The sequence below is a fragment of the Nyctibius grandis genome, chromosome 24 (genome assembly GCF_013368605.1).
Source record: "Nyctibius grandis isolate bNycGra1 chromosome 24, bNycGra1.pri, whole genome shotgun sequence".
Taxonomy (NCBI): Eukaryota; Metazoa; Chordata; class Aves; order Nyctibiiformes; family Nyctibiidae; genus Nyctibius; species Nyctibius grandis.
In genome coordinates, this window is record NC_090681.1 from 295,690 (window position 1) to 363,459 (window position 67,770).

General features: G+C 51.8%; 3 protein-coding genes across 6 annotated transcripts; 2 read left to right on the forward strand and 1 right to left on the reverse strand.

Annotated features, from left to right (window-relative positions):
• Window positions 1-12,679: 12,679 nt before the first annotated feature.
• Window positions 12,680-18,044, reverse strand: UTP11 (UTP11 small subunit processome component). Its single transcript, XM_068417998.1, has 8 exons — window positions 17,909-18,044; window positions 17,760-17,821; window positions 17,028-17,130; window positions 16,660-16,773; window positions 15,838-15,931; window positions 15,301-15,431; window positions 13,582-13,692; window positions 12,680-12,961 (listed from the first exon to the last, which is right to left on the reverse strand). Exons 1-8 carry the CDS (start codon window positions 17,969-17,971, stop codon window positions 12,878-12,880), a joined length of 762 nt encoding a protein of 253 aa, XP_068274099.1. The 5' UTR covers window positions 17,972-18,044; the 3' UTR covers window positions 12,680-12,877.
• Window positions 18,045-18,821: 777 nt separating this feature from the next.
• Window positions 18,822-47,547, forward strand: FHL3 (four and a half LIM domains 3). Of its 4 annotated transcripts, none has more exons than XM_068417996.1 (6): window positions 18,822-18,906; window positions 42,668-42,852; window positions 42,933-43,107; window positions 43,718-43,887; window positions 44,068-44,254; window positions 45,533-47,547. In XM_068417996.1, the coding sequence occupies exons 2-6, from the start codon at window positions 42,697-42,699 to the stop codon at window positions 45,682-45,684; spliced, it is 840 nt and encodes a 279-aa protein (XP_068274097.1). In that variant the 5' UTR covers window positions 18,822-18,906; window positions 42,668-42,696; the 3' UTR covers window positions 45,685-47,547. The 4 variants fall into 4 exon arrangements, with proteins under 4 accessions (XP_068274097.1, XP_068274098.1, XP_068274095.1 ...); XM_068417997.1 differs by having other exon boundaries at window positions 18,827-18,906; window positions 42,671-42,852; XM_068417994.1 differs by lacking the exon at window positions 18,822-18,906 and adding an exon at window positions 30,695-30,873.
• Window positions 47,548-52,198: 4,651 nt separating this feature from the next.
• On the forward strand, window positions 52,199-60,649 carry SF3A3 (splicing factor 3a subunit 3). The gene is made up of 17 exons (XM_068417816.1): window positions 52,199-52,432; window positions 52,540-52,587; window positions 52,768-52,820; window positions 53,316-53,421; window positions 53,896-53,968; window positions 54,370-54,461; window positions 54,897-54,979; window positions 55,350-55,488; window positions 55,836-55,904; window positions 56,278-56,345; window positions 56,699-56,806; window positions 57,128-57,197; window positions 57,882-58,046; window positions 58,157-58,267; window positions 58,710-58,800; window positions 59,721-59,776; window positions 60,373-60,649. Exons 1-17 carry the CDS (start codon window positions 52,337-52,339, stop codon window positions 60,448-60,450), a joined length of 1,506 nt encoding a protein of 501 aa, XP_068273917.1. The 5' UTR covers window positions 52,199-52,336; the 3' UTR covers window positions 60,451-60,649.
• The last annotated feature ends 7,121 nt before the right edge of the window (window positions 60,650-67,770 follow it).

Genomic DNA, 67,770 nt, shown 5'->3' on the forward strand with positions numbered 1-67,770 from the left:
CACGAGCAGCTCTGGAGGCAGCTGCTCCTCCATACAAGCTTGTGTTTGGGCAGCAGGTATGGGCTCCGTTCCCAGCAGTGTGGGCTAGTGGTTAGACCACTGAAGAGCCAGGCTGCCCCCGTGCCGCCCTGCAGCTGCACACTTCCTTCCCTTGCAATCTCTGCGGGAGCAGAGCCTGCCCACTGAGGGCAGAGGGGGCGAGAATAAGAGGTTGTTTGTGCAGACTTGAAGTATGATAAATAATATTCCCCTGGAACTGCCCTGCTGCTGCTGGTTCCCGTTCATAATGATGATGTGTGAGACACTTTAGGAGAGCAAGACTGTGTCTGCCCTTGATGCCAATGCTTTTAAGGGTTCAGTGTGCTGCCCTGCTCCCAGGCACCATCTGCAGTGCTCTGAGCCAGGGCTGCTTTTAGCTTCTCAATCAATTGGATTCAATTAAGTGATAACGCGAGCCTGTGGGTGGGGAAGTGATTGCTTATCCCTTAATCAGCAAATTCTCCCCAGGTAGGGCAGAGTGGTTTGCCACCCAGTGTCCATGCGGTTTTAGTGCAGGTGTCCTCCAGCCGGTGCCTCTGCCCTCGCCGCAGGCCCGTGGGGGGAATGGGGCCTTTGCCCTCCGAGGACGAGTGCTGGGCCCCGAGGCTCCCCGGGAGAGAGGACCAGCAGCGCAGAGCCCGGGCTGGGACGCTCAGCGCTGATGCACAGACAGGAGCAGCTGCTGCAGGAAGCAGAGGTACTTTTATTTAAAGCACTCTCTTTTTTTTTACTCTGTCCTCAATGCCGTGTTTGCACTGGGAGATACTGGCAGCAATCACCCTGACACATCTGTGAGCAAGTGTGTTAGGGAGGCTGTGGGCATCGTGGCGGCGCGGAGCTGGCTCTGCCCCTCTCCCCGCTCCTGCTCCACGGCTGTGGGATGCGCAGGGCACCTCGGCTGTCAGAGGCCAGACCCGCCTGTGAGGGATTGCAGACGTCAATAAACATCAGTGTCAAAAAGGACGGGAAAAGGTTATTTATCAGAAAACAGGCCAAGAAGCAGGATTGCAGCAGGGGTGACATGTGCTCCGGCCATGCTTCCAGGGCCGCATCCTGCGGTGGCTCAGAGGGTGAGCGCCGCTGCTCCAGCGCCGCTCGCGTGCCCGCGCCAGCTGATAACCGTGGCTCGGCCGCGCAGCCCGGTGCTGTGCCCAGGGCCGCGCTGTTGCCACCAGCCATGTCAGCAGCCTGGCATTTCTCTCACCTCCTCCGTGTAATCAGGGCTCTGGAGGACTGACAGTCTCCTCCGAGCAAGTCGGGCTTGGCGGGGGCTGGGGTTCCAGCGCGAGCCGTGCAGCCTGCGGTGCGCTCCTGGCTGCTGGGCTGCCCGGGCGTGGGGAGCTGCTGTTCCTGTGCAGGGACCAGGAGCCCTTCGGCTGCCAGGGACCTGCAGAAAACTGTTCTGGGTGCACGTGAGTGTGCGTGTATGTAGGCACTGTGGTGGAGATTTAAGAGAACCGTGTTGTGCAAAACAAGAATAGAAGAGGTTATCACTTTTCAAGGTAACACCAACAAGAGGAAGATCCTGAGTTGCTGTTGAACTGTTGACCGGTTTTCTGGTGACCATCTAGCAAAGGGCCTGGTGTGCCACGTAGCCGCGTGTTTCCCCTCCGCTGCCGCAGGGGATGCGTGGGCCGTGCCAGTGCTGTGCGTGGGGCTGGCTGCAGCCCCGCTGGCGCTGGGGAGGGACGCGGGCAGGCACGGTGCTGCAGACCCGGCTCGGAGCCGCACAGGGATGGGCGCAGGACATCTGCTGGTACTGCTGGTGCCGGGGTTCTTCCTACAGGAGCACGTAACGCACCGAGGGCTCAGAGGTGCCGTCAGCACATCCTTGGCATGGCTGGGAGGTTCTGCACCCTTCAGACCTGTCCTGACGCCGCAGTTCAAGGTACAGCCCCAGTGCTGTACCCTCCCTCACCTACCTCTGATTAGAGCCCTCAGAACAAACCTGCTAATGCCTTTCCCAAGCTCTCGCCCCCACACTTTTGCCATATAAATCACTATAATTAAAGTGTTTGGAAAATGCTTTGGGAGCCCAGACAAGCATCCCCACATGCTACACACCCAGCTCGGCAAGCCTGACTTCCTGCTGCACCCACCCCGCTGCCCCGGGCGCCGCATCCCTTCCCTCCCGAAACTCCCGGCAGGACAGCAGAGAGGACCGTTCCCAGGCTGTGCTCGCCCCAGGCTGGGGCTCCCGGCAGGGGCTGTGCGCCGAGCAGCCTCCCCCAGCAGTGAGGAGCTGGGGGGACAGGGCAGAGCATCGCATCCTGGGGCCATTCACGTCCTGAACCCGTCCGCAGCAGCCTGGGGCCCGGGCCGCTGGCCGTGCTGGGCTGCGGGTGCTGTGGGAACGACCAAGCAGTTAAAGTCTCTCCGTTCTCATGCAACTTCCTTCTCGTCTTGCCTTGTGAAACAGGAATAACCGCAGCTCCTGATCTCACCACCCCGGGACCCTCCATCGCTTGATGGCCTGGCCCCCTCCTGGCGTTCCCCCAATGACCCCCCCAGACCACTCAACGGGTGTTCCCAGGCCCCTCGTCCCCACTTCTGAACTCCACGGTTCCCTGCCCAGACTCCTCCAGCAGGTCCCTGCCGCTTGTCCTCCCCTCTCACGCCATGCTCGGCTGGCACCAGCTCTGCCCTGCGCCAGGAATCTTTGAGTCACTCGGACTCTCCTGTTCCGAGAGCCCTGCTGCTCCCCAGGTGCCTCGGCAGCGCCGGTGCCACCCCGCAGCGAGGGCACCTTCCCACCCAACACTGCAGCTGCTGCAGCCGCTGTCGAGGGCGGGGAGCCGAACACCCCAGCCTTTTCCCTTGGGTTCAGCTCCAGGAGTGGGAGCAGGCGTCGGGGTATTTCACAAGCTGACAGAGCCGTGACCGTGTGAAGGTCTGTCTTTTGCTGCCACTTTCCCCTCCTTGGCAGGATGGGTGCAGCTCTCCGTGCACGCAGAGCTCAGCCCGCTCTCCGCTCCCGCTCAGCTTCACCTTCTAATGAAAACAACTGAACTGTCTGAAGTTGCCTCTCAACTCCTCTCTGGGGCTTTGATTGCCAAGAAATGATTGACGCATTTAATAGAGGCAGTGGGTGCAGAGGAATTTGGCAGGAGTCCAGCCTCACTGTGCACAAAGGACACTGCTGTTGCGCTCAGGTTTTCTGAGCTCCTGCACTCTCCGAACAAGCTGTCCTGTGCGGGGATGTTTCACCCTCGCTGGGCTCTGTGAGCTCAGGAGCAGCCCTGGGAACAGGGCAGGGCCGAAGCCGTGGGGATGGTGGGGGTACCCGTGCGTGTGCCGATGTTTGGGGCAGGGGTTTGCAGGGGCTGCAGCGCACGGTGCTGAGCACGGACAGGGGAGGCCAAGCCTCTCTCAGTGCCTTTCTGGTTTTTCACCGCTGCTTTGAGATGTACGTTCAGCGTGCTCATTGCTCATCCCCTGGAGCTCCCCATCTCCTACAGATATAAAGGGCAATTTGTGAAGCTTACACAGGCTTATTAAAATATCATTGTGAAAGGGTGACATAAGTACCTGAACAGAAGAGAACAGAAAAGATTTGTCACATTAACTAGAGATTTATAAGCCTTGTTTCCTCTTCCTTGTGTCTTCTTCCCATAGGAGTATAACACTCATTTATTACCACGCGTGGAAAAAAAGCCTTGGCTCTTTGGAGGGCGTGCTGGTTTCTTGCAGGAGAGCGAAGCCGCTGTGCCTGCCCTGTGCTGTGGCGCAGGCTGGCTGGCGAGGGGAGCGTGCGGGGTGCTCAGAGCCTGGCACATTCTTTCAGATAACGCCAAACGAGCAGCGTTACCCGAAAGCAGCGCAGCCTGAACCTCGTTTGTGTGGCCATGGCAAGTGTGGGCTGGAACACAGCTCAGGCTGTTACCATGTAATGAACACAACAATTACTCTGTAAGGGGGAGAAAGGGTTCGGGCTAGATAGAATAAAGGCTTGTTTGGGAGAATTATTCACTGGGTCCCTGCTGTAGGTGGACGGCAGCAGATTAGAAGGAAACATTATCTCTCAGGGCAAGTTCAGAAGGACAAATGAAGCCAAACTGGCACGGGCTGAGAGTCTCAATACATTATTCTCTTTGCTCTACAAATCTGTGAGAACAAAGTGCTCAGTGTAAATGCTCACCAGGGCCCTTTTTCCCCTTGCAGGACCACAAAAATTCAGCGTGAGATGAAGGGCCACGTGTTGGCTATTAGTGCGCTACAAAGAGCATTTGAGTTTAGAATTTAAAGTCTCATAAAAACATTATTGTCTGCATCCTGGGACATTTGTTTGTTAGGGCAACATGGACTGAAAAAATGTGACCCTCTGCGCAGCTGTGTGCCTCACCGCTCTTGTCATCGCTGGCCACCTAAGGGGCTACCTCAGGCCAGCCCCCCAGCCTGGCTTCCCCTGCAGACAGCCCCCCACACCGGGGAGCCTCCCCGCTGGGGCACGCACCTCCCGGCCTCCCCGTGCCAGGCTCCTCTTCACCGGCCGGTCTCTGGCCTGGGACAGCTCCAGCTCAGCTCCACGGAGAGCCCTGGGGGGCCGTGCCGTCCTGCAGCCGTGCGGCGGGTGCCGTGCGCCAAGGGGAGCCGGAGCGGCCGTCAGCAAGGAGCAGCCCCCCGGGTCAGAGGGACACTGACCGCCGGAGCAGCATGCAGGAGGGGCTGAGCTCGTCCTGCCTGGGACTCCTCCTGAAATGGGCCTGACGCCTGCTCCTGGGAGGGATGCATTGGGACGGCTGACCAGGCTCGCAGGGGTCCCACCTGGCCAGGGGCTCCCGGTCACCCACCATCTTCGCAGGGTTGGAAGGGAACAGGGAGGTGTGCGTTGCCCTCAGCAGGCATGTAACGCTTGCCACTTACACAGGCTTGTGATCAAACCTCCTGCTTTGGGGCTGTGTCCTGCCACCTCTGAAGGCGAAGAAGTATTTTTGCCCCAATGAACAGTTGGCCTGATGTATTTTGTTGGGGCAGGAGGTTGCACCTTACCCAGAGCTTTTCACACTATGTGGAGCAAGGCACAGGACGTGCTGTGGAGCGGCGTCCTGAAGTCTCCCTCAGCGCTTCTAGCTGTGCTCTGCTCACGTACGTCTGTGGTTCTGTGTTCACCAGGTGTGAGGTGAGGAAGAAGTTTACATCCAAGTGAAAATGCCAAGGACTACAGAGGTCTTGCCTTCCTCTGCCCCAGGGGTCACGATCCTGCTCTCGGGAGCACCCAGGCATCTTTCCCCTTGGCACTCCTCTGCCGTCACCGAAGACCTGGGTGGGGGTGAACCTCCTGCCTGAGGCTGCTGTGCCTCAGCCTCCTTGGGACTGAAACGTCAAAATCCAGCTTGAGCTGCTGGATGCAGTGTTGGCTCTCTGAGGGAAATGCAGTGGGTGGCAGCATGCAGGCGATCAGAACACAGGATCTGACAGTCCCTCCTGGACTTGCAGTCTGGAATCAGCAAAATTATGGACAAACATTTGCAAGTACATCTATGACACTTCTGGGTTGTAAGCTGCTTGCTGCCTTCCTGGTTTAGAACGATTTTGACAAAAAGCATCCGTATGATTTTGATATAGTTAAGCCCATGGCCAGGCTTTGTAAGATGCTTGACAATCTATGGGACAGTTTTTAGAAGCATTTTGTTTTGCATTTGGATTGTCTTCCAGCTAGCAAGATGATGAGCTTTGGGCTTAGTCAGTACTGGGAGGAAGGTTTTAAGGACTGTCTCTCTTTTGCAGCAGGAGACTCAGCAGGGCCACTCCAGGCCTGCAGCTGCCCCGAGATGCTGCTGGATGGTGCCGTGAGCTGCAGGCAGGCAAGCGAGCGCCGTGCAGAGCAATCTGCGTCCCCCCTGAGATCAGTTTGACCTCCTGGCCTTCCAAGGCAGCCTCCATGCAGCAGCCACTGCTTCCTCCAGCCGCGCTACGAGAAGCAGCATGTGCTCCCAAAAGGCTGAAAAAAAGGTGGAATATATTATCTGTTCACAAAGTCAGTGTAAATATTAAAGAGCCTGTGAGGAGAAATGTCTCTGATGATGTCTTTTCAGGAGTGTGGGAGAGAAATCCATCCAAAGGCTCTGTTGAGGGGTATGGCCAAAAGGCAAGCAATGCTTTGAACTTGTTCAAAGCCACAGGTCAGCAGTCTTTCTGGGACTGCAAGGGAAGCAACTGCCCACCTCTCCTCAGAGTCAGCTAAAAGGTCACTTCAGCAAATCCACAATTTAAATCAAAGAAAGTGAATCCCAGAGCACACCACTTGAAAATGAAAGGCATCAAATGTGAAGATAGATGCGGTACATGCGGGTGGCAGAGGGCCTGGAGAGCTCTGGCTTAGGGAGCGAGTGTCTGTGCAGTGCCAGGAGAGGACAGTATCCCCGGTGCTTCGAGGGGCTCACCAGCGAGCGCCTGCCCTGCAGGGATGGAAGGGGAGCCTCCATCCCCCTGTCCGCGGGGCACAGGGCAGCCTGGGCCCTGGGAGACCCTCCTGCCCTGCCCCGCCGGTGCACCAGGGCTGGGGAACCTCGTCCCTGCCGTCACAGGCCGGTATCACGGCCAGGCTGAACGAGGCGTCTCCAGAGAGGCTGGGAACTGAGCCCTGCTCTGGGAGAGAGTCATGGGTTTGGGGGACTTGTCTCCTGTGCTCCCAGCTGTACTGGGGAAGAAGGACAGCAGATTATTTAAAAAACTGAGGAGATACTTTGATTGATAAAGGCAAGCAAAACAGTCCGTGGTGTTATGTAATGCAGCTCTGTTGAAACAGTGCAGGAAAGTTTCCTTGTGCCAATAAATCAGGCGGCGGCCGCGGAGGAGCAGATGTGAATCACACCTTGCTTCATATGCCCTGCAGTGTTTTCACTTATTGTTCCAGTTTTGAAGATTAATGGCACTCAGAGATGAGTATTATCTACGCTTCTATTTCATACTCGTTATCAGAAGGGCTTTTTTCAGCATAATTAGTATGGATCGAATCTTCCGAGTGGCTCGGCAGGCTCACTGCTGTACCTCGGCTGCCCGGGACCCCTGGGACATACCGCTGGGCACGCCGGACCCCGACTCCCCACAGCACCCTGACCCTGCGCCGAGAGGAAAGCCGGGGCTGGGGGCACCCAACCGGGGTGCGGGGGAGCAGCCCCCCACCCCGTTCTGCTGCCTCGCTCGCCCACTGCTCCAGGACACACGTCCTCATTGCAGGGGCGAAGGGCAGTTAATGGCGAGCGGTCCCCTCCGCCCTGCCCAGCAAAGACGAGCGGCCTGGCAGTGATGGTTCCCGGGGAGGGATGCCGGAGCCCTGCCAGCGCTGGCCTCAGGGAGCCGGGCTGCCCGCACCCTGCGCCCACCGCCCCAGAGCCAGGCAGCTGGGGCAGGCGCACGGCGGTCTGTGCCCTGCCTGCCCTGCCTGCCCGTCCGCAGCCCTGCAGCCCGTGAGCGCCAGCCGCAGCAGAGCTGGCGTGGGCACAGCGCTGGGCCCCGCGCCAGGACATCCCTGTGGGTCCTGGGGGATGAGCGCTGGTGGCACATCTTGCCTCAGGTCTGAGTAGGGTTTGTAGCCTTTGAACATGGAGAGAGAAAGGTCGCTGCCGCCTCCTCTGTCAAGCGGAGCTACAGCTGCTGCAGCCCAGAAAGAAGGGTTTCCTGACCTGGGCTGCCGGGAGCCCCCACGTTCTGCCGCAGCACCCCTGCAGAGCACGGAGCTGCGAGGGGCTGACGGCCTCTCTGTCTTTAAACAGGAGAAAAGGACCTTGCTGTGGTGGGTGGACCAAGGGCAGGTGCTGGTGCTCACCCAGCCTCTGGCCGGCCCTATCAGCCAAGGCAGCAGAACCCTTAAAGCCCCTGACATGGCTGCTGGGGTGCAGGCAGATGGTGCTTCGCTTCAGGCTGGTTTTTGTTATCCGGGCACTGGTGCATAGATGCTCAACAGAAGATTAGGGCACGGGGTATTTTATGCCTGGAGGAGTAATGGAGGTGAGTTCCTTGTCCTGGGAGCCCAACTTGGCTGTGGGGCAGGAGGGTCGGGAGAGGGCAGGGGAGGCGTGGGAAGGCTGGAGGAGGTGGCTGGGGAAGAGAAGGCTGCTGGCGTCTTCCACCGGGCGTATCTGGGACTGCCAGCACGTGGTTAGGTTTGTGCAAGCCGTGTCTCACGGGTGGGTGTGTGAGAGATGCCGGGGCGCGGGTTGGTGTGCGCTGTGTCTGCTCGCACATGGAGGTGTTGGGGGGGACCAGTGGGGAGCAGCCAGGCTGTGGGGTGCCTGTGCGGGGCTGCTACTGGGCTGGAGAAGCCCAGGGAGCACAGTGCTGAACTCCCTGGTATGTACAATCAAGCCGTGATCGTTTCTATCATGAAGATAAACTGGCCATTGTTGCCAAAAATAAATGTTAGTGTTCCAAATCCACACTTCAATAGCACCAGCTCATTAGAGATGCATATCATTTGGCTCCAGTCCCGCACCTTCCAGCTCGTTATAAATATGCAGTTGCTGCTGGCTCTACCCCAATCATCTCTGCAATCAGAGCTTTTAATTAGGTTAATTAAATTGTATCAAACCTCGCAGGGACGCAGTTCACTGATGCTGATGAGGCAGCCAAAACAGACCTTAACTCTAGCTCTAATGAAGGCCCTGCTGCCTGCTGCAGCTAATGACAATGCATAATAAATTAGAGCTTCCCTAGAAAGGTGCATCAGGGCTTGTGCTTCAGTAAATGATGATCTATATGCACTAACTTACTATTCAGTCTTTAGGTCTGCCAAGCCAGGGACATCCTGGGAATATGTTCTCTCTAAATAATGGGCTCCTACCTGCCCAAAGCAGTGCCGCTCACCTTGGTTCTCTCAAGGCACTAAAAGCTTCAGGTACATAACTGTAGAGATGGCAAAGCAAATATTTGTTGCTTTCACCTTGCACAGCACTTGGTCTGCTCTGGTGCCTGGGTTTTCCCAAGAGAGGCAGCAGCAGGTATTTATTTATTTGGAAAACCTCTGTAATTGAATTGGGGAGGAATATCCTGTTTGGAGGGAAACGGGGGGCCGTGTCCAAGGGATGATACCCTGTGCCCAGGCTGTTCCTGGCTGTTAGCAGCCCCTGTGCTGCTCCCAGACAGGTGGGGAAAGGTTTGGGTGGCTGTCCTGGTTTTGTGGGGATAAAATTTATAGAATCCTTTTTCTATTCCATGCTGTTTCAGTTTGTGGCTAGCTGTGGGATGGTGATCAAGGCCATCAGCAGTTAAACCCAGGGCAGCTGCCCCAGGCTGGCCCACAGGTGTGTTCTATAACATTAGTGTCAGGTTCACTATAAATGGGAAATCTTGAGGAGATGGGGGGCTCTTTGCTCTGCTCTCTTCTCCCCTCCCTCTTTTTCCTTCTCTTCTCAATGGTTGTGATCCCTGGAGGAACTTGCCACCACTCTGTGGGCTAAGTATAATTTTGTGTCTTTTGTATTATTATTGATACTGGTTTCCTTATTTTATGAAATCTGTTTAAATTTTAACCCATGAGTCTCCCTCCTTTTCCCAATTCCCTTTCTTGGTCAGGGAAGGGACATTAGGTGACAGAACAACTGGTTAGTGTTTAGCCCTGAGTGGGGGCTAAACAGACAGTGGCCAAGGAGCCCGTGGAAAAGAGAGGTTTAGGGCAGCCATGTTGAGCAGCAATTAGTCATTCCTGATTTACATCCTGCTCTTTCAACTACCTGCTGTGAAGCTGCTCAGGCTTGAGTGGAGGAACTCCACCACCCTATTCTCCATGGTGCCCTTGGGCAAGACACCTCAGCTGAACCTTGCCGTAAGGACAGCAGGGCCTTAGTGACAGCCCCGGGGCAGCTGGTCCTGCCCGCTGGAGACACCTGCGATCCCACGCCCGGACCACCAACCACCATCCCACCAGTGACCCCAGGACAGCAGTGTCTGGAGGGCGAGCGGGACCTGCTGGGACTCCAGGCTGTCCGGCTGCTGGGCACGCGGTGAGTGGACTCATAACGTGTGGTGGGACGGGTGGGATCAAAGCCTCTCTGCCATGCTCTGCCGAAAGCAAGCAGTGAGGAGGGCTCTGGGGTTTCTGAGTGTCCCTCCAGCTGCCGCAGCCCCGGCAGTGGCTGCCCATGGGGAGCTCCAGAGCCTCCCCCGGCACGTCGGCTTCTGGCTTTGTGGCCGTGCCCCAGGGACGGGGCGAGAGATCCCACCATGCTGGGATCTGTCTGGTTCAGGCTCGGAAAATGAGGCCTCCAGGAAAGCACCTGTGAAGCCTAAGGGCTGGTGGTGGCTCTCCTGCTAGTAATATGTTGTTGCAGTTGCCTAGAGATAATCCTGCAAGTGTTTTAATGTAGCCTGCTATTAACTTTTATAGACAGACATTATCAATTGAGTTCTTCAGCTTGAACAAGGAATTACATGAAATTATTACATGGCACAATATTATTCTGAGTCACCTGAAACCTGAGCTGAGAATCTGTGGGGTATTTTGATATCTGTATCTTGCAAGCTGCAGGGAATCTCCTTGCTAAGGAACCTGTTGGTTCAGCCTTTGATACTATAATTACCACAAGGAGAAAATAGCTGTGGGCTGTTTCTCTCTGTCCTTCCCCATGAGGGCTCAGCTAGAGGATGGCAGATCCCACCAACATCTCGCTTCAAATCTTGCGCTGCGGTTGAGTGGTCTGGGTGTTTGGTTTGGTTGTAAGATACTGGCTCTTCCCAGACCCTTGCAGGAACATTTCAGTGCTTTAGGATGCCAAAACTAAGCTAAGGGCTTTGGGAGTCAAACCAAGAGCGAGGTCTGACAGATGAACTGAAGGGAGGGGTTTTGCCATTTGCGATGTGCCCAGGAGGGAGCTGCTGGGGCTGGTGGCTGACCCACGGGGACACCACCCTGCACCAGAGCTACTGCTACTGCCGGACAGTGGCAACCATGTCCTGTAACCTTAGTCACAAATGATGTTTGTTCTTAAATGGCTCCTGGAGATAGAGGCTTTTCCAGAACCTCCTGGAAAACATGATTTTCATCCCAAATTTGTTCCTGGGCAGTTCACACACTGTTGTGTCTGTGCCAGCACTTTTCCCTGCTGTAGGTGTTTCCATGCTGTTTGCTGTCTGTAAGCTTAAGGCACTCGTACAGCCTTTATCTTGCTGGGCTGAAGGAGCCAAGACCTAGTCCTGTTTGTAAGACACTCAATTCCCTTTTGCCTCTTAGAGGCTCTTTCATCTGTTCCATCGTGAACTAGTCTTCCTTGAATCTTGGTGACCTGCACAGGCTGTTCCAGATGAAGTCTCACCACAGTGCTGTAAGATACCTCCGACACTGCCGCCCTGATACATCGCCTTTCCCCCTCCGGCAGCCCGAAGCCACCCTGGGGTCGCGCCCGCAGGTTCTGCCTTTGTCACAGCCCGGCCCCGCTCCCGCCGCGGGACGCTGCTGCCCCCTGCTGGCCGCCCGCCCCGCGCCCTCCCGGGGACCGACTCGCCGCCGTTTCTGCAGCTTTCAGTCGTGTGTTTTCCCGTGAGGAAGGGAAAGAGGAGAAACTTTCTCCCACGCGACGCGTTTAATTTTCCCCGCCTGGTGCGAGGCGGTTTGTATCGCGCTGGTAACGGGGAAACCGCAAACCCTCCGAGCAAGAGTTATCTTTGCTGCTTTTAAGAGCAAAGTGCGGTGCCTCCCTTCATCCCTCGCAGAAAGAGCCACCCCACAATCGCTGCCAACTTCGGATTCTTTGCAATGGCAGAAACAGCATCCGAAGCTGCATTTTAGCACATAAAAAAGTCGCGTTTCATCTAAGAGAAGCTGGGAAAACTCCCAGAGTGGGAAGTGCTTGAGAAGAGGTTTTTGTTTTGTTTTTTCCCCGCTATCTTGCACGGGCATGTGCTGCTTATTGGCAGCCATCGTACAAGTGAGAGAGATAAGAAAAGGAATGTTTACGCCCAGGCTCTCTTAACTTGCCTGAACTGCTCCAGGACACTCAATGTGTCTTCATTGTTTTCAGCTGAAACCCCCTTCCAACTACCAACGTTGCAACAAGGATAATACAAACAAAGAGGACAAACTTTTGTCCCACGGTTGGCTTCTGCCTTGTCTCTCCCCAGACATGAAGTTCAGTATCGCCTCTGTTCAGACTTGGTAGGCAACACTGGAAAGCTGGCGTTGCACGGGCACTACCCCATTGTACGGGAGAAGATGAATAAGCACAAACAGCTTCTCAGGTATGGAAATTATTCATAAAGGTCGAGTTTTTATTCCTTTCTGTACAGTGGAAGAAACAATTCCCCACTGCTAGCACCATTCCAGAATAGTCTGGCTCACGTGGTGCCTGGATTTAGCAATGTGCCCTCAGCAATGCCTTTCAACTCTTCTGTTTTAAAGTCAAATACTTTGTGCAGATAAAGCAGAATAGGAAAATTAATGAGGGATGGGGGGGGAGTGATTATAAAGATAATAATTCAACTTTAACCTGCTTTAAAAGACAGCTAAACAAGCTGACCTGAAATCTACTACGGTTTTGGATGCGTCGTAGGCCACTGGCCACAGAGCTGAATGTAACAACCCCAGAGCGCCTTTTCTGTGTGCAGTGTGCAACCCATCTCCCAGCCTCTTAATTTTGACCTTGACTTTTCAAGGATTGTTTATGGTGCATATTACTAGGACATTCAGACACCTCTTGTGGCTTCCCACTGTAAATACCAAGAGAACAAACTCTCTGATTTATTAATCAATTAATTAGATACAATATATTTATGGATACTGCAGGCCCGCAGTAATTTGTTTTAACAAAGTGCTAGGCTGCAGTGAAAAACAAACTGATACAATGTATCAGAAGGAGAATCCTCTTCCTTTCTAAGCAAATATGGTAACAGTTATTTAATGGAATGGTTAACGTTTCCGCTGAAATTTGAATTTGTAAATAGCTGGACTGGTTGTTGTCTCTTTCTTCACCTTTACTTTATGAGTTTTGTCCTGGAAAAAGGAACAAGAAAAAAAATATTTGCTGGCATGTAAGAACAAAAAAAAACCACAAACCCCATCCTCATATAAATAAGAAAGTCTCTGTCTGGGACTCACAAGGCATTAGTGAAAAATGGTCACTTTCCACTGTTTAGCTGGCAATTATATTTCCGTCTGCTTCTTCCACCTCTAGGATGTCAGGCACAACCTGTTTTGTTCACAAGCACCAGTGAATGGTGAGTCCCATTGAGACAATTTTTCGGTCATTGGGATTTTTAAGATCTTTTCATAACCTACAGAAATGGTTCCTCGCCTCCGCTACTTGAGAGTATTCATTTAGTACTTGAGAGGTGGCAACTGTATTTTAGGAAAGGCTTGTGAGCACCATTTCAAAGTTGAGTCTTTGTCCTGGCGGACATGGTAAGAGTTGGACTAGCAGATATGATTTGCTAGCCAAGGCACAACTGGAATGCTTCACCTCCTTGCTTTTTTCATACTAAAAGAGGATTACTTATTTTCAGGAGTTATCTGGAGTGTCAGTATAAAACCAGAGTGAAGAAATGCACACATACAAAACTAGACCTAATGACCTTAACAAAACAGATTCAAAGAACCAGAACTAAATCCCTCACCAAAAGATCTTTACGTGTCTGGATTTTCTGTGCAATAACAAACATGGCCTTTTCTCTTTCAATGCGCTGCTTCAGGAGGTCATATTGATTCTTCCTTTGCTGGGCTAATTTCTGGAGGGGGAAAAAAAAAAAGGCATTTTTAAGACTGAGAGAGGAACAAGACACTATGGTCTGTAACTGACCTATTCTGAGGCACTTGGACCTCACAGACATTTTTTACATTTTTAAATCATCATCACATTAAAGAATGCTGCTTCAATTCTGTGGCTAGATTCCAGAGAACCATTTTAAGATCTTGATTCTCATACTAGAGGTTTTTCTAGTTAGGACTTAATTATATATGCTTGTTTTTATCTCCTAAATCCAAACATGAAAAACCAAACCTTTTCTAACCTAGTTTAGATGCTGTGTAACCTTCTTCAGTAAGTGGCTGGAATTTTATTTTTCTAAATCCTCTGAATTTCAGTGTTGAGTGCAAGATAACATTTAACTCTAACAAAAACCCAGCTTATCTGGGGCGGGGTGGGGGTGGAAGGAAAAAAAAAAAAAGAGACCAATTCCTGAAGTGCTTAGAAATTGCACAGAGGCCTCCCAAAATGCAACTTGTTTGGTCACGTTTACCTACTAAGAGCAGATGGCTTTCCCAGCACACAAATGGTATTACTGCAGGTATGATTTAAGTAATTAAATTAAGGAGAACAGATCCCAGCATGCTTAAAATATGACTCAGACATTTAGAAGAGAAAACTTGTCAGTCTACAACTTGTCCAACTGCTTTACTGACAAGCCAAACTGAGAAAGCTGGCAAGAAGAAAGGGACCACAGGGTGTTTGTTATCTGACATCTGATTCAGAAAACAACAGGTTACAAATTTACCAATCAGCAACTTTAGACAACTTTATTTTTACCTTACACATACCAACTCAAGCTTATAGGACTGCCCTATATATACAAACTAATTAAGTGGTATTTACAGTGTTAAAGCCAAGTGTAGCTACATCTAGGGCAGAAGTGTTATGATATTAAAACATCAGAATCAAAGCTGATGGCATAAGCAATTCATCCTGAAACACTATAAATTAGGAAAGCCAGGAAGTGAGACTATAGCTTAAAAATGCCTTTAAGAAGAAAAGGGGAAAGACAGATCCTGAATTTCAAGCTACTTCAGGCTCAGAACCTAACTGAAAAATACTGAGATCAGAAACTCAACAATAGATACATCTATGTTGGAATAAGCTTCTTCACATCCCTATTCAGGGGTGCAAGTGTTTTTGGGGAGGTGTGAGGGGGGACTTAACAGTGGATGCTGCAAAAATCACACAAAACTGCAGCAATCTAATGAAAAGATTGTCCCATAGGTGTATGTCGTGTAACAGAGGAGAAATCTATCAGTTTTGCTAAGGGAACTGCCTAAACAGATCTATACTGTTCCTTTCTGGCCCATATGTCACAACTCTTGATTTATAATCCACAGTGGACTGGGATACAACTGAACAAGTTCTCCCATGTCGGTCCAGGAAAAGATTTGACTGTAGGGTTCAGGCACCTGATGATTAAGTGACATCCAATGCAGCCTTGTGTCACCAATAAACATTCTAAGACAACAGAACAACTTTGTTCTCCTCCACAATGGTCCAACTAATCATCTTCAGTGTTTATTATACTAAAGGTGTAAACCATTAAGAAAACTATAATACAAATAGTGGCAGCACTAGCTACCTTTAAGTGGGCAGGATCAGTAGCTCCTTTCAGTGTCTCTTTCTGCAGTGTTGCAATGGTCGGCCGGTTGTACACTCTATCTACGAGCTCCGGAACAGTATCCAGATGAGTTGCAATATCAAACTCCCGAACTATTAAAAAAAAAAAAAAGAAATTTAGGAATAAATTTGCATGGACTTCTTGGACTAATGCTCAGCAAACCTTCCAAACATGTAGCTTAAATACAGTCAGTGTTGGAAGCCCCAGCAACGTAGCTCCTGCAGAACTGAGGTCTTATCTAGTAATCAAAAGAGATTTCTACAGCACCTGAATTATTATTCCTGAAAAAAAAATAAATTTTTTTTTGTGGTAACAGCATAAAGAAAGCACCATAAAGAGTCTACGATAAAACACAGAATCATAGAATGGATTGGGTTGAAATGGACCTTAAAAATCATCCAGTTCCAACCCTCCTGCCATGGGCAGGGACATCTTTCCACTAGACCACGTTGCTCAGAGCCCCATCCAACCTGGCAATAAAACCTATTTAAATCTTACCTTCTTTTTTGGTATCAAAAAAGAACATGTGCCTGTTGGGCTTCTTCCCCTCAGCATCCAGAAGATGGAGCTCCGACTTCAGCCGCTCGATTTTCTGCAGGAAGGAAAAGTTAATCTGTTCTGCTAAACATCCGTAACAAGGTAAATGATGTCTCTCTGAAGTAAATTCCTGTTTGTTTCTCAAGCATCTGAACTCTTCCTTCCTTTTTAATCTTTGAAAAAATATCTAGTCTATATTTATGCCATGTCTTCATAACCTTTTCAAGTAGAGGTTAAAAGTAATTTCTGGTATTACCCAGTCAAATATATACAAATCAATTTTCAGAACAGTAAGTTATCTGTACAGCAGACAAAGGAGGAATGATTACCATGAAATCACTAGCAAAACTATGAAGGAAAATTCAAAGCTGACTTTAACTTTTTATCTGCATAGATGGTGTGTGGATCAACATCAGAGCATAAAACTTTTTCAGAAGTGGGTCATATTTCTGTTGATTGCCTGCCTACCCTAGTCACGCCACCTGCTTCAGTAACAATAATCCTCAATTCTTTATAAATATGAGAAGCAAGAGTACATGTCTAATCTCTGAAGTTTACGTAAGAAATCGCCATGTTTTATAATAGCGCACACTATAGCTTTTATTATTCAGTATACCTTTAGGCTCTATATATAGAGCTCCACTGACATTTCCATCTATCATTTCCAGTATTACACAAATCAGAGTTCACTAAACATAAACACAATAGCCAACAACAACAAAAATCACAATAGAAAGAACAATTCTGAGCAAACTGGAAAACACTAAAAAAGTCAAGTATTACCTTGGCTTCTGCCACTCTTTTCATTTCCACATATTTAATATCCTGTGTCCTCATCAATTTCACCTGTTCGGGGGTCACTTCATCCTTTGGCTGCTTTATCACATGAACTCCATCCTAAAACCAGACGGAACATAGCACTTACAGACAGATACCATTCTAGCCATAGTCTACTATGGGTCCTAATAATAAAAGCAAATGAACCTTTTTGTCCTTTGCCCCTCATTTTCTTCAAAGACTTCCAGAGGCACCAAATAAAGTCTGCTAATTTGTTTACTAATTCATAAATTAAAACCAAAACAAGGTAGGAAAAAAAATATTACTCAGAGCAACAGTGTGTAACCCTGCTTGAAGGCAATTTAGATTCTCACCTGGAGCTCTGCACGTATCATTTTAAAGTAGAACTCATCAGGATTCTTGTCCAGAGCTTTCTTTTGAAGTGCTCTGAGGGCATTCTGTTTCTTGTGATAGTCACTGGGGAAAAAAAAAAAGAAGTTGTTCGGCAGTTTCTCCATGTTCACATTCCCTGATGAGATACTGAGTCCTTCAAAGTGATGCTCAGAGTTTTGAGACGGCAGACAAGGCTCCACATGTAGAGCTGGATGCCAGCAAATCACTTTAGCTTTACAGTTTATTCCTTAACAAAGCTGGAAATGAATAGTGTCTAACAGTGAGTGCCAGAGGAGTGATGGAAATGCGTTCCCCCGTTCTGCAAAGCTCACTGAGCTGCTGAGGGCTCCAGACCTTCTACAAAATCAGCCGCTAAAGACGGAACATAACGCTTGTAAGTTTAGTATTAATCACAGTAATAACAATTTTGGGAGGCCTTCGCCCTCCGCCTTCCCTCGCCCCCCGACTCAGCCACGGGGATGTTTAGGGGTCCGTGCACGTTGCGTTCGCTTCCGTGAACGCGCCTGCCCGGTGGGACCCGGCTTCCGCGCATCGGACACCGCTCCGGCCGCGGGGTAACGGCCCCGGAGCCTGGCGACACCCACCCCCGCGCCGCGCGGGGCCGGGCCCTGCCGTGCCTCCGGCGCCGAGGCTGCGCCCCGCGTCCCCCCGGAGCCCCCCGCGCCGCCCTCCCTCGCGGCGGCCCCACTCACTCGGCGCGGAGCCGGTAGTCCTTCTTCTTCTCCAGCAGGCCCAGCTTCTGCCGGGAGGCGGGCTAGGAGGGAAGGCAGGGAACGGCATGAGCGGCCGCGCCACCCGCACCCGCGGCCCGGCCCGGCCCGGCCCGGCCCAGCGCACTGACCTGTGCCCGCTCGCGGTGCGGCCGCTGCCCCGACTTGGCGGCTTTCCGGAAGGCGGCCGACATGGCGGCGGGCGGCGGCGGCCTCCGATCGCCCGGCCCGGGCCTCGCGCCTCGCGCTCCGCCGCGGCACCCCGCTCCGCCCCGTCCCCTGCCCTGGTCCGGTCCGGTCCGGTCCCGCCCCGCCCGGTGCCGCCGCCGCGGAGCCGCCGCCGCGCTGCGAACCGCCCGGCGCGGTGCACGGGCCGGAAGGGGCGGGGCCTGGGGTCAGCGGGTGCGCGCAAGGCCAGCCGGGCAGTGGCGCCGTCTCCATGGCGACGGCCGGGCTCCGCCGGCGCCCCCCGGCCCGCTGAGCCGCGGCGGGAGGGGCCGAGCCAGGCCTGCGCTGTGGGCAGGGCCCCGCCGCCACGGGGGACCCCGGGCTCTCGCTCGCCCTGTGCGGGCTTGTCTGTGCCCTCCCGGGGCGCGCAGGCCGGGCTCTGGACCGCAGCCCCGGTGACTGCGGGGCGGGAGCTGGTGCGTTTCTCCACTGCCCGCCCGCAGCCGGCCGGCTCTCCCGCAGCCGCCGCTCGCCCCGTCCTGCGGACAGCCCCGCGCCCCGCCGAGCTGGGCCGGGCGGGTCCCGCGGTAGCGGGGCTCTGGGATGGCCGCTCGGAAGCGAACGGGGAGGTAAAGGGATTAGCGCCGGGCCGGCCACCGCGGCAGCGGGGTTCCGCCGCGCACCGCCGCTTCACGGGGAGCGTCCCGCGGGGGCCGCGTACCGGATGCCCGGGCTGGCGGGACTGTCCCGCTCGCACCCACCGGCGGCGGCGTAACGCGCCCTCGGAGCGAGGGCTGGTGCGGGGCGGGCACCGGACGGCCGAGCCCGCCGCCCCTCCGCCCCGCCCCGGGCCGGGCGGGGCCGGGCTCCGCGCCGCGGGGCTGGGGAGCCGAGCCGAGCCGAGCCTACCCATCGCCGGGACGAGCAGCGAGCGGGGACGCGGCCCCGGGACGTCGACCAGGTGGGTCAGGACGGGACGGAATGGGCAGTGCCGCGGCGGGAGCCGTGCGGGCGGCGGCGGGAGCCGTGCGGGCGGCGGGAGCTGCCGCTGGCGCCCGCTGTGGCCCCCGCAGCCCCGGGCGGGTCGGGGCGGTGGTTGCCCCGGGGCTCAGCGGGGGCGTGGAAGGGAAGGTGCCTCCGCAGCGGGGGTCCCTGACGCTCCCCGGGGACGGGGCGTCCCCGCGGGACCCCGGCCGGGTTTGCCGGGTCGTTCCCCGGGATGTAGCCCGCTCGCAGAGCTCCGCCTCGGTTTGTTCCGGGAAGCACAGCCTGCACCGTTTTCTGAAAGAAAAAAAAAAAAAAGCTTTCGTCCGTGTCTCTCCCCGGCTGTAAAGTTGCAATGCTTAAGCTGTATTTTATTAAGAAAGTGCTGAAACTTTACCCAAGCGATAAACTCGGAAGTAAACTTAAACCAAATGCTGAAACGTAATACAAAGAAATTTTGAACACATCCTGAACGGTTGCTATGTTTCCAGAGAATCCCAGAGTAGGTATAGGGAAAGACTGCTCAAAGCCTTGTTGGTGTTTCTTTTTTGTGCGTGCGTGAAACAAAGACTCAAAAGTCACAGTTTGAATCTTGCTATTAAAAAATCGCTCAGCATCTTTTAAAAATGTTTTTTTTACTGAACAGTTTTGTTTCAGATTGTTACATGTTTTCTTACATGTAACATTTTCTTTTTTGGTTTCCAGTTTTGTCAATATTTCGTACTTGTGGTTACATTATTACACTTTGACGCTTTCATGAGAATTCACAGAAATGTTGGGTATACTTTATAGTTAGCCTGGGTGAAGCATGTTAGTAGGAATTACTCTGCACTGACTCAAAGCTCAAATGGATGGCACATGATGGTGGTTACTTACCTTCGCAGCGCAGGCTTTGATACTGAGGTCTCTATACTTAGATTTGAATTTAATATGTTCGCTGTCTCCCAGTTTTGAAAATCATAAAGACATCTTTTCAAAGTGAAAAACCTATTACAGGAGCAGAGGGAAGGTGGCCCTAGACCAGGCAGAGGGTCTGGTGAATGCAGGATCCTGGCAGCAGGAAAGGGGAAGTCTGACATTTCTCCTGTCTTATTTTTGTGCCATTTTCTTTCCTTTTCCAAAGATGGAGACTTTATGGTTGCCTCCTTCTCTTGCTGGCTACTTCCTTAGAGGCATAGAGTTGTGAGCATTAGTTTAATTCTTACTCTGCTAGGTCTGTAATTTTGTGTAATTTTAAGGCTGGTGGCATAGCATAGGACACAAAAATATAGGCAATATAGTTAGTTGTGGGCCCTAATTATAGTGGATGCTCTACAGCAAAGAGTATGTTTTGGATACTGTTTAAGCCTGTCCGTAGGGAGTGGTGGGGACACACCAAACGCAGGGTGGTGTTTGGAAATATCCAGAATTCCCTAGCAGGAAGCTCTGTGAGCAGTTCCATGGTCTCAGCTTCTGGAGCACCACTGTCTCTCCATGTTGGATGTTTCTGAGGTGCCTCTTAGGGGAAAATCTGTGCATCTCCCCTGCCTGTAGAATAGCATCCGAAGAGCTGAGCAGTGCAAGTGTGTGGAAGACCAGGCTGGTTCCTTGGTCTTTGGGAGGACGGTAGGTCACTGCCGTTCCCTCTGCAGGATTTGCAGCCATCTGCAGCACGTCTGCTGTCAGCTCTGCTTCCTGTTTACACTGGGGTTCGTTTTAGAGCGGACTCTGAAACAGCCGTGCTGTCTGAGTACACAGGAGCAGCTGTGTACAGGGCTCTCCGGGGGAAGAAAGGCAGGAGTCTCTTTCCTGGCCTGTGTCATTGTGGTTGCCCTCATCACACGTGCTTTTCCAGTAGAGTACCAGGCTTGTGTGGCTATAGGCAGTGTTCACAGGTCAATAGGCTTCTGAGCGGTATGAGCTCAGGGATGTTCTTTTGGGTTTTGGACCCAGCAGCTTTAAGATAGAGGTGAACCCTTAGCTGATGGAGCCAGGAAAAACTTCTCTGCAGGCAGGTTACTGAAATTCCCAGGGCACCAACTTTGGAAGCACTTGGTTCTGTTCACAGCCAGGACTCACTTGCTCTATGAGGGGAGATGCTTTCTGCTGTCTTCCTAATTGTGGCTGAGCTGATGCTGTTACATGGCCTGCTGTTTTTTGAAATGCCAGCAGGAAAACAGATAAATTGATTACTCTTAGTGCTCAAGTGATTCCCACCCCCTCTCCCTGGAAAATGACTTTTATGGTAATCGCAGCACTGATAGACAAGATTTTCATGGTGGGCCGCTGGGGTCCTCGTTCATGTCTGTGGGATTTTCCCTGTCCTTAGCTTGCATGAGGTCGTGCTTGAAGAGCCCTGATTGCTGCAGTAGCCTCGGGTGAGAGACTTGAGTGTAAACCTTTTTGCCTCTGCCTCACCTTTTGTGTGAGAAAGTTTCCATATATGAAGAAGGTGTTTATGGAAAACTGGAGGCTGACTAGCTGGCTGGTCTGAATAAAAGCCAAGCTCGTTAACTGGACGAACAGCTTCATAATTTCTTGTAATAGCTCAAGTAAGGAAACCATTTTTCCTCTGGTGTTCAGTATTCAGTATCCCTGGTCGTCGCCCGCTGTTCTTGGATTGCCCATGCCTACCATGGAGCACCCAGCTTGGTCTGGCAAGAAGGTGGTGCGAATGACATTTGCAGTTTTGCTCAGCGTTCGCCTCCAGAGTGCAAGCTGCTGCACCTCCTTAGGGGACTTTGACTATTTCTGCTGAAACAGGTGCAATTTCAATGGCCAAACTGGAAAAATTCAGAGAGAAGTTGACAATGTTTTGCCTGGTGATGTAATGAAAACAAATGTAAATGTTTTACTCTGTTTAAAAGAAAAAAAAAAGACATAACAATAGACACCAGCTGCATCTAGGAAAGGGAAAAGACCAGTATTTAGGTGGCAGAGAAATTTAACCAGTATTGTTTAATCTTCAGATTACTACCAAGAGTTTGGATCACTTTTAAAGGACAGGACATTCAAGTATTAGGGCTGAGAGTTTGCAGGCAAAGGGGTTCAGCTGCACGTGCTTTGTTGGTTTCAGTGGGACTCGGGTCCCAGAGCCAGCCTTGACAGCTCTGACTGCTCTCTGTGAAGCTGCTGCAGCGTTCTCCGTTCTGCAGTCGTTCGACAGAGGAGGTGGCATTTCCCATGAAGGCTGGTGTGTAGTTACTAGACTTTGTCCATTACGAAGTGGTGGGACTTTAGCTACAGTTGGAAAGGAAAATGCTTCATTCTGTGGAGATGTAGTTGCTGAGAAAAGTCCTTGCTCTTTGTTCCTTCTCTTCCTTCCGTTTTGCACTGGTTTTGCCAGGTGTAAAATACAATTGTCAGCAGTTTACAGGGAGGGGGAGTTCCAGTTTTCCTGTTGAAGAAAATATCAAGGGGCTGATTGTGAAAGGAAAGGGGAAATTGAAGAACGCCGCATGGCTTCCACCTTCCTGCATTTCATCCTAGCAGAACTGCCTCTGCCGAGTGACTCACTTTGTGTCTGTTGATATTTGCTAAATGGAGAACAGTATTAACAAATGATTCTGCCCTTAGTCAACGGGAGCCCTCTGAGAGGATAATACTAGTCGAGGAGGAATCAGAAAGACATGTCCATTGGGGCTAAGTTAATAGTTAATCAAGAGTTATTTAGAAATTTGTTAACACAGAATCCAAATAGCAATGGAATAAAAATCCTGAAATTTATATTCTTGTTCTTAGTGCAGTCTCACTTTGGCTTTATTTGGCCTTTGGTCATCTGACTGCTAACATTAACTCATATAATTTTTTTATTTGCCTCTGGATGTATTACTGTAGATTGTTCTAGGCTTGCAAGTTGCAGAGTTCTTTTATTTAAAGTATTTTGAACTTCTCAAATACAAAAAAAATTCTTAAATTGTCACCATGGGTAAATATTAACTCTAGACCCTTCTGCTGGTGTCATTGCTGGGCAAAAGTTTGTTGAAGTTTATGCCCACCCTGCCCCGTGCCAGTTCTGTTCAGGAATATAAATTATCTTTCAGCACCAACCTGGTGGCTGATGCCAAGGACATAATCTTAACTGTTTCCTAACTTAGTTTTGAACATCTGAGCTGTAAGCCAGAGGAATGTGCTGTACCTAACCTGGAGCTGTTAGCAGCCTCCAGTGTCATAAATCCAGGGAGTGGAGAAGCCAGTGCAGGTGACTGGACAGCTGGAGATGTTTTCTCTACACATGAGGGGGAAAGGGACCTCTGAATAGCACAAGGAAATGCTCAGTGTTGTTGGAACGGCCATGGATCTGCTTCCCTAGTGCTTCCTTCAGCACATGTTACACTTGACCCTGCCAGCACTAAACGCCAATAGGAGTCAAGTCATTGTCCCCAGTGGCAGATTAAACTGCTTGGCCATTGTTGAGAGTCCAAGATTTTCCTCTCTCACCCTGTTTAAATGACTGCTTGGATGTGCAGCCAAAGTAAACATGAGCTAATAAAAAATGTAGAGATAACAGATACAGAATAGCAGTTGTGGACTCAACAGGCGTGCTGTAGCACAAAGATGTGTGAGTTTTGCTTGAGTCTTTTGTGCTTTAATTTTGAAGACAATTACTTGAAAAAGAGCTGGCACAGATCAAATGTAACTTCCTTTCTGTTGTGATAGGGGAACCGTATTCACGTGTATCCTTTGAATGAGAAGGGCATCTGTTAGGCTGCTGAGGATCTAGTGCCTGCCTTGCCAGGCATAGTGCGTGACCCCCAGGCTAGCGCTTCCTTGCTTGAGAGCTGGAAGTGCTGTGGCAGTCCCTGCAGCTTCGGAATACTTTCCTGTATTTCCCCACAGTCCATTTCCTTGTTGGCAATAAATGCATTTTCAATTGACTTTTTACTTTTTCATTTACTCAGTACACAGCCTGTGAAGGCCATTGCTGCAAGATGACATTGAGATCGGTAGTCTGCAGGGGGTTGTAAGAGAGTGAGATATCTACATGACTATCAGGAGTGCCTGAACTTATAGTAAAGGAAAGAATGAGATTGGGAGATCAAAAATCTTTCTGTATGTGAAGCCACGGTGGAGCGACGGGATGGATTGTCCCTGTATTCCTGTGATGCAGTGCTGTTGAATACTGTGTTACGTTATAAAAGGTGCTGAAGTGAATAGCTGGAGGGGTACTATAATTGGATATACAACTGTTTTAAGTGCTTGTATGTTGCTAGCATACATAATCACTGTGTGTCTGTAGATGGCTGACCTGCCAAAGTCCTTTTGCAGTGGCTTTCTTTGCTTTCCTCTTCCTGAAGCCTGGATTGGTGTGCCTTTGGCTGTGGTGGGATAGTGCGGTATTGCACTCTGTCCTCCAGCCTCTTTGTGTAGTGGAATGGCAAGCAGTGATCAAAAGGTTACAGAGAAACTGAGGACTGAGTGTGATAGGACATTAAAGGATTAAAGGCTGCTGGGCAATAATTACCATAAACGATGCAGACAAGTCCAGATCTAGGAACAGTTTTTCCTCTTTCATCCCTAGCCAGTCATGGCTCATGCTGACAGCACACCTGGAAATGAGGTAACTGAATACTCTGCCCACATTGTTCACATTAGCTGGGGCTTGGGCACAGACGTAGCATGTGTTTTCTCTGCTCCTGGGCAACCTTTGTTCTCCTGCAGCCAGGAAGTCTTACTGATGAAATGAGACAAGACAGGGTGCTTCTCTTCCTTTCTCGGGAAAGACACTCCTAAGCCACCTGTGGTGTGACTTTCCTGAGAAATACCCTTTCCAGATGCGGAGATCTTGGTGCTATTGAAGTATGAGGCAGAAATACTTCCAGTGCTGCCTGAACATGTTATTTAGGTCAATTGGAAGGAAGATGGCAACATGAATCAGAAAAGGAGTTGGAAGAGGAGGAAAGTCATTAGACAGCACCTTGACATTCCCTGCCAGTGCAGGATTTTTCTCTGCCAGCACAGAAGCACAGCTGGAGATCACATTTGTTGTCTTCTGTGCTCTCTTTACACTCCTGCAACTATGAGTAGCTGGACTGGAAATGAAAGAGAAGACTGCAGACAAAAGCCTTGCTTTTATCACTCTGCATCAGTGCACCTATTTCCTGGTGTATTAACTAATCTCTCTGAAACAGAGAGAGAGCTGGGTCTCCTTTTTACCCCTCTGGAAAACAAGATACATCAGAATAATTGCTCTAACTGCATCCATTTTGGGTGAATGAGTCTCCCGAAGATGCTTTTGTGGAGGCAGAGTCATCACATTTTTGTGGCAACTGCTCGCTGGTGGAGTGCTGGCCGACATGGCTGGGGTGACTGTCCCACTAGGTGATCGGCAGGCTGTGCCCCAAGGAGTGCCAGGGGTGCCCAGGGAGCAAAGCAAAGCCAACAGCCCAAGTGCGCTGGGCTGGATGTGGGGCTGAGGGGATGTCAGCGATGGTGGGAAACCTAAAATCATCCCGCTGGGCAGGGCTTTGCTGAGCACTCTGCTTCCCTTCCCAGAGGAAGCAGCCTGAATTTACCCGTTGCTCTGTAGAGACCTGTAGGCTAAAACAAATTATTCTTACGCAGTAGAAAACATTGGGACGAACCTTAACTGATGAAGCAATTTGCCAGCTTTTAGCCTCAAGGTCCCTAGTCCCTAAGGGCTTTCCAGCGTAATGACTTGGGTCGGTTTCCCAGAAAGATTCTCTTGGATATGTGCTGTTGGCAATACTCTGGCTCATTACTGGCCATTTTATTTTTCCAAGACCCAGCTCTTGTTAGCTTCGTTCTCACAGTATTGTTTTCTTTCTAGAAGAAGCTTTTGCTGGCTCTTCCAAACTATCGCATGGGAATTGCTTACTAGCTTAGGTTTATTTTTTTTTGTTTTGACCCAAAGCTGTGCTTCGTTCCCCTCTGTAACACTGCCAACATCATTTCCAGTCTCTTTTAAGCATATGTTTTGCAATAATATCTAAACTCTTGGCTCCAAATAACTGCCTTACAGAGAGATTAGTATCTTTTAACAAAGGGATTGAGAAGCAAATAGTGAGAACAAAAGCAGTATCTTGAGAGCCTGTAAGACTATCCTGACCTTTCCCAAAGGCCTCAGCCTAGACTTCAGTGTCTAGCTAGCAGATGGCAGAAATCAGGGTGGACTTTAGTTTGCATAGTCCCCTGCCCAGTCACTGTGTTTGCTGGAAATGTGCTCTGGACATTGTTGCCATCTGGGCTTGACTGTACTATTCTTATAATCTCCAGGGAGCCTTCTCTAGCAGAGCTCATCTCTGATGGAAGCCCTCTTTGGCTGACCTTGCGATGGGGCTAGTATTAGCAGCATGGATTTTTGAGATTTGACAGCAGCATTCTTCACGGGAAGAAAACTGGCTTGGGAAGTGTTTTGTCCTGGCTGGGAAAGAAGGTGTGCCACTTGCCAGCTGTGTTCTCCAGGTACCCAGCTGGGTGTGTGGTATTAGAGACTGAGGAGGTCAATAGTAACATTTTCAAAACTTCAGGAGAAAGTGCTACAGGAACCCAAAGGCCTTCAGAAAACCAACTGAAAAATTGCCTTTCCTTTAGATGGGAGAACTAGATGTATAGGTGGGAAGGAGGTTGTACAAGGCCATTCAGGAAACCAGCAGCAGTGGTGGGAGTATACCCCAGATCTTCTGATATTAAAAAGCTCCTCCTTGGTTGGCATCAGCGCACGTCTGGGAGGCTGTGTCTTGGCTGCACAAATAAAGATTGACAGTTAGAGAACAGGCATCTTTGGAAGTGAAATTTGTCTCCTAATTAGCGCATTGCCCAGTTTGGGTTGCAGGTGAGTTGAGTTTCAGTTGCTCCATGCATTTTTATGAGTTTGTTGGTTGTTAGCACCTATGACTAACATAAAAATACCAGATTTCAGCATCCCCCTAGGACTAAATAGCACCAGGGTTCAATGTATTTGCTTCTGTTAAGGCTTTGGCTACAAAGTTTTGTGGCAGAATGGCAAAAGTGTGTGACGGTCCCAAAGAGGCTCCTCTCCACGTCTGTCCCCTTGTTTCCCATGCGTAAGGGACGCCTGCCTTTTGCAGCCGTCTCTGGCGGCCAGCCCTTGCTCAGCCACGCTCTTGAGAAATCTTAGTGGAGAGTTAGACCTGGCAGATGAAGGCTGTTACCTCATTCCACAAAAATGCTTTGTTATTGAGAAAATGGAAACTGTCTGAGGTTTGGGAGCTGAATAGAGTCATTGGTGTCTGTTTTAACCGCAGTTTGGTGGTGACTGCTGAAAGTTCCCCTCTGGAGCATTCCCTTTTCCTACACCCATAATCTTCATGTCATCTGAGAGCTGCAATGATTTAACTCATTAGCTGAGCAAACGCTGAATACTGTTGCATACTCTGCAGAAACTTTGCTAAAATCTCAGCATCTTCCAGCAAAAGAAAAACGACTAGCCAATGAATAACCCTTAGCAAACTGTTGGCCAGAAAAGTGATCCCTATGGATACTAAGCCAAATTCAACTCTTTTTTTTTACGATCTCAGATGTGCCTCTTGTTTACTTGATTTTTAAAAAGCTGTATTAAGATTATGCAGGAACTTCTTGCAAAGAAAAGGCATGTGTGGAGGCGTATGTTTTGTCATTCTTTCATACAGGTATCTGAATCCCAGTTCTGAGGAGCAATTTCATCAGTAATTTTTAAAAGTAGATTTCAGCACTGGGAATTTGGGAGAATAGGAGAAAGAATAAAAGTAGGGACTGAACTGTTTGCAAGCTGGTTTTCGTATTGCTGTGAACAATGACTTGAGTTAGTCAGTACAGAAGAGTCTTAACCTAAATACAAGACTTGTTTTTGTTAACAGATGCTTGTATGCATTTGTGAAACTGGCATCTGATACCTCCTGCTGAGAACGTTGCATAAGCATTATTCACCAAGCACCCTAATAGAGCTGAAAGCAGCAATGTTAGCTTTTTGGAAAGAAAATGAACACTTTATTTATGTAGTTTTAAACTAATGAATCTTAGCAGGCCAAATGAATGTCTTCCAGCTGCTACAGATGTTTTTTACATGACTAAATATTTTGGTGCATAGAAAAACCTAGAATACTGGAAGCACAAGATACTAAATATTTAATTATTACCCTGGAATGTAAATATGGCCTTGATATTTTGAATTTGCTTACCCAAATTTCAAGTGTTTGCTTAGAAACTCATCAATTAATATGGTTCTGATCTTGTTAGCTGTGAAGAAGAATGACTACTCAGTATCTTCTCCAAATTTCTTTAAGTATCAGAGTGGGTTTCAGGAACAGGAATTTGCTTAACTGGAGAAATAATCCCAGCTCTTTCAGGCAGAACCCAGGATCAGTATTTTAGCTGTAATGAACTTCTAGATCCCTGCTTTCCGTGGGTTTACAGAGTAACCATAAAAATCCTTTCTAGGCTGAACTCTGCCTTGTGAGGTCTTTGGGAGGTTTTTTAATATAAAATGCAAATTGTAAAAACAATTAGCAGTTGATTTTCAAGCTGCATCTTACCAGTTTAGAGCCCATTCTGGACACGTGTTGTAACTGTAAAGCAACCTTATTTCTTGAATGATCCAAGCCCACAGGATTTCCCTCGTGTGAGTGTATCAGAGGTTAGGTAATTTCTGTTGTCGTTCAGATCTGTGTGGCTACAGATCATGCCATTTTCTGCTAAAACAGCATGTATACTAACACCATACTGCTGGGGAAAAAAATGTCTGTTTTTAAGGCTCTTCTAATGAAACAAAAGAAATTGAATAATAATAACATAAAACATCTACCTAAAAGGCCTGACTTCAGCATAGTTGAAGACAGAATCACAGAATTATTTAGGTTGAAAAAGACCTTTAAGTTCATCGAGTCCAGCCGTAGAGAAGAAAATTCCTCCTTGAGGTCCACATCTGATGGCAGTATTCCTAGATATTGCTTTGGATGTGAAGATGGTGAAGAAAGAACAGCCACAAAAAAAAAAGTGGATCCTGAACTGTCTCTGAGTGCAAGGACTGCTTCTGTCGGCATCACGATCCCACGTACCAGCCTAAACTGCTGACTTTTGCCAGGCTTTTGACCTCACCGTGGAATTTCACTACCCTCATTTAAGGAAAACATGTCTTTTTCTACTCTTAAGAACTAACACAGTTTGAACTGGTGCGTAACTCCTGGTGCTGCACTACTCCAGTGCCTTCTTCCAGCTCAACGTGGTCGCTTCTAAAGCCAAAGTTTAAATAGTAGGAGGGACTAGCAAAAGCATGGCGTTACTGGTTTGAAAGATCGAGGGTCTGGATTAATTGTACTTCGTAACTGCTCAGTACTGTGTCTGTCTGTCATAGAATGGTTTGGGTTGGAAGGGACCTTAAAGATCATGTCCTTCTCTTCCTTCTCTTCCTTTTTCCCCTGCTTCTCATAAAGAGTTCAGTTTGTGGTGTCTATTTGGACTATAACATGCATTGGTGAGCGTCACAGTATCCAGGCTGACAGCAATATGTGCTGTATCTCAGAAGGAGAAGAAGGATGGACAGGGATTTGGATCTTGGTTCCATTTTTAGTTCTACCAGACTTGCCTTGTGCCAAAACCCTCTAAGGTGCAAATCCCAGGAGGGAGATAAAATAACTCCCTGCCCTGCAGGTATTATAAGGGTAAATAATGTTTTTGCTGGTGACAGCTGTTAGGGAGTTGAGGAAGCAATAATCCTGTGAGAGGTATGGGATGTCAGATCTGTGGAAACTGAGCGCGCTTGCATTTATGGTCTTGCACTGGATCATCATATATATATTTGTGGTGTAGCAGTAGGGAGTCAGGGAGCTAAACTACTTTCCAAGTAAAGAAACTAATCTTTAGTTTGTGTCCTCGAATGAAGATTAGAGAAAATAAGAAAAGTCAGCATTTAAATTTTAAGGCATTTCAGTGGCTACCTTTAACTCAGTGGACACTTCATATCAAGAAAATTGCTGCGATGCCTAACTCAGAGGGTTCTGGAATATGTAGAGTAATAGTGGTACTTACTGAAAAGTCATTAATAGCAAAAAGTACACAGTGTGTTGCATGTAACTCAGCCAAGAGAAGTTTTATTTCTAGTATTTCTCAACCCTACGCAAACATCATGTAACTCACAGGAAGATTAAATCTGGCCCACTGTGCTTGTGTAGAAGTCCTGGATGTGTTGCTTTTGGAGAGCCTGAAGAGCTGTGTGTGGAAAATCACCAATGCACCCCAGGCTGGTGAAGGTGTTAGACCATATGCACAGACTATATCATGCTTCATGCTCCGTGAAACAATGACTCAACTAAGGAATGATGAAGTAAGTGCTTTCGGATCCTTGGTAGCTTTGAGTTTTAACTTTAGAAGAAGACGCAGAGCAGAACTTTGAGCTTCCACTAAGAGTGGAAGAGGGCAATCCAGACATCTTGAATAACTGGGCCCAAAGTAGATCATGCTGTTTGAATAACACTGCCCCTTTCCAGTGGAAATCAGTGAGTTCTACTGCTCACCTCATTAGCACCTGCCTTGGTAAGTCAGGCTAATAATGATGTTCATTAGCTTTTTACTTTTTGTTAGGAGTTTTGCTTGTTCTCTTTTTTTTCCTGTCATCATGACATTGAGAAAAAGAAAGGGTTTGGAAGTGAAATGTATCTATACAAAATTGGAATTCTTATGTCTCTTATGAAAATTTAGAGTAACTTGAATTGCAAGTGTCCAATTTCCAGTCACAAGTAATGACATTTAAACCACTGTAGGAAATGCAATCCCTGTGCTGATGTCAGCCTCTGGTTTATGATGTGACTGCTTTTGTTTCTGGGCAAGCACTTGAGTGTTTCACTAGCGAAGTGATGATTTACTAGTGCGAGTCCCTCGCTGGTCGCACCTGCTCTAACTGTCTGCGGTGTGAGTCACTGGGAGAGCCGCCCTCGTGCTGCTGCTTACGGTGCTGCTGCTGTTGAGGCTGCTGGGTTTTACGCTGGTGCATCACATTCGGCAATGCAAGGTAACAGAGAACTGGTCTGAGTTTTTGTTTTCAGGAGTTTGCTAATTTGGGACAAATAGTCTGTAAACAGAGCACTTTTGTTCTGGTTGGCTAGGAGAAGGGAGGGAGGGTTATCAGGGGGTGGGGGTGTCTTGTTGCAGTGAAGCCCACAATCGTTGAACTGCCTGAGCATGCAAACAGCTTTGGAAAATCTTTCAGTCTAGTCAGAGAGCAGGTTGTTGTGGCTTCCTTCAGTGAATGAGTGTGGAGCATCTTCTCTGCAGCAAAGAAACGGGGCATTGCTTCACACCCACTTCAGGGGCAGAAACATCAACTCTTCTTGGTCTTTACCTGAAAGTTGTCCTGAGAGGAGCCTCTGTTAGTTAAAATTCTGACCTTTTGATTCCTTTTTAGTTGGTGACAAATCTGTTTCATGTAGGTTTCCTTGTAAATCCCAGGTTTGAATGAGAGAATGAGGTTCTGTGAGTCACAGACCTGGATCAGGGGCTCTCTAATATTGTTACTTCTTTTCTGTTCGTGTGGGTTTTTTTTCTGTAAAGGAGCAGTTTTCCTCTCTTATGAGTTTTTAGGCACAGTCAGCATGTGTGCTTTACCGTGCCGCCTGCCAGCAGCAGTGCTCCACATTGCCCGGACTGAAGTGATGCCTGAGGTGAGCAGCAGCACGAGTTCTCAAACAGACACATCCAGCAGGCAGGGACATAGAGATTGGAAACTCAACGTGTAGCTGTGTGATATAAAGGCATTCGTAAATTTTGTGAGCAGTTGTGCCCCTTAAAATAGCTGTTTCCACTTAATGTTTTGGATGTGGCACCAGTTTTCCCTTTCATGGGTTCCACCAAAGACTCTCCATGTCCAAGGACGGCAGCACAGCATGGCAGAAATTGGAAAGCATGTTGCATCTTGAAATTTCTTTTTAGTGCTTGCAAGGACTTATTTCTTAGAGATTTTACGTAAAATGTGTGACAATTACAACTGATGGCTTCTATTATTTAAAATGTGCAGTATTTAAGAGTAATTTTTAAAAGTGCCAGTGAGAAATGCCTTAACAAGGAGACTGATTTGAAGATAACCAGCCTGTACAGTAAAAGTAAATGACACCTGATGACCAGATCACCTAGCAGAGAAATCTTCAGCCACAGAAGAAGGAAACTCATTTCACTTCTACGTTGGCAAGGCAGTGGCTAAAAGGAGAGGTTTTCTTCCTCTCTCAGCAATCCCATCTGTCCCCATTCTGTACTTTCTTGCACTCTCGAGGGCTCAGCTATGCTCTCCTTGCAGAGCGCTACCTTTTTTCAGGAGGGTTGCAGCTGGCACATACAGCATCTCCCAGGCGACAAATGATAATTTTGTTTCGGACCACAGGCAAGCAGTTCTCGGGATGGTAACCTGAGACAATTCGTCTTTGCCAGGATTCAGTCCTTCCCCAGATTTAGAAGCTGCTCACATGCTGCGAGCTACAGAGCTGTAATTGCCTTTGCTTGCAAGGGACACCAGCAGCTGTAACAAGTACTTTGGATGGAGACTGTCCTCAGTTCTCGTGCAAACAGCCAGCACAGGTGGAGAGGCCACAGTCAGTGATCAGGACAGTGTGAGAGGCTGCTGGGCAAGAGCTTGTGTGGCACACGAGTGTCATTGCAGCACCTCCACTGCCACCTTCCTGACCTTCTCTTCACTCTGCTGATTTTTGCATACAGGTGGAGAGCCCTGAAAGGCACAAAACTGGCAGCGTTACAGTGCAGGTCACGCTTCTCAGTCAGTGTATCTGCTTGTATGCAAGAAACTAGCTACAAATGCTCATGTTTGGAAGACAAAGAATCGAATCGAAAAAGGGAATATTTTGACCAAATTTGGTGAAAAAATTTACTTTGCCCTTTAAGTAACAGGCATGCATTAAATAAAACGTGTCTGGTTTATATGTCTTTTCCTGCTACTGTAAGTCAAAGTTGCTTTGTTTATTAAAAAAACCCTGAAGTTGAGCAGAGCCTTAATCGGCAAAAGAGCTGGCAGGCTTTCTGGAGAAGACAGTTAATAAGGGATTGGGCTCAGACCACGCAGGTTTGCTTTTCAGTATCTGAGCACAAAACATGTGCGCTGTGACTGCAGCTGTCCCCTGCAGCCTGTCCACAAGCTCGCGTTTGTGCTTGCTCAGGAGTAATCCTGAAGCAGCCCCTTGATTGCCTTCATGTGCAAAATAGAGGTATAATCTCGTAAGTACCTTTTAGTCAGGGACTACAAAAAATTATGTATCACCTCAGAAATAAGAATGGCTTCATCCTCAATTTAAAAAACAGCTGCCTCTAAGGGAAAGAAAAGTGAAAGCTACAGCATAAAGCTCGAATTGTAAAAGAGCTTTAGGGAAATAGAGCGGAATTCCATTACTTTCTGGTGATATCTGTACTGAGATGCACAGACTCCAAGAACTAGCAACTAGAGCAGTCAGATTATTTTTTCTGCATATAGGCTGTGATGTCTGTTTGAATTGCAAGATTCTTGTGTGCTGAGCAGATCCCAGATGAAGGTAAATTGGCCTCAGTGTGCAGTTAGTCATTTCCTGTCATGCTTTCATGTTTGAATCCTAGTGTGCTGGATATGACCTTTATTTTATGGGGCAAAGAGATTTTGAAACATTATTGCGGGAGCCCTGGGTCTGTGGAGTTGGATAAGCAGTTAGGCATTTGTATGGCTATGGGCCAGCTTTGGGGGGGGTTGCATGGGCATAAATCAATTCAGTCCAAAATTAAACTTTCATTGCTAGATTATAGTCCTCACAAGGTGCTTATTCTTTGGTACTCCCTTTTTCTTTCTGTAATAGCCAGGGCATTATAAAGATCTCACTGGGTTTCTCTGTTTGGAAGGTTTAGGACATCCTAGGCTCTGTCTTTAGAGCTTGGGGCATGGATGCGTTTTCCCACTTGATCTTTGTGGCCATGTTCGTTTCAGGAGAATACTGACTTCATGCAGGGGGCCCTGTTCCTCATGCAGGGTTGTAACTGCAATGATGTGTGGTGTCACGAGGCTGTAGCACACGAACAAGAAAACATATGCTACAACAGGCAGGTAACGTGAAACCCTTTATATACCAATCTGTAGTTTCATGTACGTTTATATATACTCTCTTCAAGACTTTCTTGATGAAACCTCATCCAGGTACGATCCCTTCCTACCACCTTTTCTTGTCCATCACTTCCTAATGACACGGGCAAAGAAGGTTCACAGATAAATTATACCACATCTAAGCAGCAGGCATTTCACTGTCCAGATTAGCTTCTGCCTAGACCTGGTGTGAAACCTGGGGCCTGGAGGCCAGCCACTGCCCATTAATTTGTTTTATATGGTTGATGACTATCTTTAGGGTTTGTTTTGTGTTCTTGCATTACTGTTTGTTGCCAGTAGGATGATAGTTAATGTACAGTCTGCTCAGTATGTCTGAAAGGTCTATTCAGCCCTGCAGAAGCAACAAGTTCCTCCTTCTCGCCCAATTTTCTAGTTGAAAGAGGAAAACTAAGGGAATCTGTGGATTTGACATTGGCAGACTCTCGTGACTCGTCAAGCACCCGCTTGCTGATGGCAGTTTTGCCAGGGCTGTTGAGGCTGAGACACCACAAGCAGATGGGAATGGTGTATGTTCCCGTGTTGGGGATTTAGTGTGAGCTGATGGTGCAGTCCAGCACCGGCAGACCCCTTGCAATGGCACTGGACGTGCTGCTGCTGGGCTGGTGTTACGCCCGCTGCCTGTCACAAACGAGGAGAGCCTGAAGATTGGTGTGCACCCACTGTCAGTGTGCACTCACATGTTTTTGATATCACTGTTACCATAATCGAACGGGAACGTATACTCCTCTGAAATGGGATGACTAACACGCTTGAGAGGAGAAGGGAGCAGGAGTTCAGAAAGCAGTTGCACACTTGTTCCTTGCTCCTTTTTAAGAATGATACGAGCAGCCATTTCCCTGGACTGTGACTCCCGCTCCTCTGATCACACCGAAGCTCCTGTGATCAGTTGTGCTCCCTGAAACTTGGCTCTAGCATCTTTCTTCCTATTATGGTCACCCTGGCCATGTCTGCAGCTGCTGCCCTACAGCCAGTTACGAGCTTCAGTAGCAGCCTTGCTTGGTGCCAGCGTTGCTGCCAGCAGGCTCCTGCTGGTCAGTGGTGCAGGTGGCCGGGAAAGGTCCCGGCAATGTGGAGCTTGGGCCAGGCTGTCTCTCTTTTCCCAAGCTTCTTCAGAGACTGGACAGAATCTTCTGGTACGTTTTTAAGCTGCAGGTTTCTTAACCATCTGGTAAAAGGGACTTCGTCCTCCTTCAGTTAAGTGGTCTGTTTGAATCGTGACGGGTCCAAACTGCCCAAATGGTTTCAATCCCTGACTTCCTGTTGAGTGCGCAGAATTTGCCTGGTTTGTATACATTTTGAATAAGATTAACAGCTGATCTCTTGAGCAAACATTCAGTTTTAATGTCAGCAGAATGACACAGACGGCTTGTTCCGAATGTGTCCTAACAGCTCTGCTGCTGTTAGCTGTGCCCTCGGTCCAAGCTGCCCTCTGAAGGGGGAGGATTTTGTTCAGAACCTGAAACAGTTAATTAACCCTTACAGGTGTTTAGTATTAAATTTTTAACTCTGAAATTGTTCCCTTTTTTCTTCCTGGGCAGAGTTTTTCTTTTTATGGTTGCATAGTAGGGACTCTTAAGCTTCTATCTCTGACCCCGGTAGAAGTAACTTTCCCTAAAGAAAATAAGTCTAGAGCAAGAGCTGAATTGCCTGTTGCCTTTCTCCTTGTTGGCCTGCACTCTGCTGTCTCTCTGTTGGGGTTTTGGAAGGTGGGTAGATACAGTGTAGACGGGCACCCACAGGAAGCCTGGCATTTCTCACTGGTGGTGTTTGCATGAATTTCCCGTTTCTCTTCCTCCAAACCACGTATCGTCATGCTCACTCTGTGGATGCTCCAGCTCACAGCTGGATTCAGGGGACCTGCTCAGATAGGAAGGATGTGGGGAGGAAAGGGACAGAAGTAGCTGAAAACCAAATCCAAAGCAAGGTCTTGGCCACAAGAAGTTACAATTTGAATCTCAGATGGGCAAACCCGCCTGGTTTTCCACTGTAGCATGGAAAATTGGATTCCCCTGCAACTGCAGCCTCATTAAAAAGAGATTCTTTCTTTAAAGGGTAGAGAAGGGACAAAAGTCCCAGTGTGCACAAATACTGGCTCAGAGCTTTGTCCCGTTGCCTTGTATGGGGATGCTGCCTTGTGAGAGCCTGAGTTATTAGCAGCAGGTTTTCCTTTCACATAGGAAAAGTTTTGGTTTATGTGTCCTTATCTTAGGAGAAAGAATGAGGAATTTAGTACTAGAGGAAAAAGGTCTATGAACTCATTGGTGTTTTGAAACCAGAGCAGAGTGTTGGAGGTCCTTAGGACCCTGAACTTCCTGACAGCTCCATGTCCCCAGTCCGAAGGCACAACAGCTCACAGCCTGGGGCTGTTGAGACTTCTTGCAGACCCAGCCATGTCTACTGGAGAGTCTGTAAGCACATCAAGGCCAAAACTATTTCCATGTTCAGATAGCTGACTCTGTGTATGATCGCTCCAAGGTTTGTTGGCCTTCCTGGGAGACCTGGCCAATCCTTTATGGTAATTCAAAAATTTTATTTAAACTTTAAAAAGTCATTGCTGCTTTCCAGATCTTTTGAGTATATCTGGTCTGGCAGAATTCAGCAGGTACTTAGACCAGGCATCAGTGGTCATTTTCCTCCTAGAATCAGCATTGCTGGTATTACAAGAAAGCGTGAAAGCGAGCCTGGCCTCCTGGAGACGGTGCCTCCTGGAGATGCATCCCATCACCTCCTCCTCTGTAGAATAATGCTGATATAGGCAATAAGTATTAGCATGCATATTGTGCCATGTCACTAATGTGTAAAGTGATAAGGATGCTTCCTGTCTCTCATCCTGTGTGTCAGCCTGTTTGAGGCAGAGGGCACCTCTTATTGCGCTTAGCAGAGTTGGGCCTTAGCGGCATCCTCCTGCAACCCTCTCGCTGCGTGCAGGCAGTGCTGCGTGCGAAGGCCCCGCTCAGCTCCGGCGTGCCTGTGCCTCAGCCTGTGCTGCCAGCACCTCACGCGAGCCCAGCACAGCGGCGATGGTCGTGCCCTGCACCGTGGCTGTTTGCCGTTGCTCACCTTGGCCCAGGTGTGATGTCTCAGTCACGGCTGTGCAAACAGTGCAGTGCTTCCTGCAGGCGCCTCTGGGCAGGCTGTGGGCTGACAGCCGGTGAGATTTTCTCGGTTTAAGGGTAAGATCAGACGTTTGTGGGACAGTGGTGCTTTTAGCACTTATCTTGATCTATATGCAGAGCTGTCAGGAGGAGTCTGTGTGATGTGGTTTTCCTCTTTGGATAGAGGGCACCTCAGAGATCTCTTCTGAACATTAGGAAACCCTCAATTTGCCATTCTAAGGCTGTATTAAAATCGTGCAACAATCTAGGTCTACCTTGTGACTTGTCAGGTGCTTTAACAGTTTCTGCTACTTCTTCCTCTCAAAGTTGTGGACACTTTCAGGCAGCTGCCTACCTTGTTGAGCAGGGGTGATTCTGACAGCACTTATTTCATTTGAAATGCGGGGTGTTGCCTTACAACTGTGCCAGCCATTTTGCTAAATCTGCTGCAGAGCCCAGAGCAGCCCATGACTGCTCTGGGCAGGAGGTTGGTCTGCCCGTGCTGGGGGAAACACCTGCGGTGCAGCTTGCTCAGCAGAGCTCGGTATATGCACACGCGTAAGTGCAGCGTCCCAGCGGTGCAGGTGGGGGCTGTGTGGCCACCCATCTGATTCGTCTCCTGCCGCCTCCTCTGAGGCTGACTGTAAGAACCAAATTTTCTCTACGTGTTCGAAAAATGGCCTGCAGCGTCCTGCCGTTGTGCTGGTGATGGGGAAGCTGCCAGGTGAGGTCTGTGTCTGTGCTGTTGGTCCCTGCGAAGACTCTGCTTCTCACCAGAGTCCCCAGTGCAGCCCTTCCTACGTGAGATTTCCGAGCTGTCTGTGGGGAGCTCAGGCTGGAAGGCAGCTTGGAGGTGAGATGTGAGGGCAGGAAGTGACTCAGTGGTGCTAGGAGCAGGCGGGTGAAGGGTTGATGCAACACTGCTCCCGAGAGTGCCCTGTGCAGGCTGGGTCCGCCGGGTTGTGCTGGTGGAACACTCGGCACCTTTCTGGCAAGCTGCCTCCAGCCCTTCGCCCGAAATCCGGGTCTCCTGTAGCAGCAGGTGGGGGATGCTATTCCCACTGCGCCAGCTCCACAGTTGTGCTCATGGGTTTGGGAGCAGAGCAAGAGGGCACAGACGGAGGCAGCGGCATGAGGAGGTACGGAGAAACCCATGCTGTGCCCCAGGGAGCTGGTCCCCACCGCTCTGGAGAGCCCGGGCTGGCCGTGCCGGCCCCGGGCTGGGGTGCGCAGTGACACGGAGCGGGTCCGCAGGAGCGGTGTCAGGAAACGTGGACTGAAAACATTCCCAGCCTCACAGAGGGGCTGGAGCTGCCCCTCAGAGCAAGCAGCTGGTTTCCCTTTTAGGGTCGGTGGCAGGCAGAAACAATTCCATGCAGATTCCAGGACCCATAATGGTTCTGGAAAGCCAACAGGAACACAAAGCGTTCTCCTCTTCTGACCTTGGAGCGTGTTGAGGACCGTCTTCCAAAGCCTGGTCCCTGGGCGGTTTCATCCTTACATGGGGAACGCTCGCCTGTCCCAGCGAGGTTGTGCTTTCTCTTCTGCATGTCTGTTTAGGTGTGAACTGCAGCTGCACAAGCTGTGCCCAGAGCAGCCCAGGGAAGGTGAGAATAGGCAGGAACCTGAGAGACAGTCAAAGGCAAGTCTATTCCTGTGTCCTGGAAAGATTAAGTGTTTCCCTAGGCATAGCCTTATGGGTCGCTCTAGGATCACTTTGTGGAGCAGCTGGTTGTGACCTGACAACGAACAACAAACTGGTGTGAAGTTACACAGGGTTATAGGCTGACCATATACATGAGACCTCTCGCTGAACGAGTTCATTGCGGCAGGAATCATCTCAAAAGGCTGGTTAAACTCCCAAGAGATGCGTGCAGCAGAAAGCCTGGCCCTGGACAGTCTGTACTGCCTCCTTTGCATAATAGGTTCCCCAGTTTATTGACACTAAAATTAATGTAATAATCTCCTGGGGCTGTTGCTAAGCCATCTGCTGTGGTGCTGCGGACAATGACACCGGAGTGGTGTTAGGTGCATGTTACTCTCTAATTAGAAAGCGGACTCTGCTGTCTGTCCTTGACAAATTGCTGACCTTTCTCATACGTGAAGCTATTCTGAGCTCTGTTCCAGACCGATCAGATTTTCATCCTGGAGCACTTTAATGTTGTTTGTGAGAGGAGCTCTTGTTCCCAAAGCTGTTTGTTCATGGGCACAGGAGAGGAACTGAACTTCCTCTCCTCCATGAACACAACTATATCTGTCGAAGGGGAAGGGTAGGCAGCTGGCAGGCATATATCTGCTGTTTATTTTTGCCCTCAGACAGCCAGGGAGACAGCTGAGAGAATACCCCACATCCAGCTCCACTGTCCCCACGTACGAGGGACCTGCTTCAGTAGACCTTGTCCCACAGGGACCGCAGCCATCTGGTGATGAGCAAGCAAACACTCTCTTTGCAACTGGAATCCCATCGTTTTAGGGCAACACCTTGGTTAGTATTTGAAGGCGTTACTTACATCAGCCTAGCACTCAGCTGACGTTTACAGGGTGTTGCAGATTGCAAAGTATGAGCATGTGCTAATTAGCACGCTTAGTGGCTGCCTATATTGTGCCTTCTAAATCTGAGCCTCAATTAAAGGTTTTTTTTAAAATGCATTTCAAAACTCCACCTCTTTTCTTCATGAATGGAGCCGATTTCCAGGTTCCTCATTACAATCACAGTAAGAATTGTGGGCTTTTGTACTATTTCTTCTACTCTATTTCGTCTCACCTTCGTCTTCTCGATGAACCCCGTCTCTGGCAGTGCCATGTCCTCAGGGGTGAAGATGTGGAGTTTGCTTTAGCGTTGCATAGGGCTTTGACACCCCTGCCCAGCATTGCATGTGAGACCAGAACAAAGAGAGCAAACAGCTTATCTAATACAAATAACCCTGAGTAAACTTCCTGGGCCTGTCCTTTATTCTGTGGAAAAGGCAACACGGAGTCTGATCCTGTGTGCTCTCAGGGCAGTCTGGGCCACGTGATGCTCCCGGGGCTTGCTCTGCTGGCAGTCCGTGTGTCTGCCAGCCCGAGAGCGGGAGCTTGGCTCGCAGCGTGCAACAGACAGAGCCAGACTTTGGGGAGAAGCTGCTCACAGTGGAGGCAAGCGTGGCACACTGCTTTAGGGTCTTCCTTGGAATATAATTCTCAGAGGGTTTATATGTTTTTCACTTCCCCTGCTGCGGTCGCTCTGTGTTGTGCACCCCACAGTGAAAGCGGCACCGCGGGGCACCCGCCAGTGCTGCCTGTGGTGCCGGCAAGTGCTGGCCCAGGGCTTTGGTTGGCTGGGGCTCCCAGTGGGCTCGGGAGTGCCAGCTGCCCTCAGTCGTGGAGGAGAGGAGGACTGGCACTGCCAGGAGCCTGGATGACAAATAGCGTTTGGGATTGAAATGTTCCTCTCCTGTCACTGTGCTCAGGAGGCTGAGTCCGTGTCACTGGTAGAACCCAAGGCTTCCCCATCCAAGCTGTTTTTCCTTCCCTCACATTTTCTGATGTCCTCTGACCCCGTACTGCAGGACCGCAGAGATAAAGCACAGCCCATTGAGCAAACATGGCAGCTCCCCGCTCCAGCAGTGCTGCGGCTCCCGGGGTAGGAGTGCTCATTAGAGGCCCTTTTATTACAGACACACCTTGGAAAGTTCCCTTCAACAGGGCTGGGAGGAGGAGGGTTATTAGTTTGGTTTTCGTTCTTCGCCAGAGAGAAAGGTCCCGGGTGGCTTCAGGGCGTGAAGGCAAGTGGGGCGGCAGAGGAGGCGGCAGGTGAGATGCGGCCAGGAGCCGTGCGGGTCGCGGGGGGGCACGGGAGCTGCTGCCTGGCCGGGTGAGCACCTCATGGGGTGCCCCAGAGGGAGGGGTGCTGGGGCGCCAGGCCAGGCTGGGGGCACAGCTGGGGGAGCGCCTCCAGTTCAGCACCCTGGCACCCGTCCGGCTCCCCCGTGCACACCATCCTGTGCGCCTGCCCTATCTCCAGTAACAGACTGGCCGGGCTGCCTTGTTCCACGAGCAGCAAGTCTGGGGCTGGGTTTGAGGCTCTGGAGGACGGGCTCGGTGGAGCGGTGGCCCCAAGCCCACGCTGCTCGCAGGGGCACGCCATGGAGCTGCTCCCACTGCCACGCGCAGCAGCCTGTCGTGCTGGAGGGCACAGAGCGGTCAGCGGAGCAGCCGACGGGCCGGGGCAGCAGCTGGGTGAAGAGGGTGTCTGAAAAGAGACTTTGTTCCCCCTCTGTTGGTCACGTAGCCATGTGGGAACACTAGATTTATTCACCAGCAGCCCTATCGGCACATACCAGGCTTGACAACAGCTGGGAGCTGTGGGGCTTGACCAAGAATAGCCCTGGGGAGCTCGCTGCTGTGAGTCAGAGCTGTCTGGGTCGGCTCCTGCCCTGCAGGCTGCCTCCCAGCTTAGGGGAGGCCCAGGGGCTGGCGGTGAGCTCCCTGCCCCATTAAAGGCTAAACTGTAGATCGAGCCATATAACAGCTCTTTCTGATGTGGGTGGGTTCATGAAGAAAACTGCAGCGTGCGGCGCTCTGCAGCTGACTGCTCAGATGTAATTCCATGGGCTTGTCTGCACTTGATAGCAACCTGTATTAAAGAAGGGTGTGACTTTGCAAGTGGAAAACTCCATATTTAGGAATAACCAGGTTAAAGCAAACAGGAAGAGGATACTCTTGTTCTGGATTTAGTGCTCCAAACAAAGCAAAATGGTTCCACAAACCTCTTGTCTGAGAGGGAGACAAGGGGCGACGAAAGATGTCTGATCTCCTGCGTGCAAAACCCCAACACCTCTATTGCTTGTAGAACACCCCCCCTCCCCATCGCTTTCTCCCTGAAGAGTGTTTATAGTTGGAGCAACATGTGCAAAACAGTTTGATGGGATGTGGCTTCCTAGCCGGGCACAGCGTGAGGTGCCTGATTTCTGCTTCCCTGTGGAGCAGCTGCTTTAAAGTTCTGGAGAAGTTCCAAAACTTGAAACGCTGACAGCCCCGTCAGGCAGAGCATCAGCTCGCAGGCTGTCAGGAGGAATCTTGCCATTGATCCAGGGCCGTGCTGGTGGCAGAGCGTGGGTCTCTGAAGGGCTGCTTGGTAGGCAGGTCTCCCTCAAGGTGGCTGGCTCTCCGACGTGACAGTAGATGTGCGCCCACACAGTGTGTGCATGGTCCTGTTTTTGGTTCCAAATCAAAACTTTTCATGCAAAAAAAAAAAAAAAATCTCTTTTGGTCATGGTGTACACTTTGCTTCTCAGCAAGGAGGCAGACGGTGAGAAGCTCAACTGCATGCTTACGTGTCTAGGTTTCTCTGAGCGGTGCCTGCGTGCTCCAGCTGTTGAACTGGAGCATAAGCCTGAAGCAGGATTCATCCCAGGGCCTGAACGTGTGCAGGCTTTTTTGGAAGTGTGTACAGCCACAGAGCGGGTGCAGCAGCTCAGGTCCGTGTCCTGTTCGCTGGCTCAGCGCAGGGCCTGGCGGTCCCTGCCCTCCGGGGTGGCAGGGCTGCGCAGGGACGGCTCAGCAGCGTAAGCTGATACTGACCCCGCGTCTCCGCTGATCTCTAGCAGGTGAAGGAGGCCCTCAGACTGGCACCATGACAGAGTGCTTTGACTGCGACAACTGCAAGGAGTCCTTGTATGGGCGCAAGTACATCCAGATGGACAATGGCCCGTACTGCATCCCCTGCTACGATGCCCACTTTGCCAACACCTGTGATGAGTGCAAGGAGCTGATCGGCCATGACTGCAGAGTGAGTACGGGACCCCGTGGCCGGGCAGGGTGGTTCCCTGGGGCGATCGGTGCCCTCCTCATCTCGGCCGTCCTCCCCAGGAGCTGTACTACGAGGATCGCCATTACCACGAGCACTGCTTTCGTTGCTTCCGCTGCGACCGTTCTCTGGCCGACGAGCCGTTCACCTGCCAAGGCGAGGAGCTGCTGTGCAACGACTGCTACTGCAGCGAGTTCTCCTCCAAATGCATTGCCTGTGAGAAGACGGTCATGCCAGGTAGGAGCGGGCAGACTCGAGCACTGCAGTTTGTTCCTGGTCCCAGCGGCACTGGCCAGGGCTGCAGGGCCCAGCACTAGGGCAGCAAGGAAGAGAATTTCTGCTCTCCTGCCCCACTGTCACCGCACAGAGTGGGCTGGGCTCTTTGCTTGTCTGACAAGACAGCAGGATCCCGAGCTGCGATCACCACAGCAGCCCTGTCTGTCTGTTCCCCTTTTTTGTGGGGAAGGGAGCTGGGGAGGAGATGACAAAGGGTTTCCTGGGCATTTTCTGGTGTGTGCTGATGAGAAGAGAAGGAATGACTGAAGGTGTGTGAGTGTCTCTGGAGATGGCCTGAGGCAAGGGAGTGTCTTTTCTTGGCCATTCTGGCACCATCTTCAGATGTAGGTTACAACAGGCGTCTCTGCCGCAGCCTGCGTGCTGGTGCTGGGGGCATGTTCCTGCAGCTGTGGGGTGGGCCTGGGGCCTCTCCTCTCCAGTGCCTGGGTCCTGCGCTGCCATGGGGAGGGCAGGCACAGAGCCGGGTGTGCAGGATCGCAGTTTATCTTGCACAGCCGCCCACGTGCCCTGTGTGTGCGTGTGCTGTCACTGCGAGTGGCTCTCTCTGCAGGATCCCGTAAGCTGGAGTACAACGGACAAACCTGGCACGAGCATTGCTTCATATGCAGCAGCTGCCAGCAGCCCATTGGGTCGCGATCCTTCATCCCAGACAAGAAGGATTATTACTGTGTCCCCTGTTACGAGAGCAAGTTCGCTCCTCGCTGCACTCGTTGCAAAAAGGTACGTCTGGCCTGCCAGCCCAAAGTTCACGACTTCTCTGATCCAGGGACATGCTCCCCACTCCTGTCTGAGACCCACCAGAGAAGGGTTCAGGCGCCAGCACCCGGCGAGCCGCTGGTCATGGGCTGAGGCCCATTGCCCCCTGCCCGTGTGTCACCAGTGTGCGCTCTCTTCCCGCAGACCCTGACCAAGGGAGGAGTGACTTACCGGGATGAGCCGTGGCACAAGGAGTGTTTCGTCTGCACAGGCTGTAAGACACCCCTGGCTGGCCAGCAGTTCACCTCCCAGGATGACAACCCCTACTGCATCAAGTGCTTTGGGAACCTCTATGCCAAGAAGTGCAGCGCCTGCACAAAGCCCATCACAGGTGAGCGGAACGGCCCTGGTTACGGGGCACTTCTGCAGAGCAGGGCATGACCTACCTGCCCCGCTTTCAGCCACACGGTGACTTCTTTGGGTGAAGCTGCCCTCTTGAGTGCACGCATGACCCAGGCCCATATGATGCTCATACATGTCTCCACCATGCAGCCTTGCTCAAGTGTCTCCAGGCACTTCAAGCCTCCCAGGGACAAATGCTGGGGAGTGCAAGGTGCCCTGAGGCACGTCCCCCAAAGAAACTGCAGCTGCTTTCTGAGGAACCCCATGAGAGAGGATCTCTCTGTTGCAGTGGTCCTAGGGCTCCTTGTGTCCCTTCATCTGCATCTTTCAAAACAGTGAACTGTGCTCCTTGGGAGAAATTTCCTCTGCCCGGGGTAAAGGCTCCCAAAATGACCCCTCACAGCGTGATCTCGTGTCTCCAGCTTGTGTTGTTTGAGTCTGGTTGCCACGTCCTTTGGGAAGATTGCTCACAGACAGGGAAAGCCAGAGGCTTCCAGCCGTAGCTGGAGCAGCAACTGCTGCAGGGGAGTCTGGACCTGTCATACCTGCCTAAGACAGGGGAAGCAGGGGGTCCTCTTCTGCAGAAATCCCTGAGAGGGTCTGGCCTCCTTCCTGTCCACCCCCACTTGACCTTTCCCTTTGCAACTCATGTCTCTTGCTGCTGGGAAGGCAGGCAAAGCCATGAATCAGCTGGTGACTCAGAGGATGACTCTGGCTGAGGACAGGGCAGCTCCTGGGCACCCTGCTTCCCATCTGGTCCTTATCACTTTGTCGCAGTCCCAGGGAGAAGGGGGTCACAGCCCACAAGTGCCACCGCTACCGGCAGAGGAAGGAAGCTGCCTGTGGAGCCTCTGCAGGAGCCCGGGCCTGGGCTGGTGGCAGGAGGGCTCTTCCCAGGCTTTCACTAGCACTGTCCTTGGGAGGAGCTGCTCCAGGCAGTGCTGCCGGGAGCTCCCGATAGCCCCCTCCTTCGCTGTGACAGTGCAGCTCTGCTCCCTGCTCCTCTCTGGGGAGAAAATGGTGATTCTGGTCCGAGGATCTCAGTCCTGCCAAACCTAGTGTGAAATCCCTTCAGTCCCCTTCCCCCAAGTGTGGAGATTGGTATTTCAGGTGTATTCGATACTGGGGGTGTTTGGGTGCCGCAGCGCAGCACTGCGTTGCGTGTGAAGACCTGGCTCGGAGAGGAACAGGCCAAGCCTTGGTCTGTGCGGGAAACTCATCCCTGTGTCCCCAGGGGTTCTAACACTGCGCTCTGTCCCTCCCATAGGCTTTGGCGGTGGTAAATACGTCTCCTTTGAGGACCGTCACTGGCACCATAATTGCTTTAACTGTGCCCGCTGCAACACCTCGCTGGTCGGGAAAGGCTTCATCCCTGACAACGATGAGATCCTCTGCCGCGACTGCAGCAGTGACCTATGAGCCTCCGAGGGCACCGTGGGGCAGGGGCTTTCTCTATTCTTCAGGGTCTTTGTGCCAGATACCCCAACGTCATTTCAGGGGCAGGGCACAAGGCACAGGAGATGGGGGCTGACCCCGAACCGCGGTGTGTTCAGGGGGTTCCTGTGCTCGTCTCTGAAGGCTAGAGTACGCTATGCTATGGCTCTGTGCAGAGTCAAAGCTAAATAAAGTTGAAAAAGGAGCTTCAAGACCCCCCATTATTTACTCTTTCCTTTTGCTTCCTGTCTGACCAGGCACGAGCTGAGCCCAGGGCCCCAGCTGAGCAAACGGCAGCAGCGCCAGCTTCAGCGTTGGGCTGCTCGATCTGCACGCTGGAAGCATGTGTTTGCTCCCCCTGGCACTGTGCTGACTTTTCTCTTTTTCCCCATGTGCTTCCCTTGCTCTGTGTGATACAAGGCAGCTGCTCCTGGTCCGTGTGGCTTGGCCGTGCTGGCCTGCAGAGCGGATGGCTTTGCAGCACAGCCTTCCCATGTGTGCGGCCGGGCACGAAGGGCGTGCTCTGCCCCATTCAGGAGCTTTGGGGACACCAGGCTGGAGTGCGAACAGGAGAAGAGCATCTGTCCTGCCAGATGGGATCCACCTCTGGATTTCTGTAGCCACCTCACCGTTTGCAGGCCAGACCCTTTGCTCTGCACATTTCCGTGGAGATGCTCTCGCTCAGATGTGGATGAGGAGCTCAAATCCCTCGCAGGTACGGGGCGTTCTGCCCCACCACCTCCCTGCCCCGTTCCCGTCCATCTGTGCTGTGGTCTCCCACGGCTGCCTCTGCGGTGTTGGAGCTGGAGCTGGGGGGTGTTGGCCCACTGGTGGTCCCCCCTGAGATGCGCTTGGCTGAGCCCCGGAGAAGGGCGTGCTGAAGGCTGAGAGCACCGAGGCCTGGATTCCTGCTCCATCCCTCTCACCGGGAACCATGGGACAGGGACTGCCTTGCTGAGCCCAGCTGCCAGCCGCACAGGTAACACCGAAACCCTCCGTTGATTCGGGGAGGGGAGCGTTGCCCACAGGCTGTGGCTGCGCTCGGCAGCTGCTGGGAGCACTGGAGGAGAGGGTCTGCGGGAGTGCAGGGCTCTAGCGCCGAGGTCAGACGAGGGGGCAGTCAGGGTGTCCACAACCTGCTCCAGGGGGGCTGAGTGTCCCCCCAGCCCCGGCGGGCAGAGCACGGTCACTCCCACAGCCACACACATCCCTCGCTGTGTCCCAGAGGAGAAGCAAAGCAAAGCTGGCACCTGGGCTGCCCTGAGGAGGGGCTTTGCACCTCCCAAGTCCCTGTGTTGGCCTTAACTGTGCAAAGTAGGGCATCCTGAGCCACCCCAGACTCGCACAGGGGCTTGAGCTGTCCTTGCCCGATGGCTGAGCTGGCCCTGGGCCCCCCTAAGGCCCCTCTGCAGTGGGATGCTCATGCCTGCCTTGTCTTCACCTCCCTTCTGCTTCTGTCTTGCTGGGGCACTTATGCTGACCCTGCTTTCCTGCTTAGACAGCCACGTGCTTTTCTGAAAGCGTCTTCTTGTGTTTTTTTTTCCCTTTTGTACTCTTTTTGTCATGAATATCTGTCATTTTGTAACCAGCTGCAGGATGAAGGGGCTAGCCCGGCCCCCCCCCGCCCCAGGCTTCACTTAGGAACAGAAAATGTTATGCATGTTGAAGTGTTATTACCTCTGTATGCAGATCCTTGTTGAACCCTTGTTTGAAAGCTTTGATGCAGGCAAATCAGAGTTTGTGTGTTTGCCATTCTGAGGAGCTTGGAGCAGTCTCTAGAGGGAAGTGTCCTAAACCTCACCCTCCTGTGTATTTCCTATGGCTTTATATAATAAACCGTTTCGGTGACGCTTGCTCTCGTGTGTTTCTCGAACAGCGGGCACAGGGCAGAGCGCTGTCTGAATCAGTGCTGGGCTCAGTGCTCAGCCTTGTCCTTGCCCCTAACCCCGTACTGGGGACGGCTGGTCCCCGCAGTGCTCGTGCCTCCCCTCCCCAAACCACGTGCCCAGCGCCAGCTGTGCCCGTCCCCTGGGTTATGGCAGAGGAACGGCAGCTCCCTCGCCCTGCTGTGGGGCTGCTGTGGGTTCCTGGTGCCGAGGCCGCCTGTCTGTCCGTGCCTGCTGCCTGTCCGGGCAGGCTGTTCTGCAGGACGGGCCCGAGCAGGACTGAGCCGGTGCCGATGCCGCACGGGCGCGATGCCTCGGGCTGGCTGCCGGCTCGGGCTCGGCAGCAGCCGGGATGCTGCACAGCCGCGGGAGCTGTTCTGGGTCGCTGCGATACCGAATCATACCCCGCTGTGCAGACAAGCTTCCTTCCCCTGCGATACCCACTGCCCAGTCCGCACACGCAGGCTCTCAGGAGGGGGGTTGGTGGGGAAGCTGCTGCAGTCTCCAGTTGGGGTAATGGTGGTCCCCTTCTGGCAGCCTTCCCCGAAGCTGTGCATGCTCATTACTCACTGTTATCAGCTGGGGAGCCATTTATTCCCCTAACATCTGAAACTATTTTCCACAGATTCCTTTACATTTACTAACAGCTGCCACGACTTCCTCTGGGCTTGCCTGCCCCGGCCCCAGCACCCCGCTCCCTTCCCCTGCACGGTGGCTCGGCTCCGGCGGCACGACAGGCGCAGCCCCGGGGGCCCGTGTGGGACCACAGCACGGGCTCTGTGCGTGCACGTTCCTGGCTCCTTCAGAGACTCCTGCTCTGGCAGTTAACGGGGTTTTTAAAGTAAGATTTTTGTTGCTGCCCTGGTTTTGGGGCTGCTTGGCCTCGAAGGGTGAGTGAGCAGCTCCAGCCCGGGGGGTTTCCAGCAGAGCCCGTCCTCCAGCTGGAGCACCACAAACCCTTGTTTCTGCAGCGCTGTTTCCAGGGATTAACCACAGAAGGTTTCTGTACAAAGGGCCCCCGGGCTCCTCTTTCAGTCAGCCTCAAGAGCCTCACGTTTTTAGCCAAAAAAGGAAATGACCCAGCTGCACATAGCACTGGAACATCTGGATTTTATCCCTGTCATGAATGGGTCATGGCTACGCGCGGCCCAGTGCCTGATTTACGGGAGGGGGAGGGTGATGTCATGCACAAACGTCCCCCGAGACTCCTGCAGTGCGGGTCTAAAACAGTCATGAAAATGTTATGAAGCGCAGGCGAATGGTGCAGGGGGGAGGGCAGGGCCGGGGCTGCTGTGTGGGGTGAGGTGGGAGCAGGGAAACTCGCTGGGAGCCCAGGGTGGCACTGGGGGCGGGGGGAGAGCACCCAGCATTGACCAAAGATGCCCGAGCTGTGCTTCCCTGCGCTGCCCGTGCCTCAGCCCGGCCGGAGCTCAGCACGGACCAGGAATGGCCTTTGCAGCCCTGACGGGCAGAGCTGGGTCTGAGCCGCTGCCTCCCCTGGCCCCAGGGGGTGTCCCAGAAGAGCTGCTCGCTCCAGGCCACGGCGAGTGCCAGGGCCAGAGCACGGCTCTGCCACGGGCTGGCTGGTGCAGCCGCGGGGCTTGGGCAGGGATGGGGATGGGGACACGATGCTCCTCGGTGCCTGGAAGCAGCCCTGTGTAACAGCCCAGGGCACCAGAAGCAGCTCAGCTCCACGGTGACGACGGCTGCTCGGTGCTGGCCCTGCAGCGGTGCCCGTGCTGGGCACGTGCCGGCCGTGGGCTTCCTCCCCTGGAGCTGGACACAGCTGCTCCTGGCCCGGGCTCGCCGCGGTCAGCGGTTTCACTTCCCAGGGGTTTGTTCTCTTTCCAGCCAGAGTTTCCCCGGAGGAGAGCTGAGCCGCTGCTGTGTCGGGTACGGTCTGCGCGGCAGCAATGCGTGCCGTGTCCCTCCCTGGTCTGTCCCGCAGCCACGGGCACAACGGCTGCGGCACGTGGCACCGAGGGGCTGCGCTGCTACGGCACCTCCCAGAGCAGCTGTCCCCGCTGCAGCAAACCTCCTCCCAGGTGCGCTGCCCTTCGAGGGATGAGGAGGAGGGAGGCCCTGCGGGGGCTGGTCTTGTCCCACCTCAACCCTCCTACTGCCAGCAGCCCGAAATAAAGGGTCCATGTGGCTGGATGGGACGTCGCTAGAGTTCAGCTCCTTCCCTTTCCAGGGATGACGTTTCATGCAAAGGGAAATGGAAGAACACGAAGTTCAGAATCTTATCTCTGTTTTTATTTTTAGAGAGGCATTCATGAGGAAGAAATGACGTACTTTGGGGCAGCCTGTAGTGCAAGAGAGTAATTAAAGACAATATTCTTACCTTCAGCATCACTCTCTCCTCAGTGAATTGGCTGTTCCCAGGGCAGGATCATGTTTGTCTGCCGTAATTAAGCCCAACTTTTTTGTGTTGCTTTTGGCTTAAAGTAATTTATCGTGCATGGTAAAAAAATATGAATAATTTATTTGCGAGTTAAAATTTAATTATAGCTTTGCATTTGGCAAAGTGGGGGCAAAGCACTGGCACGATCTCTCCTTGGCATTTAGGGTGGATCTGACGAAGGCAATTAAAATCCAAGTGAAAGTGGAAGGTTGCAGCCCCAGTTTCTGTGGGAGGACTCCCCCCAGGACCGTGTCACTCAAGCACAGTCATGTTGAAAGCCTGTGAGGCAACAAAAGTCTGCACTTCCCAGGTACCGAGGGCAACAGCTCTGACCCATGAGAGTCAGCGAGGGCTGCGTACCAGATCCTACATGTTTATTGCTCTCAGGTCTGTTCCAGTTCGGACTCTGATTCATGACCATGTAATGCTGCTGGAGCCTGTGAATCCTGCCAGCTGCTGGCATCTCACCTCCTCCATTCCCTCCTCTCCCACCTTCTGACACCAGCCCAGCCCCTTCCCACCCCTCAAGATTGCCCCGAGGCTGCTGCCTGCAGAGATGGGAACGGTTTCACACGTGTCTCCCGCTTTTAACTTTGCCTTCTCCCCTTTGCTGCTGCTCCTTGAGAAAGGTCATTGTGCCTCCAAGGCTGGGGTCAGCCCTGATCCCAAATCCAGCGCCAGCATCTCGGGGCAGTCTGTGCCACCAAATATGGTCAGCGCTGGGGAGAGCTGCGGGCAGGCCTGGGGGGGCTTGGAAGGCAGCCACGGGGAGGGCTCCTGCCTGCAGCACGCAGCAGGGCTGGGCTGGGTGGCCGTGCCGGGGTCCAGCTGCTGCCGTGGAGGGAGAGGCAGGACTCCCGGCCGGCAGGCAGGGCTGTGCAGCAGCGCAGCTCTCCCGGCCACAAGGCTTTCCTTCCTCTCCCAGCAGCGACTGCCGCACACCCACCCCAGTTCTCTGCGCAGCCTGGGCAGCACGGAGCCCCCCTGCTCCACATAAAACAGCATTTGCTTGGTGACTGCTAACTATTTGAGTATAATTTAAGATAATGGCCCCATACAACATGCCACTTTCCTTCACTCTGGACTAAGAAGCGTAAGCAGTTTCCACGGTGCCAACCCTTTCTTCCACTGAAAGCCGTTTGCAGAGGCCTCGTGTGTGCAGCCAGCCCCGTGCGCGGGGATCCAGCCCTGCTGCCGGCCACGGGGCTCTGCTCTCCAGCCCCTTTTCGCTCTCGACTGTCAGACCCGTGTCCCCTCCTGCAGACAGGGCAGCTCCGGGCCCTGGGCTGGGGCGAGGAGGGCCGCTGCTGCCATGTCTGCCGCCAGCCCCCTGCTCCTGGGCTGGCACACACGGGCTCTGGGCGAGGCACCCACTCCCCCGCCGCCGTCCCAGTGGAGCCCGGTGGAGCGGAGGCACGGCCCGCAGACACCCCCCGGATGGGGCTCCGGGGTCCTGGCCAGCACGTCCCTGTGGCCTCAGCAGCGAGGGGCACACGGTGTGCTGCCAGGCCTGCGCCCGAGCAGGACAGCGAGCCTGTTAACGACACCACCGGTAGAAATGGTGGAAAAAAGGGGTGCCGGGAGCTTTGCAAACCCCTCTGCGGGCTCCAGTGCCCAGATTCTGTCCAGGTCACGCTGTCGGCACCTTCGGGTTTGGTGTTGCTTTTCTGGCACTTGCGCAACGATCTGCCTCTCCCTGGCAACAGAACGGCTGCACGGCCGCTGGCAGCCGAGGCACGGGGGAGCCGAGGCCGCAGAAATGCCGGGGGCCTGCTCCGAGGGGGCCCCGGCTCCTCAGGCCCCTCCGGTGTGGGCTTCGGCCCGAGCCCTGCCTCCCCCCACCGGGCCGGTCTGTCGCCGGCAGCGGACGCCCCCGGCCTCCTGCCCCGGGGGGCTTCGCTCAGCGGCCGCCGTGCGGGCGGGGACCCCGCGCCCAGCCGGGGCCGAGCCGGCAGCGCAGCCCTGCCATGGCAGCCAGCCGGGCCCGGGCCGGGCGGGGACGCCCGGGGCTCGCCGTGAGGGTGCGCGGAAGAAGGAGAGGAGCCGGCCCGGGCCCGCCGGGGGACGGGACCCGCCGGCCTGAGCGGCCCCGGGCCGCAGCCGCCTCCTGCCGAGGCCGCACCGCGGCGGTCCGTGAGCTGTGGGCCGGCCCTGGCAGCCCGGCACCGGGCCTGGCCCCTCGCCCCCCGGCACCGGGCACCGGGGCTGCCGCCGCGGGGCCGGAACCTCCGCGCCGGGCGCGGGCGGGGCCGGACCCTTCCCGCGGGACACGGGCCTGGCCGGACCCTTCCTGCGGGCGCAGGCGGGACCGGAAGCGGGGTGGCGGCTTCCGGGCGGGCGAGGGAAGATGGAGACGATCCTGGAGCAGCAGCGGCGGTACCATGAGGAGCGGGAGCGGCTCATGGACGTGATGGTGAAGGAGATGCTCACCAAGAAGTCAACGGTGCGCCCGGGGCCGCGGGGAAGGGAGCGGCCGCGGGGAGGGGGGCGGCCGCGGGGAGGGGGCGGCCGCGGCGGGGGCCCGCGCTAACCCTGCGCCTCGCCCTGCAGCTCCGCGACCAGATCAACTCGGACCACCGGACACGGGCCATGCAGGACGTGAGTGCGCGGGGACGGCGGGCGGGCGGGCGGCGGACCCGGGCTGGGCTCCTCCGGCGGCCCCGGAGCAGCGCGGGGTGGCCCAGGCCTCTGCCTGGTGCTGCCGGGCGCCCGGGAGGGAACAGGTCTTGTCCCTGGTGACGCGCTTTGTGGGGTTTGGGGCTTTCTTTTGCTTTTTAGAGGTACATGGAAGTGAGCGGCAACCTGAGAGACCTGTATGACGACAAGGACGGGTGAGTGCTTGTACAAACCCCTTGTCTGGTGCGTGTGCACCTGAGCGTCTGCTGGATGTGCTTTGCAGAGAAAGAACCTGGCGGCTTTTTTAAGTCGATTGTAAACGTGTGAGGAGTAATGCTGGTGCCTGAGACCAGGAATCGAGCTTTGGAAACTAAACCTGCTGGAGCAGGACCCAGGTTGCACATTGGGTGCATACACACTGGGTATATGCATTTTGTTATTTCCTTGGTGTAAGTCATGGGGGGAGGCTGTGAGTTGCCTTGAAGCTTTGTAATTGGAGACTACAGTGTGTTCGGTGGGAGATGTGATGTGGAGCCTCAAACCGTAAGCCTGGTGGGCTGTGAGACCTGATGTGATGTTCTGAGGTTTGCAGGCAGTCTTACTGGAGCTTTGTGTGATCAAAATGCAGCACTAGACCTGGGAAAAGGTTGTATCAGTGTTGGCATGTTTTCCTTTTCACTTGTGACCTGTCCTTTTTCATGAACTCGCAGCTTACGGAAGGAAGAACTCAGTGCCATTTCAGGGCCAAATGAATTTGCAGAATTCTACAACAGACTGAAACAAATTAAGGAATTTCACCGGAAGCACCCAAATGAGGTGAGTAGTTATCTACTTCATAAGAACAGGTGATTTGTGGTCTGTTGGACCTCATCCCTACATAAGCACTTCTTTTTCTTCCAGTTTAATTGTCTTAATATACAAGTATTAAGTACACTGAAATGTCACCTGAGAAAAGAAGATGTGCAAGGTTAGGTAGCGCTTCAGAGGCAGTGTGTGAGCTCCTGTGGGAGCGGTGTGAATGGGAGAAGATGTGAGATGCTGACCGTGTCCTCCGCTTGCTGTGTGATAGCTCAGGAATGTTCTGCTGATGAGCTGGTGTTTGGTCTGGCCTGTCTCATGCTGGCTAAAGTCAAGACTTTTTTCCTTCATGCAAAAATAATAGTGAAGAAATGCTTTGGATGCCTTTTCAATTAGCAGTTTTGTTTGCAGCCTGTTGTGATTTTATATTAATTATTCTGGGGCGTTAGCTGAAGTAATAATTTTTTCTGTAACTTCTGTCTGTTCTTGAAGATCTGTGTTCCGATGTCAGTGGAGTTTGAGGAACTGTTGAAGGCCAGAGACAACCCAAGCGAAGAAGCTCAGAGTAAGTTTGTGGTTTTTCTCGGAGGCCAGTTTAAGTGAGAATACGGTGCTTGCTTGAGAGGCATTATTTAGTGAGTGGTTTGATGTATTTTTCATGTTTCAGAGTTCCACCTCCCTTTTACTAAGTGACTTCTGAAAATTGTTGTTTTGTCCCTTAAATTCTTCTGAACTGCAGCCCGCTGGAATATTCCACAGTAGTGGTGCTCCTCTTGAGGAATGTTCTAGCGTGCTTACACAGCGAAGCGGTCAGGTGTCTGATCAACGAGTATCCCACTGGCATTGTAAACATCTTCCTTAAGCATAAATTAGTCCACAGTTAATCCTTTTCAAATTCTAAAGGATATGTGTAATAAGTGGGGAAGATTAAGCTCATAATGAAGCTCTTCATGATCTTTCCTACAGATCTGGTGGAGTTCACAGATGAGGAAGGATATGGGCGATACTTAGATCTGCATGATTGTTATCTCAAGTACATTAATCTAAAATCATCAGAGGTAAGTGGCTGTATCTGTCTGGGCAACTTCAGTGCTTAAGGCCGAGGGGTTTTTCTTTGGTTGGTTCGTGGTTACTTGTTGGGTTTTTTTCCTTACATAAATAAGTTTATTTCCAAACAGCTACTTCAAAGTCACTGTGTGGCACATAGAGAGCATCTGAATTCTGAATGCTGCTTCAGGACTTGACTCTTTGTTCCTTTCAGTTGGTATCTCTCAACTGTTAATGTAATGATGGCTTTGGAAAAAGCCTCTGTTTTCTGCTGCCAAGTACTGGTGGGTGCCTAAGGCAATGTGTTAGTGCACAGAGAACTCTGGGCCTCTGCTGTCCAGACTAATGGCATGAGCTGGTGCTTTTCTTCTGATCTGGTAACTGGAAACTGGGTGTTAATTTGGCTGCATGTGTATAACGTCTGACTCAAACTTTTTTGTTCTTAGAAATTGGATTATATCACTTATTTATCCACATTTGACCAACTCTTTGATATTCCCAAGGAGAGAAAAAATGCTGAATATAAGAGGTGAGTCTTTTTGCCTACTGCTTTTATGACAGTTGATGAGAAGGAATTTGCTTCTTAAGTGTACAGCTGCTAAGAATATAATTAACGGTCAAACTTGACTCATATAAATTGGGTCACTGAGCTGTAGTAACTCAGTCGTGTTGCTGAGCCCTGAGAACACATGCAGCACAGCAAAAATGTGGAAAGCCACGTTCCACTCTGTGGAAGGACCTTACTGTATCCTTGTAACTGCTGCATCTAGAAATTGTGTGTTGAAAACTGTTGTAATCTTGATTGGAGCACTAGAGGGTAATTACTTTCCAAAGATGTGGTTAGAGAAATATGTTAGAGGCTGATATTGAATTACCTGTGTTCATGATTACTCTGCCAGGTACCTTGAAATGCTTCTGGAGTACCTACAGGACTACACAGATCGAGTGAAACCATTACTTGACCAGAATGAGCTTTTTGGGAAAATTCAGACTGAGTTTGAGAAGAAGTGGGAAAACGGCACGTTCCCTGGCTGGCCGGTGAGCAGTTGTTAAGCCCGTGTGAATGCTTCTGTGTCTGTGATAGGTTTTCTGTGAATCGTTTGTGTGAAGTCATCACTGAGGTTAAGCCTAATAGCAAGGTGTGTAGCTGTGTGTCACGAAGATGCAATTTAATACTAGTTTGAATTTGAAAACCAACGTAACCGCTTTGAAAAGAACCTTTTTTAAGGTTTGCATATTACTTATCTTTTCTGTTGTTCCATTGCTCAGTTTAGTGAGAGAATTTTTCTCTGTGAAATGAACTGCTTTTCTTGAGCTTAGAATATTATATTACATGAAGTGGTGTAGGGTGTCACAAAGATCTTGCATGTGGGTTTTCTTGGCAGAAAGAGACCAGCAGTGCACTCACTCATGCTGGAGCACACCTGGATCTCTCAGCGTTTTCCTCTTGGGAGGTATGTTTTCAGTGCTCTCCACTTAGTGATAAATCTTGAGCAGGTGGAAGCTTAAGTAATTTTGTTTCTTTTCATTATTTTACGTACTGTGCTTTTGCCTCTGACTCTGTGCTCTGAATAAAACTTTGATTATCCCAATGATTTAATTTCTCCCATTAGGGAGATGTAACTTGAAAGATCTGGTGAATTTGTCACATTCCTCATTTTTCACTGAGGAGTGGAGCACCCTCAACAGTCCTTTTTTTTGAATGCTGTTTGTTGTTTGGTATTTGTTTTGGTTTTTTTTCTTTTGTAATGAGTTAAAATGGACATACATCCATATTGTATTTGTTTAATAGCTTCTCTGTTACTGTGATTTACTTTAATTGAACAGGAATTGGCCTCCCTGGGACTGGACAGATTAAAATCAGCTTTACTGGCCCTGGGACTAAAGTGTGGCGGGTAAGATGCAATCTTTTTATAGTTCCTTTTCAGTTTTTGGGGTCTTCCTGTCTTGCATTCCTTGATGGGATACTTGTTTTGTTGTCTCTGTTGTACAAGAATTACTTTAATAATGTTTGAAAGACAAAACATCGAAAACCACTCAGGGGATACTGCGATCTACTGTTTTGAAAAGTGTCCTGTGCTGAAGTCTCTTGTATAGAATAATTTGGCTTAAGGAATGAAGACAAAGATAATAGGAAATCTCATGATCTCTTACAAGCTAAATTTAGAACTTTGTTGCATGAATTCAAATAGTTATTGGGAAATGTAAAACTATGGTTTGGACTCGACTCCTCCCTGCTTCTCCACAGGACTCTGGAAGAGCGTGCTCAGAGACTTTTTAGCACTAAAGGCAAATCCCTAGAAGCACTTGATCCTTCCTTGTTTGCTAAGAATCCGAAGACAAAAGGAAGCAAAAGGTGAGTTCCTAAAGGTCGTTCTCAGGTTGGTGGTGTTCTCTTCACTTGGATGAGAAGTATTCTATAGACATCACTCTTGTATAGTCGTGACAGAGAGATTCTTAAGTATTAGAAGCTTTTCATGTTGCACCAAATAGTCCTGAACCAAAGGGAAGGTAACAGAGCTGCATGGTTTGTGTGCAGTGTAGTTTACATGAGCTGTTGGTACTTGTTTCTGTGTTCTTGCTGTATACAAGTCAAATGTGTCTGTAGTTGTCCAGTGTACAGATGATGTTTTCAGTTCTGGAATGGACTTCATAAAGTTTCTCTATCTGTTTCCAGAGACACTGAAAGAAATAAAGATCTTGCATTTCTGGAAGCTCAGATTTATGAGTATGTGGAAGTTCTTGGGGTAAGGATTTTATTTTGTCTTCGAGCTTTTTATTGCAGAGCTGTCAAATAGTGGCTGGAAGGTCATCCACATCTTTACCCAGTACTTTCATAGTCAACATGCCTAGAAGAGTCATTTTCATGTCCAGAGTCGTAATGTTTTAAAGTGCATGTTAGCAGATAGCTTTTTCTGTCAGATGATGGATTATATTTCCATTAGCTGATTATTTGGCAGGCTTTTGTGAGCAGGCCCAGATACAGAGGTTGCACGTTCCCTTGGGGAAGCCTGTCTTGTCTTTTTTTTTTTTTTTTTAACCTTCTCTTCTAGGCACCACATCAATGTAGATAATTTCTGTTTTATGCCCAAGTCACAGGGTATTGCAAAGTTTTACTTCTTCTGCCTTGATGCTTGCCTTAAGTCCTTGCTTCAGGCTGGGGCGATGGCTTTTAGCAGGGTGGCTGTTGCTGTTAGCTTGTCATCTTGGAAGCGCTAATGGTAGTACAAGTTTTTAGTTCCTTGGAAGTAGGAAACGTTATACCAAAAACTTAAGGTTTGGGGCTAAATAAAATGCGAGTTCTCTGCTTCGTACTGGTCTTTCATTCCCCTCCCTCTGTACATTGAGGATGTGTTTCACACTGCAAGTTTGTCCTTATTTTGTTGCTCTCGTGTTGCGTGAACAATTTCTTCTCTTGTCTCATGCTGTAGGAGCAGAGACACCTCACCCACGAGAATGTGCAGCGTAAGCAAGCACGGACTGGGGAAGAGAGGGAGGAGGAGGAGGAAGAGCAGATCAGTGAGAGTGAGAGTGAAGATGAAGAAAATGAGATCATTTATAATCCTAAAAATCTGCCTCTTGGTTGGGATGGCAAGGTAACTGAGACTGTCAGGTCTGGAAAAGTGGGAGATGTCGCTGACCCCACACTGTTCTGTTTCAGCCTGCCGTGGCGTTTGCCTAAACTTTGTTTCTCTTCTCTTGTCAGCCAATCCCGTACTGGTTATATAAATTGCATGGGTTAAACATCAACTACAACTGTGAGATTTGTGGTAACTACACCTACCGAGGTCCCAAAGCTTTTCAGCGTCACTTTGCAGTAAGTAATGTTTTGCTACGAGAACACCAGTACTATGTTCAGGTAATCTTTATAAGTAGTAAATCACTGGAGTGCCTGAGTGGCACTTCTGATTCTAAAATGTGGGTCTGGGTTGATGCTGCAGGGCCGTGTGATCGGAACTATGAATTACGTAGGGCATGCTAAGATCACTTCTGCAAATTTCTGTATGGTCCCTTCTTGTTTGAACACTTTAATTCCAGTATCCAGGTCTGATGGGTGCAGTGTGCCTGTTGACTGCCAGTGTATTGTCTGTCTAAAACAGCAAAAAAATACTTTTATAGAGGTTTTTAGGACTGGTAGATTTGTATTTTGATAGTATTTGTTACACCCTGTCCAGATGTTAACATGACCTTTAGTCTTTGGCATTGCAGATGAAGTGGCATTCCCCCTTGTACACTGACCTCTTGCCTCCTCTCCCTAGGAGTGGCGACACGCTCACGGGATGAGATGCCTGGGCATTCCCAACACTGCACATTTTGCCAACGTCACACAGATTGAGGATGCAGTCTCGTGTAAGTAGTGATGGCAGAACAGGGAACGTGTGGCATGAGAATGCTCATATCAGCTCTTGACAAAAATTTGTCTTACCCTATGACCAGAGACCCAAAGAGGGTAAGAAACATGGTACGTGTGGGATGATCCTTCCTTGGACCATCCCTCCCAGCTCTTAAAAGGAGAGTGGCTTTTTTTTCTTTGTTGGATACCTGCAGCAGTAGATGCTTGCTGGGATTGCCAGCGAAGTGTTCGTTTGTCGCCAGCTGTTTTGTCTGTGATGCTTTGTGTATGGAATCTCAGCCAAGTGCAATGGGCCACCGTTTCCTTAGGCAAGAGTGTGGCTACATCATCTCATGTAACTCTTTCCTAATTGATGTTCGTTAACATCTTAATGGGGAAGCCAGAAAAACCTTCAGAAATGGTAGAGCCTATAGGCAGATTTTGGAAACCTGTAGTGCTTAGGATTTACAGGGATTATAATTTAATGTGGCTAATCTGTGCTGGTGTTTTGAGGAGGCTCCCTCATGCAGAGGTTGTTTCTTGAATCTGCCCTACTTAAGTTAACAGAAACAGGTTATGGTTCCTGGAGGTAAATTAATTCTTGCCTAGAAGAAACCCAACAGGTAAAGCCTTGATTTCCCAAACAAGCTATTACTACCTTTGGAGCTGTATCTCTGAAGCAGTGTTTTTGGACCTCTGTGTCTTGTGTCCCATCCTGAATGATCACTTTAAAGCCTTGTTTGCTTTAATGTTTGTGCCTTTCATTAAACCCTCCAGGGGAATGATACTTTTGTAATGGATATTCAACACAATCCTGGACTGCTGAAGTGACAGTGTTTTAAAAGGAAAAAAAACCCTCATGTGTATATCTTACTAGATTAAAAACTAGTATCTCAAGGGAAATGGCGTCAGACCCTGTATGACTTTGTATTTACAGTGTGGGCAAAGCTGAAACAACAGAAGGCTTCAGAGAGATGGCAGCCCGACACAGAGGTGAGATGTTAGAGAGGCATTTGGATGTCTCTAGTCCTGTGTACATGGGAACCCCCCATTTACCTTGCATGAACTGTCTGCCTCCGTCAAAAGGATTTCTAAGTTGAGTCCTGCATGTGCTGGGGAGAGAAGCAGGAGCCTGCGGTGCTGGTGCACAGCTCCTGGCCGTGGTGAGGGACGAAAAGCACTTGTGCTGTGTTGGAAGGTAGTTCTGATCAGAGAGACTCGGCCCTTTGTGTAGGGATCTCTCAATACACTGCCTCACAGTACCAGTGTCTATTTTGTGAGCAGACAAAGGAGCTGCTCTGAGCAGTGTGTTCACTTATACCAGTGCCTTTTCCTAAACTTCTGCCTCAAACCATTTTTCAACAGTATTCAGGGCAACTGTGGGAAATCCAGCCTGTATTACAGCTTGTAATTACTCTGGCTCTGGATAAGCTCTTCCCCTGGAGCCTGCTGGTGGATCCACTGCATGCAGAGGGGTTCTTGGCAGGGTGGTCGTGTTCAGCAGCGGTACTGGAGCTAAAATTCAAATGCTGTAGTAAACCCAAACCAGGCTCTGTCCAGGTGTCTCTAAACTGTTCATTCCATCCTAGGAGGAATACGAGGATTCCAGTGGGAACGTGGTGAATAAAAAGACCTATGAAGACTTGAAACGTCAAGGGCTGCTGTAGCTTTTCCCTGGTGAAGGATTTCACATCTGAAAAGCAAGTAGATGTGTCAGCAGCTCTGACTCTTCTTCAGTTTCTGAATTTTCTATGTGCATGAATGTAGATTTCAAGGATACTTTATAGAATCACTTTCTAGTAAGCCCCTTGTGAAACGCAGCCTTGTGATGTTATTTTATATTAAAAAAAAAACTTGAAAAATAAACTGGTTTTAATCTAGGAAATGCTAAGAAATTTATCTCCTTTCTTATGCTGGAAGGAAGAGATTTGGTTACGGTATTTTTAAAATGCTTTTTACACAGTTTGACTTGTCAGAAACAATTACTTCGCTCTTATTCTAGTTCTGATGGAAATTTTTATTATGAGGATTGACTTTCTGTAAAGCACACACGAACATTGCATGCTGACAACGAGTAACAGTCCTGTACTGTATCTTGCTGTAAGAATATGGTTTTCTTTGGGCTCCTTTGCAAAACAAATTTATTTGCCTTGCGTTGCTGCTTTCACCTCACGTCTGTCTCCCTGTGGAGGTTTGGCCACGGGGATTTTTTTTCAGGGAATTAATAATAGAGCTTGATTGAGGTTGAGCTGCGTGGGCGGTTTGTGGTCATTTCTCCAGCACTGTGGCAGTCCTCGTGCCCCCCTCCAGCCCCGCAGGTGGGGTTCTGCGGTGTAGAGTTGGCTTGTGTGACATCTCTGGCCTTGAAAAACCCCGTTCTGTGTTGTCGCTGCGCAGGGCCGTTTGCATCTCCAGATGCTGCGGAGCAGCAGGTAACAAACCCTTTCCCCCGGGTGACGGTTTGCGCAGCCAGTGGTTGGCAAGGGTGGGGCTGGTTGCTGGCACCAGGGTGCGAGCCTGAGCCTGTGCGGTGGGTACCGCAGCCGCCGTCGGCACTCGGAGGCACTCGGCCGCCTGCAGCAGCTGCGGGCTTTCGCTGGGGCTTCGGGGAGCGGGTGGACAGGGTGAGTCAATGCTGTGGGCTCTTTCCTGTCCCTGCCCTGGGGGAAAGGTGTTCTTGGGATGAGGCCGTGTCTGGTGGGTGTTATTCCTCTCCTGCCCTGGCGCTGGGCTGTGCTGGAGCGGCACCGGCTCAGTGAGGTCCAAACCCGGACGGGGTGGTGGCTGCCCTGGTTGGGAAGGCGAGAGACACACCAGCCTGCACCGTCTTCTCTTTCACTCTGAACAGCCTTGGCAGTCTCTACACAAGCTTCAGCCTGAGGGCTGTGGTGCCCAGGCCGGGCAGGTGGGAAATCCTGCGTGAAAGGGATGTGCGTGCCACTGTCCTGGGCTGGGGGCTGCAGTGTGGGGTGGCCGGGAGGGGAGGTCATGCAGAGGTGGACAGGTGGGAAGGATGTGACTGTTTATTGTGAGTTAACCAGAAATACTTGAGCGTTGGCAGTGCAATGGCTCTTTATGATCCAGAGCATTTCCACCTCTCACTAGGGAAATCTACTTTAGCTGTAAATGCTCCTGTTTATGCCCCACATGAGTTGTGTGCCGCAGCTAACAGGCCTGTGTTTTGCTCTTTGCCAGGTCCCGAGGGCCTGTTGCGTAGGCGTGTCTGGAAATGGGCATTTTTCACACCAGACTTGCTTTGTCCATCCACAGCAAGAACTGCTATGGAGGGTCTCTTGCAGCCCTGAGGGCTGGTGGGTGTGGGTCCTCCCATGATGGGTGCTGCTGCCGGTGGGGCACATCTTCATTTGCGACAGCATCAGCAAACTGCTGCGTGGTGCCAAGTGCCACCTGTAACTACCCTGCCTTTGTGCTCCTGGCAGCTGCCCGCAGCTCTGGTATTGCCTGTGAGCTCAGGTGCAGGGTTACCACACCAACGGGAGCACGTGGCTCCCGGGGGGCTCCTCGCCAGCAGCCGTGCCGTGCTGTGCCGTCCCGTGCCCCTGGGCCCCGCCAGTGGCAGGTGGCTGCAGCAGCCTCGGTGGTTTTGGAGCCTCTTGGGAGGGAGCGGCTGGGGCTGAGCCTGCGTGGCGGAGCGCCGCTCCTGGGGCACGCAGCCGCACGCAGCACCCTGCTGCAGCCCTGGGGCTTGTGCTGGAGGCAGAGTGCAGACCTGTCCTGGGGGGTCTGCCCACACCTCTGCGGGGGCAGCTCCCTGCACCCTCTGGCAGCCGGCCGCGGCGCTCAGCAGCAATGCAGGCAGGAGCTGGGCAGGCCCCCGGCAGCTGCCTTCTCTCCCTGCAGGTGCTTGCAGCCGGTGTCCCAAGGGCGCTCTGGGCCTCCTGCGCAGCCCAGGCACAAAGACCCCCTGGGCAGAGCCGTGGCCCCGCTCAGCGATGCAGCTGTGCCCAGCGCTGGGTGCACAGCTGCTGGCACAAGAGCTGGAGATGGAGATTGCACTGGGCTGAGCCGCAGGGGAGGGGCAGCCGCCCCTCGGGAGCGGGCACCCAGTGCTGCTGGGGCGTGTGGCTGTGCTGGCCAGCACCGCGCTGGTGGCCCAGGGGCTTCAGTCTGGGGTAGGCAGCTCCCAGGTCGCCTCTGTGCCTGTTCCACTGTCTCCTGCTGCAGCTGTGGCTGAAAGGGCCTGACTTGCTCCTGAAGTCCAGGCAAGCACAGTGACAAGGGTGCTGAATTGGTTATTTATACGTCAGATGACTTCTGGGTTGAGAGCCTGTTGAGATGACCTGGACAGCAGTTTTCAGAGGTGCTGCTGGTGGGTGTTGTTATTGCCAGGCACTTGTTCCTACCTGAAAAGCCTGTCCTGCCACTACAGGGACCAAAAATGGAATGCTGAACAACCTGGATTTCTCTGGTGTCCTATGGTGTCCAGAATACAGGCTGTAGAATTTCCTAGGAGAAAGGTTTCTTCAAAAAAAATCTCATCAGGAAAAGTCTCTCTTATGTAACTTGTCCTGGTACTGTTTCTGCCACCTCATCCCAAGCCGTGTGCCGGGCAGGCTCAGGGAGCACGAGCTGCTGTGACCGCGGCAGCAACCGCCGGACTGTCCCCTCCTGCTGCCCGGCTCTGACCGTGCCTCTGCCAGGTCCCGGGTGAAGCTGCTGGTGGATGAAGATGGCAGGTCACCGATGGCTCGTGTCCCCTGTTCAAGGTAATGGGGGCTCTGCTGCAGGGTAGAGAGCTGCGTCCGTCCGTGTGCCAGAGGCTGCGGGGGCGAGGGGTGGCTGCTGGTCGCTCGGGGCTCTGGGAGGTGGGGGGTTCTTTCTGCAGCAGGGCTGGCCCCTGTGGCCAGCACAGGTCCCTGACCTCAGGTTGTCTGTGGGGTTCCCCGCAACCTCCCTGAGGGGAGCTGGCCACCACCTTGCTCCGGGGAGGCTGGTGGAGGCCAGATTTGGTGTTTCGAGGGTGAATTGCCGGTGCTGCTGGGGAGGCTCTTTGGGCTGTGGGTGAAGCAGGCAGCAGACGTGGTGGTCTCAGTCATCCCCGCTCCGTTCCAGGCCTGCTGCTCTGCGTCTTGGCTCTGCACCTCTGCGTCCAGGACCCTCTTGCCACAGCAGGTGAGCTCTGCGCCCCAAGAGAAACCTGGGGCTCCTGTGAGGAGTGGGGCAAAGGCAGTGTGGTGCAACAGGGACTTTGTCCCTGTCCCCTCCAGGCTGTATTCTGTAGGATGGAGCTGCAGTGAGGAACCTTTTTTCAAAGTTTTGACTCCAGAAAAGCCTGTTCTCACATGCAGTGTGGCTGGAAGTGGGAGGGAGAAGCTGGTTTAACATCTGTCTGTAGTGCTGCTGCAGTAGTCTGTTGTCTCTGGCCTGCTTGTTGGGCTGCCCAGTTGCTGGCTGCAAATGGAGCTTGTTTGGGACATCCTGTCACTTACTGCCACCCCCATCCCAGCCACCACGTGACTGATGCTTCCCGCAGGTGCCTTTGGACCGTGCAGAGGCTCAGGAGGGGATGCAGGGTTTGCTGAGCGCGAGGGTGGTGCTTCAAGGGCGAAGGGTGAACTTTGTTCACCAAGGGCGAACTTTGTGTCTTCCAGAGCACAACGCGGCCGCCAACGCCTCGGTGGCCGCCAACGCCTCGGTGGCCGCCAACGCCTCGGTGGCCGCCAACGCCTCGGTGGCCGCCAACGCCTCGGTGGCCGCCAACGCCTCGGTGGCCGCCAACGCCTCGGTGGCCGCCAACGCCTCTGTGAACAGTACGGAACAAAGACCGGTAAGGAGAGGAGCGGGGAGGAAAGGGGGCCGTTGGCCGGGCTGTTACAGCCCCACAGACAGGGTCTCCAGCCTGACTGGTCTCTCGCAGAAGCCCGGAGTCCTCTGAGAGCATCTCCTGGGGTGGAAGGGGAGCACTGCGGGTGCGCAGAGGCAGCTCCTCCAGACAGCGAGGCCGTGGTTGGGGACAGCACCGCGGTGCTGTGTGAGGAGGCTTTGCTGCACGGTAACAGCATGCTGTGTTCTCCCTCCAGCTCACCTGCCAGAGCTTTCAGTGCTCTGGGGAGAGGTGCTACCAGGATGAAGCCCGTGCCAACGCAACGGTGACCTGCCATAACGAGACTTACTGCGAGGTACGGATCTCGGTGAGACGGAGGTGCAGGGGGGCTGTGAGAGGGAAAGTCTGTTTTCCCTTCCTTTATATCGGGAATCCACGTTACTGTGCCAATCTCCTGTTTCCCTTCTCCCTCGCTGTTGCAGTCTGTCAGTTATTTTCGCTGCTTCGTAATGGCATCTCTTCACACTCAGAGCATTTTTTCCTTTGGCTCTGCTATTGCAGCTTTATCGTTTCTCCAGCACGAACTACACAGCCAGGTGTAGCAGCACGTGTGGCACGGAGATGTGCAGGACCAACAGCAGTGTGAGCATGCAGCAATGCGCCCTGGACTGCTGCGACTCCCCGCTCTGCCTGCAGCTCAATGCCAGCTCCTACGGTAACTGCCCGCAGGGTCCCCGGCGGCAGTCTGGGGGTCTGAGGTTAATCCTGCCACGCAGGAGGGAGACGGGTCAGCAAAGCCCCATTGCAGAGGGCTGGCTGAGGTTGCATTGCAGCGTCTCCTCTGCCCTGGGGCTTGCTCTCCGTCAGAGCTGGGGTGAGGGGAAAGGGTGGCCCAGCAGCTCTGGCCACAGCGTGAGCTGCCCTGGTGAATCTGCCTGTGTGTGGCTGTGGCTCTGTGCAGGCTGTGCGCTGGGCGCAGCCTCACAGGGTCCTTGGTATTGCAGGTGACCTGCCACCCGCCACCGCGCCGCCTACGACCACCACCACCACCCGAGCTCCCCCCCGAAACGTAGGTACCAGCCAGGCAGATGCTGCTGCGGCCGCTGGGACATCTGAGCTCCCACTCAAGCGGGGGGAGAGAAAAGGCCCCTCCTGCACGTGCTTCACAGGGTCAAAAGCTGCCTCTGGAATGAGAACAAATCCTTAATGAGCTCTGAAAGGAAAGAGTCCATAACGAGCCCTGTCAAACAGGCCTTTTCCCAAGCCCAGCACCGACATCGGTCCAAGCAGTTTGAGCCAACTGCATGGCGAGCCCTCCTCGCAGCCACGGGGACCGCGGGGCACCACAGCCTTTCTCCTGAGCCTACGTGGAGGGGAAGGTGCTTATCTGGGCAGAGCCCTGTCAAGAGGAAGGAAAAGGAGGTTTGAAACTTGTTTGCTACGCTGGTGTTTAACGTTCCCTGCAGTTTCAGATGGGCGCTGTTAGTCTTTCATCTCTCTGTATCTAAAACGCCTGAGACAGCACTGGCCAAACACTAAGAACAGGGGGATTTAGAGAGGAGCCCTCAGGAGAGAAGTTTCTTGTCCTGGGAGTCCTGCTCTCTGGACCGACGAATGTACAGTGTCTCCTCTGTCCCTGTCTTGTAGGGGAAAGTGTGTGCGGCGTTCTCCTGTCATGGGGACGGATGTTTCAAAGGCAAGAAGACGGTTGCTAGATGCATTGTCGGGCATGACTTCTGTGAGGTATGGCCCTGGGGCTAAAAACAGGACAGCTCAGGAGCCTGGGTGCGTCCCTGTAACGTGTATAGCAAAGGCTTGGCAGGACCCCCGGGCTAATGTCTCTGTCCTCCTTCCAGATGAAGAAGACTGGTTTGAATTACATGGCGGGATGTAGCCGAGCCTGCAAGGCTGCCAAGCCAGTCTGTGCCGGTGGGATGAAGGCTGCCTGTTACCAGGAGTGCTGCCCAGCTACCCTGAAAGCCAGCTGTCTGAAACTGGATGGCAAAGTCCACGTCAGTAGCGCTGGGCAGGTGACTCCGGCCCTGCTCTTGGAGCTCATGGCATGTGGGGTGGTCCTGCTCCTGAGTTACAGGGTCTCGGCTTCCCTGTGGGGGTAGGCAGCAGCCCGGGTGCTCCGCAGCCTGCCCTCCTGCAGCGGAGCTCCGCCGCGCTCCTTAGGATCCCTGTCTCCCTCTGACTTCAGCCCAGGCCCCTATCGAATACCCTCTGTTTCGTCCCTGTCCCAGGAACAAGGTGCCCAGTTGCAGGTGGCCCCTTCTCCCACGGGGTGACCCCAGGCCTCTGAGCGAAACAGGGTGGCAGCGGCTGCGGGTGCTGACGGGCCCCCGCCTCTGTTCGTGTTGTCCCGCAGCACAACGCCCCTGTGCCCTCTGCTTCGAGAAGGGGCTGCGGGCGGCCGCTTGGGAGCTCTGCCCGGGGACGGCTCCTCCCGTTTTTGGCCCAGCTGGCCGGGTACAGGTTACTGACTGGCTGCCTGAGCTGCTTGAAGCTGTTCCTGAAGCCCATGCAAGGAGAATTTCTTTCCCCTGGGGGCTGCTCATGCAGCATGGCGGCACGCGGCCGCCACTTCTACACGACTAGCAGAGGGCCACCACCGCCGCGCCTCTGGCTGGCCCTCCAGGGGCAGCGGCACTGGGGCGTTCGCTATGCTTGGCTCTGTAGTTGCCCTGCACAGGACCCTGATCCCAAATCCCACCGCCCATCCCTAAGCTCCTCTCTACATCCTGCACCTTCCCACAACGGGTGAGTCCTGGCTCCTCTTTGGTGTCTTACATTTCAGTGAATGTTAAACACTTGTAATCAAGACTCCCCCAGTGTATCCAGAGGAAAAGCACTTAATCTATGCACTAAGGAAGCTACAAAGAGGTATTCTTCCCTGCCCTGCCCAACACCTCTAGGCCTGTGAGACCTGCAAGCTGATTATGGTTTCTGAGAGCTGCTGTAGTGTGTGCCTCTGTGCTGCTGGGACTGCAGAGTGACCTCAGAAGCAGGAACAAGAGGGTGTTAAGCCTGGTTAAAAAAACCAAAATTTTGCCTTGACTGAAGGCACAGGGTCTGCTCTAGTTAGTAATTTGCTCACAGCGCAGCCTTCCTGGGCACCCTCTTACTTGTTAGTTTAAAACTGCTCTGGTACTGAAATATCTCTTGTCGTGGTAGGTAAAATTAGTACCTCTATGTTTCA

Bases quoted from the DNA above. Each gene is read 5' to 3' on its own strand.
- UTP11 (XM_068417998.1), bottom strand. From the start codon at position 17,971: ATGTCGGCCGCCTTCCGGAAAGCCGCCAAGTCGGGGCAGCGGCCGCAC. The intron at 17,822-17,908 runs GTCAGTGCGCTG...CTTCCCTCCTAG, and splicing joins CGCACCGCGAGCGGGCACAG to CCCGCCTCCCGGCAGAAGCT. The intron at 12,962-13,581 runs GTGAGGGATTTA...TCCTTTTTCCAG, and splicing joins AGACACGTAAAGATCTTTTG to GACAAAACTCATAAAGTAAA.
- FHL3 (XM_068417994.1), top strand. The intron at 43,888-44,067 runs GTACGTCTGGCC...CTCTTCCCGCAG, and splicing joins GCTGCACTCGTTGCAAAAAG to ACCCTGACCAAGGGAGGAGT. The intron at 44,255-45,532 runs GTGAGCGGAACG...TCCCTCCCATAG, and splicing joins CTGCACAAAGCCCATCACAG to GCTTTGGCGGTGGTAAATAC.
- SF3A3 (XM_068417816.1), top strand. From the start codon at position 52,337: ATGGAGACGATCCTGGAGCAGCAGCGGCGGTACCATGAGGAGCGGGAG. The intron at 54,462-54,896 runs GTAAGTGGCTGT...TTTTGTTCTTAG, and splicing joins TTAATCTAAAATCATCAGAG to AAATTGGATTATATCACTTA. The intron at 55,489-55,835 runs GTGAGCAGTTGT...TTTTCTTGGCAG, and splicing joins GCACGTTCCCTGGCTGGCCG to AAAGAGACCAGCAGTGCACT.